Source organism: Leopardus geoffroyi, chromosome E1, assembly GCF_018350155.1.
Source record: "Leopardus geoffroyi isolate Oge1 chromosome E1, O.geoffroyi_Oge1_pat1.0, whole genome shotgun sequence".
NCBI lineage: Eukaryota > Metazoa > Chordata > Mammalia > Carnivora > Felidae > Leopardus > Leopardus geoffroyi.
In genome coordinates this window covers 34,898,294-34,965,470 of record NC_059330.1, presented here as the reverse complement: position 1 = coordinate 34,965,470, position 67,177 = coordinate 34,898,294, and the positions used below count along the sequence as shown (strand labels likewise).

Here is a 67,177-nt window from a genome sequence, read left to right as displayed (position 1 = left end):
TTGCTCAAGAAACTGAGTCCCAGGGACCTCAAGGGCCTTGTTAAGGTCACACGGCATACAGAAGTTACTGCCCGGGGCAGGGAGGGGGTTGGAGGTGACTCAGTCAATCCCTGCCCTTGGGGACCTCTCAGACTGGCAGGGAAGACAGGTACTTCACAACTAAATATAACCCAAGGCACTCTATGACAAGATGTGAAAGCTTTATAAAGTCTTGGGCTCTGGGATGGGGCTGGGGTGGAGGGTGACTGGGTCAGGGGAGGGGAGGGGGGCAGACACAGGGCTGAGAGGGCTTGCCCAGTGGAGGGGGATCAGACCCTCTATCCCTCTGCCTGGGAAGGGGGAGCCTTGTCCACCCTGCTCTGCCCAGCGCAGCTCAGATCTCTGTTCTGATAGCTCAGGACATAGACTTCCTTCTGGTCACTTCCTGCCTGCCCAGAAGGACAGGCGGTGGCTGGCTGCCCTTGTGTTATCTTGCCGCCCCCTACCCCACGCCTGCAGCTAGGCACCCAAGGAGGAAAACACCACTTAAGAACAAGCACCAGGAAAGGGATCACCAGGGTGAACCCCGGGCAGACCCCGCAGAGAGGGGCCAAGACCACAGGGTTGGGGAGGTGAAGGCAGGGGAGAGGTGGCGCGGGGGCGGGTGGAGGGATTGCTTCTCAGCCCCAAGAAGGAGTGGAGAAGTGGCTTCTGTGATCCTGCTGGGGGAGTGAGCGATAGAAGGCCGGAGGGAACCTAACATGGCCAAACTGGGCAAGCAGGAGAAGGCCACTGAGCCCAAACGGGTTTTACAGTTGGGGAATGTGAAGACGCAGCCTCGGGAGTGTGGGCATGCGGGGGCTCCTTCTGGGGCTTCACCTGCCCATCTCCCACCCTGCCCAGGCTGGAGCGGAGGAAATCAACACCTATTGGGTGCCCACCAAGAGCGCCAGGCAAGGCGCTTGATGCTTTACCTGCTGTTGCCATCTAACCCTCAGAGTAACCCTCCCAGCTAGGATTATCCCTGTTTCTCGGAAGCAAACGTGGAGGCAGCAGGCACCAGATCCGGGAGCCACAGAACCTCAGCAAGGCAGCCATTTAAGAGGGCCATGGGAAGCCACCATCTGGATGACGCTAGGACCCCTCCCCACCCCCTCTCCTTGGGTACACCGCACCCGGGAGCACCACCGGTTTCTGCCGGTTCCCAGGTAACCTGTGGGCGGAGAGGTCAACTTCCCGATTGGCTGAGTACTAAGCATTCCCATTTCACGGATAAGAAGACTGAGACCCACAGTTGAACGCGACCTCATCGAGGATGTATTCACGGAGGGGAGTCTTGCTCAGTCACTTTCCACGTCTCCATGACTCCTGGGCCGGCAGACTTGTGCCCGGTGGAAGCAGGGGTGCGCCCCTTGGAAACAGACCCCTGCGCCAGCCCTCTCAGCCTCAGTACCTGGAGGGGCATCTCTCCAGCACCGGCCACTTGTCGCTGTGTCAGTGGCCCGCCACCCCTGTCTCAAAGTTCCTCCAGAAGCCGCAGTCTCAGGGAGGCTCTGTCGCAGTTCTCGGCCACTAGAGATTCGACCCAAAGGGCTGAGGATAGGGTCGGGAGGGGGCGGAGCGCGGGGAGGGGCGGGGGCGGAGGCGGCTCCGGGGCGCTGCGGAGGTCCCACTTGGGCAGGCTACCCGCCTTCGCCTCCTGGCCGCGGAGCCTCGACCCCATGGACGCCCTGTGCGGCTCCAAGTTCTGGGTAAGGAGGTGTCCCGGGACCGAGGGCGCGCATCCGCGAGCTCCTGAGAGGGCCCTGGGGAGGGGGTGTCGCCGGGAGGGGGTCTGGCCGTGCCACCCCCACCCCCAGCCGGATCCCTGCCCGGGACGCATGGGACCTGCCCAGCTGTCCCGGGACGCACGGAAGAGCCCGGGAAAGCGAGGCACGAATCAGAAGGTGCCCCCACGCGAACTAGGGCTCAGTTGCCCAGCGCTACGCCTGCCCCTACCCCTTCCAGCGGCCGCGGGGGCATCCAGAACACCTGTTCAACCAGGTGCTTTAGGGAAGCTGGCTTTGCTCTTGGAAAGGGCTCCTGCCACCTTCTTTTCTCTGGTGTTGAGAGCCACTAGGAAGTAGGGAGTCCCTCTCCAACCCTCTCCTTTTACAGACGGGGAAAGGGAGGCTGGGAGAGAGGGAGGGACTTGCTCAAAGTCCCCCGGTTACAAGAAAACAGAGCTGGGTTAGAAAAGCAAGCCTTTTGACTCATATGCCAAATCCTTTTCTAAAACATCAGGTGCTTTTCGGACTGCTGATTCTAGTTCCCTAGCATAGTTCAGGTTTAAGTGTAGACAGCCCAGGAGCTTTTTTTTTTTACAGCTTTCAAGACCTACCCACACCAGCTCCTTTGGTCTTCACCGCAGCTCTGGGGGCAGGTGGTGGTGTTGCTCCGTTTTACAGACGGTCTCAGGTTCGAGGGTCTTGTCCATGGTTACGCAGGCATGCCCAGTGTAGGCTGGCCTTGAATCCAAGGCCCCTGATTTTCGATCTCTAAATCTCTTCCCCACGTCAGGTGTTTGTACCTATATGCCTGACGTGTGCATGCCCAGTGCGTGTTATCCGCGGATGTGTTCTTGTGTGGGTGTGTGGGCATGTGTTGTACATACAGTGTGTATATGGTGAAGAACTCTGTTCTTGGGCTGTGTTTGGCATGCGCTGAGGGGTGGTGCATGGATTTTTGAAACTAGGGACCTATACAATGGAGTACCTATAAAAGCGTATCTTTGGAGATCTCTTTCTCCCTCTGGATCACTAAAGGGTCATTAATCAAAGGTGGTACCACTTTCTTGCCCACCCGCATAGGGACCCACATCCATCGTCCAGCTTGGACTACTCATTTGTCCCCAAGTCCAGAGGTTGTCCCTTTGGTTGATGAGCGTACTTTGTTTGACTCAGCTGGCATGGCCATGGCAGGATCACGGTGGCTGAGATGGCCGGGCAGGGGACTTGCACATATCAAAGGGGCAGACGTACCCACGCCTCAAGGGCAAGGGCTCCCCGTGCCCGGGCAGACTGTTAACGGCAGACAGAAGGTTAGGACTGGACAGAGTCAGACTGAGGACGTGGAGGTGAGGAACTCACGACTCCCTTCTTCCTCGAAGCTTAGAGATGTTTTGACTGCACCTTTCTGTGACATTGTAGAATCCCAGACGTTGCACAGACAGACCTCGGGGGCTTGAAGCAGCTAGCCCAGCGCCTTATCGCAGAGCTTGGGAAACTGAGGGCCAGGGAGGCAATGGACTTGTCAAGGTCACACAACAGTAAGTTGCAGAGCGCTGGACTGGGAAGCAGGGCCCCTGAGACATGGGTCCAGCCTTGCCACTGCCTGACTGTGCGTCCTTGGGCTTCTAGGCTCCTTGTCCCTGGCCTTCTTGCTGCTCGTGAACTCAGTGTACTTCCTCTGAGACTTCAGGATCCACAGGAGTCAGCTTATCTGTATTAGGTCCAAGGGATGAATCCCTTGTGGCAGTCTCTGCTTGGGTCCCTCAGAGGACAGGGAACTCACTCCTTTTCCTCATTCCAGTCTAAATGGCTACCGTCTTCCACATCACCTCCTCGTTCCTGAAGTTGTCCCAGGCTGGACCCAGCGTGGTTGGTGACGGGGCGGGGTGGGGAGAAAGCAGGGGGCCTTCCGGCTCCTCCTCTGAGCTGAGACAAGGGAGGACCCGAGGCCAGGAGGCTGGAGCTATATCCCCAGGGCCAGTTCAGTTACCCCAGAGGCCCGGGAGTTGTGGGTGACCTTCAAGGTGGGCTAGTTTGCATCTCATGTGTATTGCGTGTTATTCGGGTAGGCAGCCCAGAAGCTTTTATCTCAGGGGCCTGCGGGTGACCCACCTTGTGGGAAGTAGTTCAGGGCAGCATGGGAAGGGCCCGAGCCAGGACTGAAAAGGTGGGGGTTGGGCCCTCCCCCCCCATGGTTCAGGCCTGTCCGCCCACTTAATCTCTGTGCCTTCTCACTAGCTTACCCGCACAGTCTCCCTTACTCATCTGTGACATAGAATAACTCATCTCCTAACCACCTCACAAGACTGTTGTGATCACATGAGCAGGGAATGGGAAACCATTCCAAGAACCACAAAACTTTCTGTGGGTGACAGGGTCCTGATAGTCCTGGAAAAGAGAGGGAAGTGAGAAATGAGGTTCGAAGAGGGAGGCAGGTCTGAGAAGACCTATGAGAGAGGGGCTGACAGGGCCACTGGGCCAGGGGCCCCTATGTCAGCTCTTTGCTGGGGGTTTTGTGGCTTAAATCTGTCTGCCTCAGCCCCAGACAAACCAGAGGGCATCCATGAGCCCCTGGACTTGTGCACACACACCCGGGCGCTCGCACCCAGAATGCACAGAGTGCATCACTAGCATCTCCGAGGGCTCCTTGGGAATTGTTATGGACGTAAATTTCCAAATGAGCGAACCATGACCAAAGTGCCCAGCACTAATGAGGCCAAAGATGCTTCTAGAATAAAGAGGTGGTAGTGTTCCTTTGCTGCCCCATTGCCTACCACCTGGAGGATTGTTTTCTGTTATGAACAACGGAGTCAGGGGAGCCCTCAAGTGTGAACAAAGTACACGGTGCCCCAGGAGATCTTGACCGGTTGGCAGAATTAGTCTCTATCTGGTGCCCCCAGGAAGCTCTTGGGAGGCTGATGTTGGCTCAGATATCAGAAGGTCCTGACCATGAGGACTGTCCAAAGATGGCACCGATTGCCTGAGAAGTAGTGAGCTCCCCATCACTGAGGGTGTGCAAGCATATGGTTAGTGACCACTTGGTATGGATGCTGAAGAGAGGATTCAAGTCAAGGAAGGAGTCCTACTCTGAAATTCTGTGACCAACTAGGAAGAAGGAAGATGTGGCCAGTGGAAGATTCACGGGTTCCTCCTCTGACACGTCCAGACCTCTCTTTCCCTGGCTCTCTCTCCACTTCGGACATGGAGCTTACCTAGCAGCGGCTCTTGGTAGAGACCCACGGGTCTGCCGCTGGTCAGGCACCAGCCCCTTTGTGTTCCCTTGGTTGTCTGCCCACCCTCGGCAGAGGCAAAGCCCTCATCCTGCGGAGGCTTGGCTCCCTGTGTCTTCTCCCATCCAGCTAGTTCCATTCAGTCACTCACTAGCTGTGTGACTTTTGGCAAACCGCTCACCCTCTCTGGGCTCCAGCTGAGCTTAGGTTGACTCCGGGGGGGCCCCCTTCAGGTACAGTTTCCCCACACCGATTCCGGGAGGCTAATTCTCAGGCTCAGGGCCATGGCCATGATTAGAGCCCTCTAAACATTAGGGATCCCTCAGAGGGAGGGGGCACTCAGGTATGCCACTCCTGGGTGGCCAGGCCTCTCCCCTCCCCACCTGGAGCTGTTTCTGTTTCCCATGGTAGGTGCAGGAGGTCGTAATGGGGGTGGTACCCTTGGGTCAGATCTCTCCTTACTGGGTATTCAGGTTTCTAGTCTAGCGGCTCCCAGAACCACAGCCAGAAGGTGATTCGAGAGGGGGCTGCGTTGGCCGAAAGGAAATTTTTAACATTTCAGGTGATCTGGACACCTGTGGGAGGTCATGCTGGAGTCCTAGAGGAAGTGCAGTAGAACAGGGACAGGGACTCTGGAGCTAGACTGCCCGGGGTCCCAGTCCTGGTGCTAACCCATGGGATCTGGGGCGTTCACTGCCCAGCCAGCCACGGGTCTCAGCTATTGTGAACGTGAGATGATAATCCTAGAGCACAGAGGTGCTCAAATAACCAGAGTCCTTGGTGGGTGGCAGGCCCCCCCTTCAGCATCTGGGCCAGTGGGCCCGTGAGCCACAGGCTGGCCCAGCACAGAGGGCTTTGTCCCCACCCCCAGGCCCTTGCAAAGGCTGCTGTTGCAGCCACAGTAGGGCAGTGAGCTTGAATGGGGATCGGGGATCAGGGATCAGAGCAGGCCCTTGCCCTTTCGGCACCTCCATTTCTGCTGAGATAAATGAACTTGTCAGTTGATCGCTTCTCCTCCCTTCTCCCTCCTGCACAGGATTAAGGAAGTAATTATTCTTCTCACCGAGCAGAGGCTGTCCACAAGCCTGGGGCCCCGGCGGGGGGGGGGGGGGGGGGGGGGGAGGGGGCTGGATGGTGGGGGGGGTGGGAAGGGTAGGGGGGGTTGGGAGGGTGCTGGGAAGTCCCTGACAGAGCTGTGACCCAGCCAGGGCCATCCTCCCACCCACGTGGCTCCTGCTTGAGTCTCTAGGGATTTCAGCCCTAGGAGGGGCCCTCCTCCGTGCGGTCCATTGGGCGCCAGACCTTATCAGCCCCGTGCAGCTGTCGAATCGCATTATTAAGGAAGCTGTTGTCGCCTGTGGAAACTGTATGGGGGGGGGGGGGGCGGGCTGTGGGCCGGGTTGCCAGTCCAGCCCAACCCAGCTCTTCTCTTTTGCATGCTCCTGGTTTCAGAGGGGATCATTCACCCTGCCCAGCAGGACTGTAGGGAGCGTCATGGGGTCCAGGAATGACCTGCACCAACCCTGTCCTTTGCGCTCTGTTTGGATCAGAGACCCCCCTTGGGTGCCAAGGGCTGTGGTCTTGCTGTCAGAAAGAGAGCATATTGTACCCCTGGGCACTCAGCTGCAGAAACCGGGCTTCAGAGGGCCCCCTTCATTCCTTTCTCCATTCATTCATTCTTTTTTTTTTTTTTTTTTTAATTTTTTTTTTCCAACGTTTATTTATTTTTGGGACAGAGAGAGACAGAGCATGAACGGGGGAGGGGCAGAGAGAGAGGGAGACACAGAATCGGAAACAGGCTCCAGGCTCTGAGCCATCAGCCCAGAGCCTGACGCGGGGCTCGAACTCACGGACCGCGAGATCGTGACCTGGCTGAAGTCGGACGCTTAACCGACTGCACCACCCAGGCGCCCCTCATTCATTCTTTTGTTCACCAAATGCATTATGAGTGTCCTCTCCTGTGCCGACCACTGTTCTGGGGCCCTGTGGTGAACACCCTGGTCCTCATGGAGCGTGTGTTCCGGTGGCTGGGGAAAATGGGATGGGCCAAGGGAGGTGGGGGTGGGCAGGAGTTCGGTTCTGGATGCATTGTGGATGATCTGTCCCCTCGATGTCCCAGCAAGGGCTCTGGGGTGAATAATCTAGGGGCACAGGCATGGGCGGGTGCCCACCGCCCCTGCAGAAGGCTCTGCCAAGGTGGCCAAGGTAAAGGAGCCTAGGCCGGATCTCCCCGTCGGTCCAAGCAGCCATCTGAGGCTTCACGCCCCCAAGGTCTCTTGATTGTTGCCACAGTGCAGCCTGTGTGTGAAACCAAAACAAAGTCCCAGCAGCCTCTTGCTCTGGCACCTGTCTCCCTGAGTGCTGTCCTGTGAGACGGGGGGGTGATCTGGTGTTCATTCTCTCCCTGTGGGGAGCTGCCTGAGATGCAGGCATCCCCACCCCACCCCCCACCCCCACCCCGGTACTCACGTTGGAGACCGAGCTTCGGAAGGTGAAGGAACTTGTCCCGGCTTCCATGGCTCGGGTACTGGGCCTTCTGCATCAGGCTTTGTGGCCACTCCCCACCTGCCTTAAAAAGCCATGCCCCCGACTTGCACGTTCATACAGTGATTCCCCATCATGGCTTCGAACTCGGGCTTCATCCCTGCTACATACACACTCCCTTGTCATCAGCACCCACACCGTATCCGGGCTGCCCCTGTGTACCCAGCCCCGTGCAGGGGGCTGGAGGGGCGGGGGCCGGACGTCTGCCCTCCAGGGCGCGCGTTGCTGCAGGAGATGGGATATGTGTGCAGGTGCAGGTGGCGGGGGTCAGGAGAAACCCAGGCTTGCTGTGACAAGGCCTGGGTGCCTGTCCCAGCTCTCTGCGGCCAGGTCCTCTGACCTGTTGCCCGACTGGGTGGAGCCTGCTTTCTCTTTCGTGAGCTGGACCTAATACCGTTCCACTTCTCTACTTCTGGAAGTTGTTCTGAAATGACGGCCAGGTAATGACCATGTAAGTGCTGTAACAAAATGCCACCGAGGGGGCCTTAATCACTCTCAGGTGACAGTCACTTACCTGGCTGCCAAAACCACCCAGGATAAAGTAAAGCAAAAGAAAGCCCTGGCAGAGGCTGGGGTGTCCCAGGAAGGCTTCCTGCAGGAGGTGAGGCTCAGGCTGGGCCCAGTGAGGTCTGGAGACCTGAAGGTCTGAGTTATGGATGGCCTTGGGCAGGCCAGCCGGATCGTGAGGAAGTGGGTGGGTTTAATGGGCTTGCTAAGTTTAAAATAGGGTGGGGCTGCCACTGACAATAGAATGGATACATACATGGGTCCACTCATGCGATGCGCCACCACCCAGAAGGTCCCTTGTACAAGGGCCACCACTGAGAAATGAGGAGGGAGAATCCCTACTCACACTCAACCCCGAGGATGACCCCCACAAACACAGAGTTGTGTGAAAGAAGCCAGATGTGAAAGACACAGACTTGTATAACTTCCTTTAGGGGAAGACGCCAGATGGGCAAAAGGTAATCCACATGGTTAGAAGTCAGGATAGCGTTCCTCTGCGGTGAGTAGTGGCTGGGAGGGGGCACAAGGAGGGGGTGTCTAGGTCCCAGCAATGTCTCGTTGCTCCCAGCAACGATTCGGGTGCTGGTTACACAAGTATGTTCAGTGTGTGAGAATTCACTGAAGGGTACGCCTAAAACGTGTGCGCTTTTCTGTAAGTTTATTTATTTTTTTTAATTAATTAATTTATTTATTTTTTTCAACGTTTACTTTATTTTGGGGACAGAGAGAGACAGAGCATGAACGGGGGAGGGGCAGAGAGAGAGGGAGACACAGAATCGGAAACAGGCTCCAGGCTCTGAGCCATCACAGCCCAGAGCCCGACGCGGGGCTCGAACTCACGGACCGCGAGATCGTGACCTGGCTGAAGTCGGACGCTTAACCGACTGCGCCACCCAGGCGCCCCTTCTGTAAGTTTATAATAGCCAGCGTTCTGGAAGTTGAACAGGAAGCGTTTTATTTATTTATTTATTTATTTATGTTTATTTATTTTTGAGAGAGGGGGAGAGAGAGAGAGAGAGAGAGAGAACGAGCGGGAAAGGGGCAGAGACAGAGGGAGACACAGAATCCGAAGCAGGCTCCAGGCTCCGAGCTGCCAGCACAGAGCCCGACGCGGGGCTCAAACCCACGAGCCGTGAGATCATGACCTGAGCCGAAGTCGGACACTTAGCTGACCGAGCCACCCAGGCGCCCCATAAGAAGTGTTTTAAAAAGGGCAAAGGGCTGGATTAATTGTGTCTGCTTGCCCTCCCCCTGGGGTGCCTTGACTAAGCCTAGGGGTGTACCCAGCTCTGACACGGCACCGAGCCCTGGGCCAGCATGCCAGGCGCTCAGCAGGAGTCCTTAGTCCTTGTGGGTCCTGAGCTCACTGAATGCAGGGCCCTAGACTACAAGCTGTACATGGTATACACTTTGCCCACCGGGGCGTGAATCTAATACCCCAAAGCAGCATGCCCCTGGACCTCATGCTCCCCAAAGGCAGGGACACGTCTGCCACGGATGCACCCAGCCCAGGGCGCGACTCAGAGCATACCCTCAACACAGCATCATCAAGCGAGAAAACGGATGCTCTAGAAAGGCGGATCCCTCATGAGGTGCTGACTTCAGAGGCGGGGGGGTATTCACGGTGGGAGACGTGGCTCCCAAGCCGGGCCCACCAGGTGGAGGGTGGAAGAGACAGAAAGCAGGTTGAGCAAAAGCGTAGCGGTGGGACCCTCAGAGCACATTTAGAACGAAGTGAGCTGGCAGCCGGGGAAAGGGGCAGCGGGGAAGAGAGGGCTGCAGGGTGCGTGGGCGCCCCATGAGCAGCAGGAGGCAATGTAGGTTCATGGCCCTGAAGCAAGGGGGCACAAAGCTGCATTTCAGGAAGAGCCCTGGGGCAGGGGCATCAGAGGGCAGAGGGCTGACCCAGATGGAAGTAAAGAGTAGAAGCTGAGGAAAGGGAGGCAGGGTGTGCAGACCACTCCGTGAGTATTTTAAGATGGGAGAACGCAACTGGGTCGCCTGGGTGGCTCCACTGGTTAAGCGTCATGATCTCGCGGTTCGTGAGTTCGAGCCCCGCGTCGGGCTCTGGGTTGACAGCTCGGAGCCTGGAGCCTGCTTTGGATTCTGGGTCTCCCTCTCTCTCTGCCCCTCCCCCCGCTCGCACTGTGTCTCTCTCTCTCTCTCTTTCTCAAAAATAAACTTTCAAAAAAATTTGTTTAAAAAGATGGGAGAACTCAAGCATGTGGATAGTTCAGTAGTTCCCAGGATCAGATGATTCAGGACCAGCTGGAAACTTCGAATGCCGTAGTAATATGCTTGGACTTTGTCTTCTAGGCTTTAGGGCACCGTTGAAGGTTTAAGGGGAAAGTATAAAATTATTATTTTATTCATTCATTTATTCAGCAAATATTTCATTTAAGTTATGTAACCACATTCCCCGCCACCCCCGCTATGTGCTTGGCATTGTTCTAAGTCCTTAAAACACATCAATAAATGAAATAAAAATGGCACCCCAGCAGGAAAAGATGAGAGAAAACACAATAAGCCAGTGACTTATATAGCATGTTAGAAGGTGACAGGTGCTATAAAGAAAAGGAAGATGGGGCGCCTGTGTGGCTCAGGCGGTTAAGCGACTGACTTTGGCTCAGGTCATGATCTCGCGGTTCATGGGTTCGAACCCCGCATTGGGCTCTGTGCTGACAGCTCAGAGTGAGGATCCTGCTTTGGATTCTGTGTCTTCCTCTCTCTCTCTGCCCCTTCCCCGCTTGCGCTCAAAAATAAACATGAAAAAAAAAAAAAAAGCAGAGAGGGCAAGGAGAAGGTAAGGAGAGTCACTGGTGTGTAGAAGGAGCTGGATGGGCCCCCGGGACACTGCCATGCCAAGAGAGGGAACCGGCCAGGAGACTTAGAAGGAAAGACCAGGGAGGAAGGGAGAGGTCTGTCTGGGCAGGGATCTGGGCACCTAGGGGATGGAAGGGAAAAGACCAGAAGCTTATGGAAATTACTCAGGGGGAAGTGATGGCCTGGACTAATATGACAGCTGAGGAGTCAGAGGGGAGGGGGTTGGGGAGATGGTATCCCCAACATTACCTTCAAAGAAACCAAGGCCCAGAGAGGCAAAGGTTAAGCATGTTGCTCAACATCACACAGCTTGAAAAACATAGAGCCCACTGTAGTGGACCTTGACAGAGTCAAGTAAGTGTAAACTCTGAATATTTATATGACAAAAGCCATTCTATACTGGAAGGGTGAGGACACTCAAATGGGAAGGACAAGACAGGTGCAGCCTCATTATCAAATAATAATGAATCGAACAATAAAGGTAAGAACAAATTGCTTTAACATGTAGAAGTAGATAGAAGTTAGCATATTTGAACGTATTTGCCCCTAGAAAATGGAACTAGGGAGGCACTTGTGTGGCTCAGTCCATTAAGCATCCAACTTGCGCTCAGGTCATGATCTCGAAGGTCATGAGTTCAAGCCCCGCCGTTGGGCTCTGTGTTGACAGCTCTTTAAAAAAAAAGTTATGTGAAAGTATAACTTGGACAAAAATAAAAATGATCATTATTTAAATGGGAAGTTGGGAAGTAAGGAGTTTTATATCCTCTGGTGTTAGCCGTTGTCTCTAGATGGATGAGATTGTGGATGGGTTTTTTGGTTTTTGGTTTTTTGGTTTTTTTGTTACCTGCTTATATTTTCTGAGCTTTCTGGAAAGAACATCCAATGCTTTGTGGAGGTTGGAAGATCAGTTCATTTGTGACCTTGGAAGAAACAACCTCACTAAAATATGTGTTTGAATGTATTCCCCCACCTCTTTCCAAAAAGCTTGGTGGGTGGAGTTGTATTCAAAGACTGGACCCGGTCTTGTCGTGACTCAGTGGCTCCCCACCAATACCAGACTTCTAGTGCTAGGACCGGGGCAGTCCCAAATGGGGATGGTTGATCACCCAGGCTTTGTAACGTACAAAGCTCTCTCTTCATTCCCTTGCTCCTTTGAGCCTACCCAGTCAGTGAGGTAGGTGGGGTGATGGATCACTTTCCTGAATGCAAAGGAGAAGCAAATTAATCTCAGAGAAGCTCCCAGTCCCTTCCCTGGGAGCGGCATGGAGAGGAAGTGGGCTCTTCAACCATGCGCATATATCGCGTTGATAAAATAAAACACATGGAACGCCTGGGTGACTCAGTGGCTCAGGTCATGATCTCGCGGTTCGTGAGTTCGAGCCCCGCCTCGGGCTCTGTGCTGACAGCTCAGAGCCTGGAGCCTGCTTCGGATTCTGTGTCTCCCTCGCTCTCTGCCCCTCCCCCGCTCACGCTCTGTCTCTCTGTCTCTCAAAAATGAATAAAAAATAAAACACTGATTTTTTTTTTTTTTTTTTAAAGAGTGGAAATCTAGAATGGTGGAAGGCCGGGCAGTGGTTGCCTGCGAGGGATGGGCTGCAGAGGGGCCCAAGGGAGGTTGTGGAATGATGGAAATACCCTGTATCTTTCCCGCGGCAGTGGTTTTGCTGGTGTGCATGACTACCAAGCCCACTGGGTTGTGCACTTTGCACGGGCACACTTTATCGTGCTTTAACGATACCTCAATTCGAGACAGAGGGAAATGAGAAAAGAGGGGGCGACCATGGCCTCCTGGGAGAGCGCACACTCCTCCCGGGGCTTGCTCGCTTGCACGCCCACCTCGTGTGGTCTCCACATGCCCTCTGACGCCCGGAGCAGATGGAGTGCCTCTCTGGCCCAGCCACCTTCCTCGAGGGGGAGCCCCGTTCTGCGGCAGGCTGCCACAGCACCGAATTGTTCCCTCTGCCCCCAGGACGCCAATCTGTCCGTGTACAGAGACGACCCGGACCTCACTCCCTGTTTCCAGAACTCCGTGCTGGCCTGGGTCCCCTGCATCTACCTGGGGGCCGCCCTGCCCTGCTACCTCTTCCAGCTTCGGCACCATCACCGAGGCTACGTTATCCTCTCCCACCTCTCCAGGCTCAAGACGGTCAGGGGGTCAGGGATCTCTCACGGGTGGGGCTGGGACCCGGAAGGTTCTCCTCATCACGAGTCTCCCCCCTCCCATCCCCCACCCTCGGTGGCTGAACGCTTTCCCAGCTACACCTGCCCCGCAGCTCAGGCCACTACAGCCTGCCAGCTGAGTCTGCGGTCAAACGAGATAGTCCCTGCTTGCGAAAGTTCGAGAAAGTTCTCTGGCAACACTCTCCCCGCCCCCGCGGCGCTTCTGGCCAGTGCACCACCTAGCCTCCGGGGCCAGACCCTGGGTAGGATAAAAGGACGTCCTCCAGGGGCGCCTGGGTGGCGCAGTCGGTTAAGCGTCCGACTTCAGCCAGGTCACGATCTCGCGGTCCGTGAGTTCGAGCCCCGCGTCGGGCTCTGGGCTGATGGCTCAGAGCCTGGAGCCTGTTTCCGATTCTGTGTCTCCCTCTCTCTCTGCCCCTCCCCCGTTCATGCTCTGTCTCTCTCTGTCCCAAAAATAAAAATAAAACGTTAAAAAAAAAAAAAAAGACATCCTCCAGGGGCGCCTGGGTGGCTTAGCCGGTTAAGCGCCAGACTTCGGCTCAGGTCATGAACTCACAGTCCGTGGGTTCGAGCCCCGCATCGGGCTCTATGCTGACAGCTTAGAGCCTGGAGCCTGCTTCAGGTTCCGTGTCTCCCTTTCTCACTCTCTGCCCCTCCCCTGCTTGTGTGTGCTCTCTGCCTCTGTCTCTGTCTCCCTCTCAAAAATAAAAAATAAACATAAAAAAAAGATTAAAAAAAAAGGACATCCTCCGGTGGGAACCCTCCCTACTTTTGGAGGTGGGGTTTCCACCCTGCGCCCTTTTTGTAGGCCTTGGGCGTCCTGCTGTGGTGCATCTCCTGGGCTGACCTCTTCTATGCCTTCCATGGCCTGGTCCACGGCTGGGCCCCCGCCCCCATCTTCTCTGTCACCCCGTTGCTGGTGGGGGTCACCGTGGTCAGTGCGGGGCCCTGGAAGTTGATGGGGGAGGGTCTCCAGTGAGTTGTGGGACCGTGATAGGGGAGCCATGGGCTCCTTGGAGAGGGCCGGACACCTTAGCAGTGGGAAGAGGAAGGAGTGACCCCCAAAACATCTGGCCATGTGGGGTGGGGAGGACAGAGAAGGTCCAGATATCTCTGTACTCCGGCCCAGCCTTCCTTGCCCTCTCGGCACAGCGGCTGGCCACTCTGCTGATCCAGCAGGAGCGGCTGCAGGGGGTACAGTCCCCAGGAGTCCTCATCATCTTCTGGTTCCCGTGCGTGGTCTGTGCCATTGTCCCCTTCCGCTCCAAGATCCTGTCGGCCGTGGCAAAGGTAAGGGGCCAAAGGGGAACCTGCCAGGTGCAGCCCTATCTAGGGGATGGCCTCGGCGCTCAAGGTCACCGCTGGGTCCCAAGCTGCCCCTCCCCTGCTCCCAGGACCTCCCCTGCTGTTCAGTCCTTTCTACGTTGTCCCCTACTTGCTGTATCTGTGCTGGGAAGCAGACCGGGGAGCCGGGGGTGAGGGCTGGTGTCACACAAGGGAATGAGGCGGGACACGGCCATTGTGGGGCGTTCACCGGATACAAGGGGCCGTTCTGCCGCCACCACGGGCACCGCCACGTGCAGGGTCGGCCAGGGGTCTGCCAGCGTCGGCGTATTGGACACGTGTGTGCGGACGCGCACGAGTAGTCTGTCCTACCAGGAAGTCCTGTTGTCCTGCTCTCCCCTTCTCTTCCCATCCCCCTCACTTCTCTGGTCTTCGTCTTGACCTTTCCTGCGGTGATGGGGTGCAAGATTCCTCCGTTTCCAGGGTGGGGGGGGGGCAGTCGAACGGGGTAGTAAAAGTGCAGGCTCAGAACATTCTACTCGCCTTCTCTGTGATGCTGGGCCAGTTGCTTCGCGATCATTTCCTCGATTGCAAACTGGATATCCCGAGATTTCCTACCCTGTGGGGAGGGTCAGACAAGGTGACTTCGGTGGGGTGCTTGGCGAGCCCTCACCGAACAGCGGCCCCCTCGTGACCTCGCCCCATGTCTCGGAACCTTCTGGGTCCTGCATCCCACCCCGAGGGAGCCTGGCACCCCAAAGGACCCCGTGGGGGGCAGGACTGCAGGTCCAGGGTTGCCTGTGTCTGACGTCCCTCCCCACTCTCCCCTGCAGGGCAAGACCTCAGACCCCTTCCGCTTCGCCACCTTCTACATCTACTTCGCCCTGGTGCTTTTCGCTCTCATCCTGTCCTGCTTCAGGGAGCAGCCGCCATTTTTCTCCCCGAAGAATGTCGACCCTGTGAGTCTGCCGTGGAGGCCGGGTGGCTGTGGGGTTTCCACAGCCCACTCCTCAGCCCGGCCCTTACCAGCAGCTCCCGTCCCTTCCGGTTCCTTCCATCCCCAAGTCGTCCTTCCCTCCAGGAAGGAACGAGGGCCCCTGCTCCCTCTGCTCCGCTTCGGGAGGGTGGTGGGCACGCCAGAGTCTTCCTCTCCTACCCTCTCATCTTCTAGAACCCCTCCCCGGAGGTCAGCGCTGGCTTCTTCTCCTGCCTGTCTTTCTGGTGGTTCACAAAGTGAGTCAGCTCTCCCTCCATGCTGGGCCAGAGGGAGGAGGAGAGGGGAGGTGGGGAGGAGGGGGAGCGGGCCGGAATTTGAGCCGGCTTGTTTCCCTGCCCCAAACCCTGACCCCAGAGGGCATTCGGGGCAGGCGAGGGTGAGGAAACCTGTCCATTTGGACCATTTGGACTGGGGGCTGAGTGCAGAGGCCCGGCTGGCCCAGCTCCCATCCCAGCCCTGCGTCTGGGCCTGTTCACAGGAACAGGCCCCGGGAGCTAGAGGGAAACTGTAATTACTTCCGAGCTCTTCCATCTGGGATAAGCTTACAGCTTGTCATTTCCTTGGCGGCCCCTCAGTGTGGCTTGAGCAGGGTAATTGTGTCTGTGACCTGGGTGACAGCTCATTAACCACACCACACTGAGGAGGCTCCTGGGTCTGGGACTCCATCCACCCGCACTTGTCCTCTCCCCGGGGCCACAGTCGGTGTGAATTTCATCACCAAGGTGCGAGGGTCAACATGGCATCCGGGGAAGAGGCGGAGACAGGGCGGGGAGGGATAGGAACTTGGGATGGGAGGCAGTGACCTCCAGGCTGTTCACTGGGGCAATAAAGGAGATCCTGCCCGTGGCCACAGCCCTTCAGGGAGACTCTGGGGGCTCTGGAGACCCCGGTCCCTAGCTGTAGGCTGCTGAGCTCTGACCCTGCGTGGGCTTGCTGCCCCGCCCCAGGATGGCCATCCTTGGCTACCGGCGCCCCCTGGAGGAGCAGGACCTCTGGTCCCTGACCGAGGAGGACCGCTCGCAGGTGGTGGTGGACAGGCTGACAGAGGCTTGGAAGAAGCAGCAGAAGCAGGCAGCGCGGTGAGGCCCTCCCTGGGTTCCCACATCCCAAGTCTCCTGCGGGGGAGGCGGGTAGCCCTGAGGCCGATCGCAGGGGTGGGGGTGGGGAGAAAAGCAGGTGCCGTTGGTCCTGAGGGGGGATGCCCGGGCCTGAGTGGGGCCAGCTCTCCCCAGCTCTTCTAATTCCAGGGAATAGCTGACACTTGCGTAGCACTTAGTCTGTTGCTACATGGCCCTAAACACGTAGATTCACTCAATCTCTAACAGCCCTGCCGTGTGGGTTCTATTGTTTCCGTGTTACAAGTGGACGCTGAGGAGCGAGGGCTTAACAGGGCCCGCAAGGTCCCCGAGCTGGGGGTGGCGGGGCCGGAACCCACCGGTGTCCGGACCCACTGCTCTCACCACTGTGCTATCGTGCCCGTCCTGAAAGGTGTTTTCCAGGGACTTCCCTCAGAAGGGGAAGGGTCGGGGGAAGAAGGTTGAGGCCAGCCCCTCTTCTCAATCCTGCCTCCTCCTGTCTGGAGGCAGGGACCGAAGAAGATCCTTGGACTGAAGGGCCTTCCCACTGGCAGTTTCCCATCAAAGACCCAGGGACCTGTCTGGCCAACTGCCCAACCAAGGGAGCTAGAGCTCCGAGTCCTCCTTCCCTACCCGTTTCTGACCCCAGGACTGAACCCCCTTCCCTCCCACCCATAATTGGGGACCCAGGACCTCCGTGCTTTTTCAGCCCAGAGCCCCTGATTGGCAGCTGGCTGGTGGAGGAGCCAGGGACTTGGACTTAGTCTGTGGTGTCTCGGCTTCCTTAGTTCGGGGCCTTGGAGAAGACATACGGGCTCCCCGGTCTGCATGCTGCACCCCCTCTCTTCCCCTCCATGCCACCTTTACCCCCTCCCTGCCCAGCTCTTCAGTGACCAGGTCACTCGCCATCTCTGCCCTTGTCTCCCTTCCCTGTCGGCATCCTCCCTGGAGCCGTGCTGTGGAGGCAGGGGGAGGGCTGGAAATCGCTTGAGTTGTAGTCCTTGGGGGTAGTAGTTAAGGCAGCCCGTGACATAGCCTCATACGCCTGCAGACAGAGTCACTTGGGGAGTTCTCACCCGGAAGGGCATGTTGTCTATCCCTCTGCCAGTCCTAAGAGCCGAGAAAGCAGGTCCCCGCACCCCCTGCTCCTCGTCAGGCCCCACTGGTGCTTGTCTCGTGGGGCGCATGTCACCCTTCCTACCCACTGCTCCTTCCTCCCTGGACCAGACACAAGGCCGCGGTGGCATCTGGGAAGAGTGTGTCCGGTGAGGATGTGGTGCTGCTCGGAGGCCGGCCCAGGCCCTGGGAGCCATCCTTCCCGCGGGCCGTGCTGGCCACCTGTGGTTCCGGCATCTTCACGACCATCTGCTTCAAGTTGACCCAGGACCTGCTCTCCTTTGTCAATCCGCAGCGGCTCAGGTCTGACCACACTCACTCTTGCTGCCACCCTCCTGGGTAAGGGGCGCCGGCTGGCGTCCCTGAGGTCTGAGCGCAGAGGGACACCATGGGAAAGATCCCAGACCGGGACCGAAGGGGCTCTCCCCGCTTGCTGTGTGGCCTTTGGCAAGTGACAATACCCCTGTGCCAGAGTTTCCCCAATTCCCATCCAGCTCATCTTCATCGGGCACGTGCTGTATGCCAGGCACCCTGGCGGGCGGATGAACAAACATCCTCTCTTCAAATCCCACCCCCACCCCCCAACAATCCTACAGAGAGGTGCCCCTAATCCCCTCTTACGAGAGAGAGGAAGTGGAAAAACTAAACGCAAAACGAACGAGGAAGCAGGAACTCAGAGAGGTGAAATTGCCCGAGGGCACACACAGCTGGTAAAGATAGATTGGAGTCCAGGGCTCTGAACTCCAGCCAGGGGGTCCTTGCCAGTTGATAGGCTCTGTCGTCTGTCCCATGAGTGGCCTGGACCAGGGAAAGCTCTCAAATCGGGGGGTAAGAAGGAGGGCTACCTCGCCGCTGAGCCCCCCACCACCTTGTCCCTCCACGTGTGCATCTGCGTATTCTCATTCAAAAAAACAGCTGTTGAGCCCCCAGGGTACCAGAATGACGCTAGATAGTAGGGATGCAGAGATCTAGAAGACACGGTGGAAGACCAATGTGGGAATCCATTAGAGCACTGTGCAGAGGTAGACACGGGTGTCTGGAAATCCCTAGGAGGGACAAGGAGGCCAGGCTGGGAAGGATCAACAGCAGGTGCGCTTGCTTCCGGGAGGGGTCGGCAAGGTGGGAAGGACAGTCAGGTGTTGGTCGACCAGGTGAGGAGGGAGGAGAAAGTTCAGCGCATGCAGAGTCACAAAGGCCTCAGCCGACATGACTCAAGAACTCCGGGTATTTCCGGAGGAAAGGGTGACCCGAGGGAGGGAGAGAGAGGGAGAGCTAAGGAAATCCTTGGAAGATTTGAAGCCAAATTGAGGGGCATCTGGTTTGCATTTCAGAAGGACCCCTCTGTCAGGGGATGTAGGGGCGGGTGGCGGGATGGAGGTGGGCCAACCAGGTCAGAGGAGAGTCCAGGCCAGGAATGAGATACGATTCAGGAGCTGCTGGGGAATTGGGTGTGTGCCAGGGAGAGGGAGGGGTCGTGGGCCACCTGGCTGTCGGATCTTTCTCTGAGATGATGAATGCAGCAGGAGGAGGGGGCTGGGCACGAGGCAAGGTGGTGAGTTGAGTCTTGGCTACGTTGGAGTCAAGGTGCTGGGGGACATTGTCCCAGGGGGACATTCCCAGCTACCTGGAGACCACAGTTTCAGAGCCATCAGGTAGAGGCCCAGGGTCCGGTATCTGTGGCTGGGCTCTCCCAGAGACCTCATGTCTGGTGGCCCCAGACAGAGCCCTAGGGAACTGTGACAGGTAAGGAAGGAGCAGAAGGCTGGCTTGGAAGGGCGAAAGCTCGGGAAAGAGCCAGTCGTGGAGCAGAGCACAGAGAATGCTTCTGGCAGAAAGCATGGCCTCCAGTGTAGCAGGTTGGCCGGTGAAATAGAGCCTGAGGGGGACAACGTGGGGTTTGTTAGTGCCGAGAATAGAGGCTGAGACGGAGGGGAAGGACCTAGAGCTGTGGGTCTGCCTTGGAGAGCAGGGGCTAGGGAGGTCTAGAAAGTTCCCATAAGGAAAACACATTCATTTCCTATGGCTGCTGGGACAAATTGCCACAAACTAGGTGGGGAGGGGCCTTAAAACGACAGGAACTTACCGTCTCCCAGTTCTGGAGGCCAGAAGTCTGAAATCAAGATGTTGGCAGGGTTGGCCCCTTCTAGAGGTTCTGAATGAGAATCTGTACTGTGCCTCCTAGCTTCTTGTGGTTGCTGACAATCCTTGGCCTCCGCTTGTAGACACATCACGCCCACGTCGGCCTCCAGCATTCTCCCCAGTGTGTGTGTGTGTGTGTGTGTGTGTGTCCACGTCCATGTGCACATATCTGTGTGCGCACTCACATCCGTGGGTCTCTGTGTGCAAATCCCCTTCTCCTTCTCTTATAAAGACACCGGTCCCTGGATTAGAGCCCACCCGACTCCAGTATGACCTCATTCTAACTTGATTACATCCGTAGAGACCCTATTTTTGAATAAGGTCAAATTCGCAGGTACCGGAAGTTAGGACTGGAACATCTTTTTTCGGGGGAGACACGGTCAACACGCAGCAAAAAGGAAAGGCCTGTCTACACTTCGGGAGGTGGCTCCATGAGGTCGCGGGGAGGTTTGTCTCAACATGGAAGAGACTTGGTCATGCCGGTGGGTGAAGGTACAGAGCCGCCAGCAGGGATGAAGATGTTGATGGTCCAGAAAGGGTGGCAATGAGGGAGCGTGTTGCTGAGCGGGTGGATGGGAGTCAGGGCTCAGCAGGGCAGGATCAGGCTCGGAAAGCCTGAAGAAAAAGAAGAGAGCAAGTGTTTGGAGGGAAGTCTGTGGTTGTCAGGGAGTTCTCAATGGGTGGTTAAGTGGTAAGACACGAGTGGGGCGGCTACTGAGTGGGGTGGGGTGGGGAGTGGGGGCAGTGAGAAGGTTAGAGACAAGAGGTGCAGAGGGCCAGGGGACAAGAGGTAGATTAGCGCCCTGGAGAAGGTCACCAGCAGCACCGGGGGCCACTGATGTTGGAAAGGCTGGATTTGAGGAGGAGCGTCTGTGGGGTTGTGTGGTAGGTTCTAGAGCCTTCGGTAGCCAAGGAGAAGGTGCAGGAAAGTCTAGGCTATGGACCTGTGGCATTTCTTCCTGCCATGTGGTCCAAGAGGCAAGAAAGGCAGGCAGGCAGGCTCGCAGGGAGAGAGTGATAGAAGCAGTGGGCCGCAGGGCCATGGCAGGTGGGAAAAGAGGTGAGGGCAGAAGGGACAGAAGATGGGGGGTCATGGTCTTAAGGTGGCATAGGGCTGAGCCGGGGTGTGGGGGTGGTCTGGGTGGGGGTGTGGAGGGCCAGCAGCCCCTGCCTGGGAGAGTGGAGGCTAAGGGTGGGAGGGGAGGGCGGCAGTAGAAGGAGGGGCCTGGGGGACCCCTCCCCGCTCTCAGGCCTCTCTCCTCTCCTTGCAGCATCCCGATCAGGTTTCTTTCAAACCCCGTGGCCCCCACCTGGTGGGGTTTCACCCGGTGGCCGGGCTGATGTTTGCGTGCTCTGTGATGCAGACTCTGCTCTCACAACGGTATCTCTACTGTATCTATGTGATGGTGTTGAGGCTTCGTTCGGCGATCACAGGTGTCATCTATGGGAAGGTCCGCTGGAACAGGGTGCCGGGGGGCCTGGGTGTGAGTCTGACTCTCCCTGGCTGGCCGGCTGTAGTCGCCTTCCTGTGTGTCTGGACTCCTTCCTCTGTTTGCCTCTTTGTTCCTAGCTTTTGACATCGTCTGATGGCCGGGGGCTTCTGCACCTGTTTTCGTATTTGGCCTTTTTCCGTATGTTTGTTTCTCACCATCTGTCGGGCTGACTACCATCTCTTGCTTCCTGCCCAGCTCCACGTTTCTGATCCATAGGCCTCTGTCCGTCTGTGGGGGTCTGTGCACATTCTTTAGGTATTTGTCTTATCGATCCATCCATGCCCCCTCAGAACCTGGGTCCTTCCATCTTGGCTGGGGTGGCTTTAATCATCTTGCTGGTCCCACTCAACGGAGCTGTGGCCATGAAGATGCGTGCCTTACAGGTAGGCGCTATCACGGGTCTGCTGCTCCTGCCCGGAGCTCCCAGCCAAGGTGCCTGGGGGAGGGCCTTCCCTAACCTGGGGCCCCTCAGTTGCCTTGCTTACTGAGGAAGGATGGCTATAAGCCACTTCCACAAACCTTAGCTCACTCCAACCTCATGACAGACCTGAGAGGGCTCTAGCCACATTCTCGTGTAGCAGCTGAGAAATCAAAGCCCAGAGAGATAAGGGCAGTCCAGAATCAGGGCGAGCCAGGCCTCAAACTTGCATCTTCCGGTCTTTTTTTTAATTTTTTTTTTTTAACGTTTATTTATTTTTGAGACAGAGAGAGACAGAGCGTGAACGGGGGGAGGGTCAGAGAGAGAGGGAGACACAGAATCAGAAGCAGGCTCCAGGCTCTGAGCTGTCAGCACAGAGCCCGACGCGGGGCTCGAACTCATGGAGCGCGAGATCACGACCTAAGCCGAAGTTGGACGCTTAACCGACTGAGCCACCCAGGTGCCCCTGCGTCTTCCGGTCTAATGAGAGCCTTCTCCCACCACACTGTGCTCAGTGTAAATAACCAGTCGTTCAAGCCTTCATTTTCAAATGTTTATTGAAGACTTCAGTAGCCTCCCACTGTGCGTAGAATAAATGACAAACTCCCCATGACCACCCACCAGGCCCCTGCCCACCTGCAAGTCCTCACCCCCCAGGGCATGGCCAAGTGGCAGCCACTCTGGCCTTCTTTCTTTTCTCCAAAGCACCAAGCTACGCGTACCTCTAGGCCCCCCCACCCACTGTTCCCTGCCATGCGTCTCATCCCTTCCTTGCTTGTTCACTCCTCCCCATTGTTCCCCAGCATAAACTCTGAGTTCCCAGTCCCCACCCCATTACTCTCCCACAGAGTCCCACGTACTGACTTACTAAGCATTTACTTAGTTAATGTTTGCTTCCTGTTTGCCTCCCCCATCAGACTGTCAGCTTCATGATGGCCGGGGCCTCGCTTGAGTTGTTCATCATTATGTGCCGCATGTCTAACACGTGGCCTGGCACAGAGTAGGCATGCAACAAATAGGGCTGAATGGATAAATCAAGTCGGACTGCCATGCCCTGGGTCAGGGCCTGGGGAAACAAAGAGAAAGTTAAGCGGTCTGCACCCTCAGGAGGCCCCCAGTCTGACTGTGGAGTCCTACGCGCGCGGGGATTTCCACGGGAACGAAAGAGAAGAACAACGTGGCTTAGAAACCCAGCAAAAGGGGCAGAGGATGCTGCCTGGGAGGGTCAGTGATGGAAGCACTGAGGTTGGAGTTGGGCTCTGTGGGCGGAGGAGAGGGCGCAGCTGGGCTGAGGGGCAGCACGGGCCATGCGGAAGGACGAGGGGGGAACGGGAGCCGTCTGAATGGCTGCGGTGCGTGCCAGGGCACGGAAGGTAGGAACCCCGGTGGGAAGAGGTCTGGGGAGGAGAGCAGGGCGTGTCACTGCCACTCTTCCCACGGGCGGAGCAAATGAAGTTCAAGGACTCGCGCACCAAGCTGATGAGTGAGATCCTGGGTGGCTTCAAGGTGCTGAAGCTGTATGCCTGGGAACCCGTTTTCTTGGGGAAGGTGGAGGGCATCCGGGAGGACGAGCTCCGGATACTACGCCAGTCTGCCTACCTCTAAGCCATATCCACGTTCACCTGGGTCTGCACCCCCTTCCTGGTGAGGCTCTCCCCCGACCGGGGCTGGCCCCCCACCTCCCACCTGGCCAGCCCAGGCCTCTGGACTCAACAGATTCCATTCTGACACTCGCCCTCCACCCCTGCCCCGGTGACCCTGATTACCCTTGGGGTCTATGTGTCCGTGGACCAGAGCAACATGCTAGATGCCAAGAAGGCCTTTGTGTCTGTGTCCCTGTTCAATATTTTAAAGGCTCCCCGGAACCTGCTGCCCCAGATAATCAGCAGCCTGGTCCAGGTAACCCCGGGTAGGGCTGGGGGTTCTGCAGGAGGTAGGGCAGGCTGTGAGGGTCAGGGGACAATCCAGGAGAATTATTGGAATTCAGGGGGCGGGCAGCTGGCATGAGGTCATTAGAACCAGGGGTCATTTGGAGACAGAGGAAGAGAGGAAAGGTCCCTGGAAACATAGATTCTGAAGACAACCTCCTCGTACCAACCTAGACCCTATTCTTGGCAGTGGGTGCCAGAGAAGACTCAGTCATAGGGTGGGGGGTGTCCAGCACCCCGTCTGGGTCTTTAGGGGGCCCTGCCTCTCCCAGGAAGTCCGGGCCAGGCAAGTGTGGGAGCGGGTGGGGGAAGGGAGAGCTTCCTGGGCTGACTCACTCTCCGGCAGATCAGTTTGTCTCTGAAACGGATCCAGCATTTCCTGAGACAAGATGAACTTGACCCCCACTGTGTGGAAAGAAAGACCATCACCCCAGGTCCAGACACCCTCTACCTGGGCTGCCCTTGCCCCCGACCCTGCTCCAGAAAATCTTCTGTTCCAAGCTTTTAACTTATCTGTTTCTTCTTCCTGTCTTCCCACCAGCCCCGCCTTCTCCCTCCCTTTGTGCAGTCCCTCCCCCGGCCTCCCCCACTTTTTTTTTCCTTTCTTAGGCCTCCCTGCCCCTCCCCCCCCAAGCTTCCCTGCCTTCTCACATTGGCCCCTCCCCCCAGGGCTCCCATCACCTCTCCCTCCCCTCACCCCCCCCCCCACCCCCAACTCCTTCCACTCCCATCTTTGGCCTAGAAACCAGAAAGAGCCTCAACTTGTCAAGGTGGTATCTGAAAGGGAGGAGGGCTTGAGTCTCTAGGTGAGAGGTTGGGGAAGGAAATCCCAATCCCTACCTCTGACTGGGTTCCTGGACTCCTTGCCCTCAGTCTAGACATCCAGGTGCCCAAAGGGGCACTGGTGGCTGTGGTGGGGCCTGTGGGCTGTGGGAAGTCCTCCCTGGTGTCTGTCCTGCTGGGAGAGATGGAGAAACTGGAAGGCACGGTGTGTGTGAAGGTGAGAGAGGGTACAACTCCCGGGAAGGGCCGCTTGGCCAGGCCCGGGGTACACCCTGAGGTAGCTTCTCCTCCGGCCAGGGCTCTGTGGCCTACGTGCCCCAGCAGGCATGGATCCAGAATTGCACTCTTCAGGAAGACATACTCTTTGGCCGAGCCCTGGACCCCAAGCGGTACCAACAGGCTCTGGAAGCCTGTGCCTTGCTAGCTGACCTGGAGATGCTGCCTGCCGGGGACCAGACGGAGATTGGAGAGAAGGTACAGGGTCCCCTCCCATCCTCTAGGGAGTCAGCACATACAGCTGCCCACCTTAGCCCAGCTTGGGTCCATAAATGCATTCAATCCTTCCTTCCTTCCTTCCTTCCTTCCTTCCTTCCTTCCTTCATGTAAATCACCCAGCTCTGTGCTTGGCAATGGGGGAATGGGTCTACGACTGGGGTAGGCTGACTTATGAACAGGTAGGGGGTGTAGAATGCCCTGGGGACCAGGCCGGAAGCCGGTGCAGGGGACAAGGAGGGAAGTGAGGGTGGGCAGAGCTCCATAAGGAAGGGCATCACTTTTGAGCTGAATCTTTTTTTAAAAAAATTTTTTTTTTCAACGTTTATTTATTTTTGGGACAGAGAGAGACAGAGCATGAACGGGGGAGGGGCAGAGAGAGAGGGAGACACAGAATCGGAAACAGGCTCCAGGCTCTGAGGCATCAGCCCAGAGCCTGACACGGGGCTCGAACTCACGGACCGCGAGATCGTGACCTGGCTGAAGTCGGACGCTTAACCGACTGCGCCACCCAGGCGCCCCTCTTTTGAGCTGAATCTTAACAGCTGAGGAAAAAGAGCTCATCGTCCATTCATTCACTATCGGATTTCATTACATACCTACTGGATGCCAGACTGTCTTACATGGCAACGAATATCAGACTAAAATCTCTGCCCTTTATATCACTTATATTCTAGTGAGGGAAAGAGAGGACAAGCAAGATAAATATATATTATTATAATATTAATATAATATTATATAATATTGAATCATATTAATATATTAAATTAAGTCAGACTTATACTAATTAATATTAAGTCCTATATTATTATAATATAATATAGTATTATTTATAAAATATATATTAGATAAATGTTAAGGGGGAAGAATGAAACAGGAAAGGGATATAGGAATATGTACAGGGCTGTATTGTTAGGATGCCTTGGGAAAGCCTCACTGAGAACAAAGTGAGGAAGTAGTCCATATCTGGGGACGTGGAGCCCCATCTGGGGACATTTGAGGCAGAGAGAACAGTAAGTGCAAAGGCCCTGAGGCCTTTGTGTTGAAGCAGTCAGGATCCCCAAGGAGGCCGGTGTGGCTGGAGTGGAGTGAGCTGGGGTGAGGAGGAGTAGGTGAAGCCACTGAGGTCTCCAGGCAGCCAGGTCATGTAAGGCCTTGTGGGCTTTTATCAAGAGTGGTGGAAAGTCTTCGAAGGTGTGAGCCAAGGAACAGTGATGGGACCGGCATTCCGGGGCAGTTTGGTGCGAGTAGAGGTTTGGAAGAGGTGGGGAGGGTACAGGGCAAGGCAGAACCTTAAAAACCTTAGTGAAGGTTTTGGCCTATACCCTAAAAACCACAGGGCACCAGTGAAATTTTTAAGATTAATTTATTTTTAATTGTTGCCAAATTTACACACCATAAAATTTACCATCTTAGCCATTTTTAATTGTGCAGGTCAGTCGCCGTAAGTATATTCACATTGTCGTATAGCCAAGTGCAAACCTCTTTTCATCTTGCCCTGTGCCCATGTAAACAATTCCCCACGCACCCCGCTCCCCTCAGCCCCTGGCAACTGTCATTCTACTTCCTGTCCCTAGGAAGTTGACTACTCCAGGTACATCATATAAATGGAATCCTACATTATGATACCTGCTTTTTTTTTTTTTTTTTTTTTTTTTGTGACTGGCTTATTTCACTTCGCGTACTAGCCTTACGGTTAGTGGGACAGCCAACGCTGTCGTTTTCTTGGGGGGAGCGGGTGTTTGGTTTTTGACAGCGGCCATTCTCATGGCTGCGAGATGGTATTTCATTGTGGTTCGGACTCGCGTTTCCCTAGTGATTAGTGATGCTGAGCATCTTGTGTTTCTTGCCATTTGAAGATTTTTCTTTGGAGGACTATCTATTCAAGTCCTTTGCTCATTTAAAAAAAAATTTTTTTTTAATGTTTATTTATTTTTTTGAGAGAGAGACAGAGACAAGGCAAGGGAGGGGCAGAGAGAGAGGGAGACACAGAATCCCAAGCAGGCTCCAGGCTCTGAGCTGTCGGCACAGAGCCCGACGCGGGGCTCAGACCCATGCACCGTGAGATCATGACCTGAGCCGAAGTCAGACGCTTAACTGACTGAGCCACCCAGGCATCTGCCCCAAGTCCTTTGCTCATTTTTAATCCAGTTGTTTGGCTTTCTGTTGTTGATGTGCAGGAGTTCCTTACGTAGGCTGGATATTAACCCCTTACCAGGTTTACGAGTCGCAAATATTTTCTCCTCTTCTGAAAGTTGCCTTTTCACTCTGTGGATCGCGTCCTTTGATGCGCAAAAGTTTTCAATTTTAATGTGATCCGATATATCTTGTTTTACTGTTACTGCCTGTGCTTTCAGTGTCAGATCCAAAAAAAATCATCGCCAAACCTGATGAAACTTTCCTCCTATGCTTTCTTCTAAGAGTTTTATAGTTGCCGCTCGGGAGGTTCTTCACGCTGACGATTTTGGTATGTATTCCCTCAAAACAGACATTCCCTAACATAACTATACTTGAATTATCAAAATCAAGAAACTTAACATTAATACGAGACTATTATTTAATTTACTGTCTGTATTCACATGTTCTCACTTGTCCCCGTTAATGTCTTTTTTAGCTGTTTTCTTTCCTGGGCGAGGATCCAGTCCAGGATCACGAGCTGTAGTTAGTTGTCACATTTCTTTATTCTCTGTCAATCTGGAGAATTCCTCAGGCTTTGTCTTTCAGGACCTTGACAGTCTTGAAGACTGCAGGCCAGCTATTTTGTAGAATGTCTCTCAATTTGAACACAATTGGGTTAGATTGTATGTTTGGGGGGGGGGGGAAGTGTCAAAGAAGTAATATTATGTCCTTACTGGTGCATCATAGCAGGAGACACATGTCAGTTCGTACCCTATTGACAATGCTAACTTTGATCGCTTGATTGAGGTGGTGTCTTTCATTGGTGATTTCATTTACAACGTTCACTGATGATTCTTGCCTGAGTCAGCGTTTACTGTCATGTTTGCCAAATGGTGATTCCCTAACCCCATTCCTTCTACGGTTATTAGCTGCCATTCTAGTCTAAAAAAGAGCCCTCCCAGGGCGCCTGGGTGGCTCAGCCGGTTGGGCGTCCGACTTCGGCTCAGGTCATGATCTCGCTGCCCGTGAGTTCGAGCCCCGCGTTGGGCTCTGTGCTGACAGCTCAGAGCCCGGAGCCTGCTTCAGATTCTGTGTCCCCCTCTGTCTCTGTTCCTCCCCTGCCTGTGCTCTGTCTGTGTCTCTCTCTCAAATAAAAAAAATATATATAAAAAAAATTAAAAAGAGCTTTCCCCTCCTTCCCCCTTTTTACTTATTAATCTCTTTATATCAATACGAGCTCAAGAATTCTTATTTGACTCAATGGATTATAATCCCCTACCATCATCACTTATCTTGATGTTCAACTTGCCCATGGAGTGTTTTAAGTAGGGACATGACCTGCATTTTGTAAAGCTGCCCTGACTGCAGTGTGAGGGGCCCAAAGGCACAGGAACCAGTGAGAGGCTCTCATGGTGGTCTGGGGGAAGCAATGAGGACCTGAGCCGGGCAGTGGGGATGGGAGTCTGAGGTTATAGGAAGCCAAAGGAGACCTCCTCATCTATGATACAACCCCTCCTTCCCATCTCTCCTAGAGCCGCACTAACCTTGCGCACACACAAACCTAATTTAGTGCCCAGCACTTAGTAGGCACTCAAAAAAGACTGGTTCGTTGAATGCAGACATGCTCACATGCCTCAGTCACTTCAGCTGTGTGCCCACCCCCTGCTCCTCCCCGCATCTCGAGCTCCCATCCCACATTTGCCACTCCCCAACCCATTCTGGGTCCATTTCTCAGGGTACCTGAAAAAGCTGGGTCCTGTTCCAGAGGGAATGAAGGAAGCTGGAGGTGGGAAAGCAGACCACACCTCTGGGGTCTGCTTTCGGGGCCCAGCCCTGCTGCTATGTGCCTCGGTTTCCCCATCATGGGTTTAAAGAGAGATCTTACCTCTCCTCTGGCTCCTGGACAATCCCAGGGTTAACGAATTTGGGAGCCGGAACCGGGTTTCCATTCTTGCTTCTGCTCTTGAGAGTTCAGGACCTTGGACAAAGTCATTAACATCTTGGGCTCTAATTTCTTCATCTAGAAGGTGGGGCTGATGACACCTCCCTGAAAGGACTGATAGGAGGATCAAATGGGATCCCCGTTATGAAAGCCATCTGCAAACTGTGTGGGTGATGGCAGATTAAAAGGTCTATTAAGGACCTCCTAGGGGATTTCCAGCCTTTCAGAGTATACAGGCAGCAGCCAGGGAAACCAGCTGGGCAGGGTGGTGAAGCAGAGGGAGCAGATATCCTCACCTGCCCCTGGGGGACGCTTGAGGGCCACCACCTCTTCTCCTATGGCCTCAGAGCTTCACAGGGACAAGACCAGGCATATCAAATGAGAATTGAGAGGTCTGCTTTGTTGAATGATGGTGACAGGGCCCTTGTCCCCTTGTGCCTGTCTGACTCTCTCCTCCCCAGTACACACCTCTCACCTCTCTCCTCCATCCAGGGCATTCACCTGTCTGGGGGCCAGCGACAGCGGGTGAGTCTGGCCCGAGCTGTTTACAGGGAAGCTGACCTTTTTATGTTGGATGACCCACTGTCAGCTGTGGACTCCCATGTGGCCAAGCATCTCTTTGACCAAGTCATAGGGCCCGAAGGCGTGCTGGCAGGCAACGTGAGGCCTCCAGGACGTTGTGGGGGGGGGCGGGGCACGGAGAGATCTAGGGCCTTAGGAGAGAAGCAGTGGGAGGCCAAGGGGTTTGGAGGAGACCTGGAGATATGGGAGGCCTGAGAAGCAGGAACATCTGTTGGGTGGCAGGGGAAGCCCGGGGAGGGGGGACACACCCCAGGGGCACTGAGCCGGCTGCAGTGAGCCTGGGGTGAGGGGTGTGAGATGACTTTCACCCCTGTGCCGACACCAGGGGTGTGTGTGCTGAGGTCAGTGGAAATGATGGCCTGCTGTCTTCTCCCCAGACACGGGTGCTGGTGACACACAGCATCAACTTCCTGCCCCAGATGGACTTCATCATAGTGCTGGCTGACGGGCAGGTGTCTGAGGCGGGCCCCTACCCAGCCCTGCTGCAGCACAGCGGCTCCTTTGCCAACTTCCTCTGCAACTACGCACCTGACAAGCCCGAGAAGAACCTGAAGGAAGGCAGCAGGACCGGTAACCATCCCTGACCCTCCACATTCCTGTGCCCTCCCAGCATCTCCCCTGTCTTAGGGTGTCTGTCGCTGGATGGGCCCAGTGTCACACAAGGGAGGTTCCGAGGAACTTTGACCATCTGCGTGACAATCAGATGTCACCAAGAGGGAAGCCGAACTGGACGTGGTCGAGTGCCTCTCCCTTCTCTTGCCTGTGTGACCTTATCAGCAGCTCAGGCCTCAGAGCCCTACTTTTCCCTTGTGTCCGAAGGGCATAAGGGCCCAGGCCCAGCCTGAATGTCAAGGCTATCTCACAGAGAAGTCATTCAATAAATCTGCAAGTGCTTGGAGAAGTCAGTTAGTTACTAGCAAAGATGGACTGAGTAATTACTATGTCCTAGCACTACTCTCGGCACTGAGAGATGGCCGTGGCCAAATGGAAAATTCCCTGTCCTCGTGGAGCGTTTTGAAGTCTCTGAGCCCAGAAACCCCCCACCCCCTTTGTTGTCCAGTCCTGGCTCCCCAACGCCAAACCCTGGGCTGGCCCACAGATCTTTTCCTGAGTTTTCTTGCCTACTGCTGTATAGACAGCTAACATGACTTGAACATTTACTAAGTGCTGGGCCCCTTGCTAAGCACTTGACACACATATCTTCCCTTTAATCCTCCCAGTCACAATGACACGATCAAGTGGGTACTATTATTATCCCCGTTTTACTTGCCTGCCTAAAGTCAGGCAGGGAGGAAGTGACATTTAAGCTCAGCCAGTCTGCCTCCAGAGCCCAAGCCCCCGACCCTTATATTTGAGGCCCCTTCTCCATAGCCCCTGCAGGGAAGTTTTTCTCCGTATCTAACCTAAGTCTTTCTTGCTGCCTTTCCCTCCCCCTCCCCCAGCCCAAAACTGATCGTTTCCTTCCGTTCTTGTTCTCGGCTGCCCTTTCGTGTTCTCTCGTGCTTCTCGTGTTCTCTCATGCTGGTCCACTCGGGTCTCGTCTCTGGCGTGGGGATCGGGGAGCACTAGTGGCTTGCAGGGCGAGCTAACCAGCCGCTTCTCCTTTCTCCCACCCTGCTGCAGCCTTGGAGGACACAGACGAGGAGGAGGTGCTGCTGATTGAGGACACGCTGAGCAATCACACAGGCCTGACGGATAACGAGCCAGTCATGTATGAGGTCCAGAGGCAGTTTATGAGGTGAGCTCCTGAGAGCTCTCAGCGCCCTCCCTATGCCCGGCCAGGTGGGGCACAGGTGGGCGTTCTCTCCCTGACGGCCACACCTGGGCCTCCGGCTACAGCCTGAACCCCCTGGGGCTCTGTCCTGTGGGTTTGTTGGAGATCGCCTCTCTGGGCCTGACCAGCTGCCTTCACAGACAGCTGAGTGTCATGTCCTCGGAAGGCGAGGGCCAGGGCCCGCCTGTGCCCCAGAGGCGCCCAGGTTCAACAGAGAAGGTAATGCAGGCAGCAGAGGTGAAGGCGAGCGGGGCACTGATCCAGGAGGAGAAGGCGGAGATAGGCTGGAGAGGAAGGCTGGAGAGGGCCGGCAGGCCCCCAGCAGTCCCGGGGCTCACGAGAGTCCTCTGTCTTAGACCGCCATGGCCTGCAGGTGAAGCTGAGTGTGTTTTGGGATTACGCCAAGGGCATGGGGCTCTATACCATAGTGGCCATCTGTCTTCTGTACCTGGGTCATAGTGCGGCTGCCATCGGGGTCAGCATGTGGCTCGGTGCCTGGAGCGATGAGGCTATGGTGGATGGCCGACAGAATAACACCTCCATGAGGCTAGGTGTCTGTGCTGCCTTGGGAATTCTGCAGGGTGAGCATGCAGAGACAGCCGGAGGTATATTCCTCACATCGGGGGTGCTGGATCCCTCAAACGATGTCCTTGACTCTGTGTTTTCTTCCATCATCCCAGCCATTGCCTGGCCCCAGTGCCTCCCTAATCCACCCTAGCAGTCCACCTGCCTCTGGGCCTCTCCAGCTCATCCCAGCAGTGCTCTGTCTCTGAGCCTGCCAGCCACCGTGGCCACCCCCTACCTCTTAACCTTGCCCTGCATGCCCGCCACCTGGCCAGTGAATAAGCACCCCTCCGCCTCCTCCAGCAGGGCTCCTGGTGATGGTATCAGCCATCACGCTGATGGTGGGGAGTGTCCAGGCTGCACGCTCGCTTCACCGGGTGCTGCTGCACGAGATGGCTCGACACAGTCCTTCTTCCATACGACGCCCTCAGGCCGGATCCTCAACCGGTTCTCTAAGGACATCTACGTCATCGATGAGGTTCTGGCCCCCACCATCCTCATGCCACTGAATTCCTTCCACAACTCCATCTCCGCCTTCGTGGTCACCATAGCCAGCACGCCGCTCTTCACTGTGGTCACCCTGCCTCTGGCTGTCCTGTACATCACGTTGCAGGTCCGCAGCCAGGGAGGGGGCGTGGTTTTTGTGTAGGCGTGGCTCTCCGGAGGCCGTGGTGTGGGCGGGGCTCTCTGTGGGCGGGGCGCTGGTGTGGGCGGGGCTCTCGTATGGACTGGCCACCAGGGTTGGGACCCAGGGACCTTGCAGTTGGATTTGGTTAGGGACTGCAGTCGGTTACTTTACTTCTTTGAAATTCACTTTCCTCGCCTGTAAAATAGAATCCTGGAACCTACCTCATAGGGTTGTTGTTAGGGTAAAATGAAATCCTTGTAAATTGTGACTGACCCTGAAACTCCTTCCCGCTGCCTATTTTTTCTTCCGAAGTTTTGAGACAGGGAGAGCGAGCAGGGGAGAGGCAGAGAGAGAGGGAGAGAGAGCATCCCAAGCAGGCCTCACACTGTCAGGGACGGTGGAGCCCGATTCAGGGCTCGAACTCACGAACCGTGAGATCACGACCTGAGCTAAAATCAAGAATAGGACGCTTATTAGCTGAGCCACCCAGGCGACGCCCCCACCCCACCCCGCCGCTGCCTATTTTTAAATAAAATATTGTTAACCGTGCGAGACACATTATCCTCCCCTTCTTTTAGACATATCTAAACATATATGTGCATATATGTGTTTAACATAGATGATTTGGTAACATGTGGTTACAGCTGATTGTAGAAGTCCTTTGCGTTTCTGAGCCCCTGTCCTGCCATGAGTTTAATCAGTTGATGAAGGTAACCCACAAGGTGGCTGGAAGCTCAGGCCCTTGTGGGGAGTCCCTGATCTGGGCTGTGTTCTGTGCAGGGACAGGAGACTCTCAGATACCCGTCCTGTAAGGCCCTGCCCATCTTGGGGCCCACAGGATGGAAACTGGAGGCAGAAACATGTTTTTGTGGGGCTGAAGTTTTAGTAAACTGGAGTTGGGGTGGGGAAAAGCTCTTTACCCAAAAGAATACAAAATGATCTTATTTTTGCAAATTTTGCGATATTCTGTGTGAGCACCTTGCTGGGACCCCTCAGTGGAGACAGGCACGTTCACTGATTTAGGAGGCCACGCAAGGTCCGTACTGCAATCCAGGCCCCTACAGGGGGCTAGGGGGTCAGGAGCTGAGAGGGATTCAGGAAGGGCTTCGTGGAGGAAGTGGCCTGGAAGACTGAGCAGAGCCGACCAAAGGGAAAGGGTGGAATGAGTTCATGGAGCCACATCAGGTAGGGAAAGGTAGCCAAGTCTTATGGGTAAGGGGGCTGGCCGGAAGAAGGCCCACATGGGTTCAGAGGGCATGCCGGACTGAGTCAGGGGTCCTACGGTGCTGACCCCAAGCTCTTTCTCCGTCCTCTGCCAGCGCTTCTATGTGGCTACGTCACGGCACCTGAAGAGGCTGGACTCCATCAGCCGCTCGCCCATAGACTCCCACTTTTCAGAGACGGTGACTGGCACCAGTGTCATTCGGGCCTATGGCCGCAGCCAGGACTTCAAGGCCATCAGTGATGCTAAGGTGGACACCAACATGAGGAGCTCCTACCCCTACGTTGCCTCCAACAAGGTCACAAGCCTCTTCCCTCACCCCCTATTCCTCCAAGAGTTCCCACCAGGGTCTCTGCAGGACAGACCCTGGAGTTCTGGGTTCCGGCTCTCCCCCCTACCCAGGAAACTGCCCCCTTCCTGTACCTGCCCCACTTCCTCCTTGTCTTGTTCCCACAGGTGGCTGTGGGTCCACGTGGAGTCCGTGGGGAACTGTGTTGTGTTCTTTGCTGCACTCTCTGCTGTGATTGGCAGAAACAGCCCGAGTCCGGGGCTGGTGGGCCTTTCTGTGTCTTACGCCCTACAGGTACGCAGGGGTCCGGGCCCCGGGGCGGGGGCCACAACTCGGGCAGAGACAACACAGGTGTCACAAGCATCTCCCGAGCTTTCGCTCTGCCCAGTATGGTGACCAGCCACGGGTTCTGCTCACCAGGACCGTGAGCCCACAGTCAGGCATGGAGAGACACTCTCAACCGACAGGGGATTGTAATGCCGGGTGAACAGGTCTTTGTGGAGGAAGGAACAAAATGTGGTAAGACCCCGGAGGAGATTCTCTACCTTGGGTGTTGGCGTTGGAGAAATTATCTTGGCGCCAAAGGACAAACAGAGCTTGTCTGGCCTGTGCATGAGATTTAGAAGGTCAACAACCCTGACAGCAGTCCTGGGGCAGGGAAGCAGAGGGCTGGAATATACCTCATTTCACAGGCCTGCAGAGAATGTACACAGAGAAGGTGACTGGAGCCTGGAGTAGAGGGCGGGCTGGTCACCTGACATCAGCCTGTGTTATCAAAGGCTTAAATAACTACAAATGGTGGGGCGCCTGGCTGGCTCAGTCGGTGGAACGTGTGACTCTTGATCTCGGGGTCGTGAGTTCAAGCCCCACGTTGGGTGTAGAGATCACTTAAAAAATAAAATCTTAAATGACTGCAAATGGCATTTTTGTGACTTAGATCACATTTTCAATGCCTCAGAGGGCTCAAGCCTTGAATGCTTTGGTAAACAAAGGACAATCTAGACAAATGAGTCTTCTCAAGCTTTCCTGTGTTATGAATCACCTGGAATGTGGGTTCTGATACAGCAGGCCCAGGGTGGGGCTCAGGATTCTGCATGCCTATCAAGACTCCTTGGCACGCAGTGTGGTCCAGGGACCGGTTACATCAACATCACCATCTGACTCTTGGTTTCAGCTCAGGTCATGATCTCATGAACTGGGAGATCGAGCCCCATGATGGGCTCTGTGCTGACAGCACAGAGCCTGCTTGGGATTCTCTCTCTCTCTGTCTCTCTCTCTCTCTCTCAAAATAAAATTTAAAAAAATACAAAATCTCAAGTCCCACCACAGACCTACTGAATCATAAGCGACGTTTTAACAAGATTCTCTGGGGAACCTTTCTTATACACATTAAAGTTTGAGAAACATTGGGCTAGGTAGTCCTTGGTTAAGTGTGCAAGGTCACTGCCTGAGATACAGGTGTGATAGAGCCCCAGGTGGCACACCTATGGGCTTGCCCAGGCCCACCTGGGGCATAGAGGCAAGGAGCATAATCAGGGAGTCGGAACTCCTCCCCTAGCTGTTGGGGGGAGGGGAGATCACCGTATCCATGACCCAGTCCCTTTGGCCAGATAACAATTAGTCTGACGTGGATGATCCAAATGATGTCAGACTTGGAGTCTAACATCGTGGCCATGGAGAGAGTCAAGGAGTACTCCAAGATAGAGACTGAGGTGGGTACTAGGATGAGCCTTGGGCAGGGCGATTCTGGAATAGCTGGGGAAGGGTGCTTGGTGGCCCATCGTCCCTACATCCCAAGACCAGCTCTTCATTTGGGGGATTCTTCATTCATTCATTCATTCATTCATCCACTCAACCCTTATTGAGCATCAGCCAGAGGTCTATGCTAGGAGATGAAGAGGGTCCAGAGTTGAGCATGGTGGGTCTCTCTTCAAGCAAATTCTGATGTTGTGGGAGAGGGAAGACAGGACTCTGATAAGAGCCCTGGAGTGATGCACCCAAAGAGGGCGGACAAGAGGAAGGTCATTCAGCTGGGGTATTCAGGAGGGTAAGGACTCCAGCCAGAGATTAGCCGGTGGAAGGACCAGGGGTGGGGCAGCATGGCCTTTGTTGGGGAAAGGGAGTTGTCCCCTAATGGCGGTGGGGAGATGCAGACTCTTCTCCACTTACTTCTTCCTGTGGTCACACCCCAGACCTCTTCACACCCAGCAGCTGCACCATCTCTGAGATCTCAAGTCAAGCTTTTAAACCACCCTTCCCAGTCCTCCCAGCTCACGTGCCCCAAACCCTCTGCTGTCCCAGAACTTTGTCGTCGTTAGGACCCCCAACCCTGTGGCCTACCTTTGTCCCTCTGTCCCCCAGGTCATCTAGCCTGGGTTCCGTGCTCCACCGGTGCCAATGCTCCCGACTCCCTTGCCCTCCTTTCTGTCAGTGGTCCCCGCCTACAAAACCCCTCCCCAGCCGAGCCCCTCTGTCTACCTTCTACATGCTGACACTCAGCAGCTAAGACATCGCTGGAGAAAATCACTGATTTGACTTCTAGTTTGTGACCACACATCACTGCTGGGTATCTCTATTTTGCTTCCCCCCAAAGCATGTGATCCCACTTCCAGAAAGAGCCATTTGAACCTTCTTTCCTCAAACCCCCATATTTCCTCCCCTTTGCTCAGCCATGGACCTTGTGTGACTTACTTGCCCGTGAGAAAAATGGGGTATGAGATGTGAACTCCCTCAACCTTCTCGCCTCCAGACTTTCCAGCTGCCTGTGGTCCCTTCACCTCTTCCTTCCTCTTTTAGCAGGAAGTGTCCCTCCTGCTACCAAAGTCCACCCCTGCAAACTTCACCCCCCTCATTACACCCTCTGCTTCCTACAGCCTGCTCCCTCTGTTGGATGATTCCCATTCACTGGCAAACATGAGCTATCATAGCATCCGTCCTGCACACACACACCCACCTCCCCTCCCCCTTACATCTCACGGCCCCGTCTCTCTGCTCTCCTTTGTCACGAAGCTTGTTTTAAAGCACACACGGGGAAGTGGGGAACCCCGTCACCCTGTAACACATCTGCCTCCCCCGCGGTCTGGTTTCTGGCCCTGTCACTCCACCAATGACCCGCCTGGTTCCAAACTTAGGGGACACTTTCTCGTTCTCATCTAATTCAATCTCTCAGTGACGTTCAGACAAAATGACCCCTGCCTTCTTCTTGGAAGGCCCTCCCTCATAGCGTCTGTGACCCAAGCTCTTGCCCTGTCAGTCTCCTTTGAGCCCCCACCCCACCTGTTCCTCTCAGCCTGGCCTCTCTTGCCCCCGTAGCCCTCCCGGCCTCCCCCTTGCCTTCCCCAGACATCTCCTATCAACCCCCTCAATCCTCTGCTGGCAGGGATCTTTAAATTCTCCCTCTTCATGTCTAACGTTCCCATTTCCCCCTGTCCGTAGACACGATCTGTCTCCATAGCCTAAAAATCTTTGCCCCAACCCTGTTGCCCAATCTTTTGACAACTCCTCGAGAGAATGGTCTATACTGGCTGCTTTGCTTTTTGACCGGTGACAGTCTGGCTTCTCCTGTCTCAAAGCAGGGTGGCTTTACATGACCTGCAGAGTCACACGGGTCCCCGCGCTTAGAAGGAAGGGTCTTACATCTGCTTTAATGCTCTGTGCTGTCACCACGTGGACATTCTTAATAACTATCGAACGAGAGACCCCACATTTGCATTTTGCACTGAGCCTCCCAAGTTGTTGCTGGTCCTGTCTCAAAGCCACCATCACCTTATGCCCAATTTATTTTAAGAACCTCCTAACTAGCTTCCCTGTTTTCCATCATCCCCTCTCCTTCCCCTCATAGCAGCCAGAGGGATCCTTTAAAAACACATCAAATCGTGCCATTGCTCTGCACATGGCCCCTGATGGCTCTGCATCTTGGAGTGAAAAAAAAAAAAATAATAACCATGGTTCTTAAAATGGCCTGCAAAGCCCTTCATGAGGGGGCCACCCACTATCTGTCTCCTACGTCTCACTTTGTCACTAGGCTCCAGAACACATCTGGGGAGGTATTCACGCTTTCTGTGCCCTCTGCCTGGCATGCCCTTACCCCAGATATTTACTTGGCTTGTCACCTTCCCCACCCTGCTTCGGGTCTTAATTTGAATATCACCTCCTCCAGGAAGCCTTCCATGACCACCCTGTACTTCTACAACACCAAGCACTTCTCAGCACTCGGCACTTTGCTACATTACGCAGATGTGCTTATTTGTTGATGGTGTGCCCCTCCATTGCGCGGTACCTTGTGACTTGTGACCCCGGTAGCTGTCACAGAGTGGCCCCTCAGGGAGCTAGGGCAGGCAGGGAGAGGAGCTCAGGCTCCGAGGAGAGAGTGGGAGAGGGCCCGGCTGCGGAAGAGGGGCCACCCTGACGCAGACCCATCCTCCCTGCTGGGCCAGGCCCCCTGGGTGGTGGAGGGCGGCCGTCCTCCCGCGGGCTGGCCCCTGCGGGGCGAAGTGGAGTTCTGGAACTTCTCTGTGCGCTACCGGCCGGGCCTGGAGCTGGTGCTGAGGAACCTGAGTCTGCGCGTGCACGGTGGCGAGAAGGTACGCGAGGGGTGGGTTTGTGCCGGGGACGCGGCCACAGCGTTTGGGAGAGCAGGTGCCGCAGCCCAGAAGTCCGGCGGCCCTGGAGATGCCCGCTGACTCCTCCCGCCCCCTGAGAGATCCCCAGGTGGGGATCGTGGGCCGCACTGGGGCCGGCAAATCGTCCATGACCCTCTGCCTGTTCCGCATCCTGGAGGCTGCGGAAGGTGAAATCCGCATCGACGGCCTCAACGTGGCAGATATGGGACTCCACGACCTGCGTCCTCAGCTGACCATCATCCCCCAGGTACAAGCCTGCCACAGACTGGCCGCACTGAGCAGCCCTGGGGGTTGGGGGGGGGGGGCAGGCCCCACCCTGCTTTGTAGCTTGAGGTCCAGGCCCCAGACCTCCGTCTGAGAGGCTGGAGAGCCTGACAGCAGGAGCAGAGCCACAGAGCAGCCACCTGTCATGGATCTGAAAGGGGTCAGACTATCCTGGCCCCATCAGACACTGCCCTCCGGCCACCTGGGCTACCAGTTGAGACCAGGATCGCAGGACCCTTCAAGTACCCCATCCCCCTGAGACACTCTGTCCTGGTCTGCCTGTTTCCCCGCTCAGAATTGCATTTCACTTTTTCTAGCTCCTCTGGGGTGTTTTTTTCTGCTGACTGGACATTTTGGAGTCAGATTAGCGGTTCCTCTGTCTGCTTTGGTGGACAACTTTGATTGGCAAAGCTGGGGTTTATCGCTTCCCCCCAGGCATTTATCTGCCCTTTGCCTCCCTCCTGGAGGGCTGGGGACAGAATAGGAAACACTGCCCCAAATTCCTTTCTTTTTCTCTGGCCCTGGGACCCATGGCTCCTGAGGGGGCCTGAACGGCCCTCTTCCGAGACCTTGTTGTGTCGCCAGGACCCCATCCTGTTCTCCGCATCCCTACGTATGAAACTGGACCCCTTTGGGTATTACTCGGAGGCAGATCTATGGCGAGCCTTGGAGCTTTCCCACCTGCACACCTTTGTGGGCTCGCAGCCGGAGGGCCTGGACTTCCAGTGCTCCGAAGGAGGGGAGAATCTCAGGTAACGGCTGGGGTTGGGTGGGTCAGAAACAGCAACCCGAGGGGTAGAAGACTTCGTATCAAATGACACAGAGTCCAGGCCACAGCCCCCTCCCTACTCCCGTCTCAGTCTGGGGGCGCTCGGGGGAGGGGGGCGGGGCTGTTGTTTCGTATTGAACATATTCTGTGGGAATCTCACTGACGCCTCACACAAGCTCCCGAGGTGGTGATGGTCCCCCTTTGCAGGTGAGAAAACTGAGGCGGAGCCAAAGTCACCTAGCTGGGTGAAGGCATGCCTGGGATTGGAACCGGGAGATTCCAAAACCATAGTCAGTCCTGTCCTGCGAGGTTGTCAATGCTGTGCTTGGCCTGGGGTGGGGGGTCTGTATTGAGCCCTTGGATCAGGTAAGAGCAAAACCTACAGTGCATTAGGTAGCTCACAGATATTTCCCAAGATGGCTCTGCAAGTCCTTCTGAAGTTTCCGAGTGAGCGAAGTGAGCTCTCCACGCCGTTCTTTGCTTTCTTACCCCTGTTGTGTCCACAGCCCCTGGGCGGCGCAGCAGGGAGGGCCGGGAGTCACTTCTTACTAAGTCTAAAGGCTTGCGATTGATTCCCACACCTGTGTTAGCTGTGTGATTTTTTGGGGCAAGTTGCTTAACCTCTCTGTTCTACCTCTTCCTTCCCTTTAAAATGGGGATAATCAGGGGCGCCTGGGTGTCGCAGTCGGTTAAGCGTCCGACTTCAGCCAGGTCACGATCTCGCGGTCCGTGAGTTCGAGCCCCGCGTCAGGCTCTGGGCTGATGGCTCGGAGCCTGGAGCCTGTTTCCGATTCTGTGTCTCCCTCTCTCTCTGCCCCTCCCCCGTTCATGCTCTGTCTCTCTCTGTCCCAAAAAATAAATAAACGTTGAAAAAAAAATTTTTTTTAATGGGGATAATTAGGGGCGCTTGGGTGGCACAGTCGGTCGAGCGTCCGACTTCGGCTCAGGTCACGATCTCACGGTCCATGAGTTCGAGCCCCGCGTCGGGCTCTGGGCTGATGGCTCAGAGCCTGGAGCCTGCTTCCCATTCTGTGTCTCCCTCTCTCTCTGCCCCTCCCCCGTTCATGCTCTGTCTCTCTCTGTCCCCCCAAAAAATAAACGTTGAAAAAAAAATTAAAAAAAAAAATAAAATAAAACGGGGATAATAGCAGTCCCATACCTTTTTGCACCGTGCTGCCCACTAAAAAATACAATGTGAGCCACGTATGTGTAATTAAATTTTTTTCCAGGAGCCACATTAAAAAAAGAAAAAGGAGCAGGTAGAAAAGAAAAGAAATAGATGGAATACATTTGAAAAGTGTACTTCATTTATCCCCGTCTATCTAAAATGTTGCCATTTCAACAAGCAATTGATATAAAAATTATTAGGGATATTTTACATTTTTTTCATACTAAGTTTGAACCCCCCCCCCTCCCCCCCCGCCGTGTGGACTTTTACCTTTACGGTACATCCCAATTTAGACCAGCCGCATTTCAAGTGCTCCATAGCCACACGTGGCCAGTGGCTATCGTTTGGACAGAGCAGTCTTGAGGTCATTGGGATGAAATAGAAAGCACTTAGCCTGGATACACTCCTGAGATATTTAGCTATTTTATTCTTCTTCGTATTAGTCTGCCGGGTCCACACCCATGGACTCTCTCCAGACCTCAAAAACAAAAACAAAAACCTTTACATTTGCTCAGCACTTAATAGCGTTCAAAGAACGTTGGCATCCGCTATCTTGTTTAATCTTTACTGCAGTCCTGTGGGCCAGGAATGAGGCTCCAATGCATAAAATGATTGCCCAAAGCTTCTCAGCTAGCAAGCAGGCGGGGCAGGGACTCAGGGAAGCCAGGGCTTTTGCCCCAAACCCTTCATCGCTGTGTCACAGCCATGCGTGGGATGGCCCTGCCCCCCGCCCCCCGCTTCCCCTGCTAGTCCCGGGAGACTGAATATGCCCTTCAACGGGATTTCATTTACGCAGCCGTGTTGGGGTGGCTGATGGATAAGCACAAGCTTCCAGACCCTGCACCCAGAGCTGGCTTTGCTCCATTTTCCTACCTCTGCTTGCTGTCAGCACCTCTCCTGGAGCTTCCCCTCCATCCCCACCGTCTGCCAGGGTCTGAGACAGGTCGGCTCCCCCCCTCACCCTCACTGAGCTTGTAGCCGCTTTAATAAGCAGAACTTGCATCCTGTGCCAGTCCTACCATAAATCAGCCCTGAGTTCTAGCTGGAGGCTCACTCTGATGCCAGAACCTTCATTAGCTGCGGGAATGGGCCAGCGAGAGAGCCTGGCCTTCACTTGGGCTGCGGTGACTCACCCCTTTGGGAAAGGCTGAGGTATTTGTCCTTGGGTGTGGGGTTATAGCAGCCTCTGTGGTTGGGAACACAGCCTCGCTTTGTTCACTAGCTCTGGCTTCCAAGGCAAGAGGTTGAAGGTATGCGCCCCACCTCTCCTCCACCTCCCCAGTGACCAGACTCGGGAGTCCCCATGTCCCTGACCCTTCTTGTCCTCACAACAGAACCCCGGCCTGTATTCCCCCATGGGGCTGGGAGATGACCGTCTGGATTGTGTGACATTAGGCTCGGCAAGATGACAACGCGTGCAAATATCCGGGAAGAGCCCTTTAGGTGTGTTCTTTCTAGAGTGTAAATGACTGATAGAAGCAGAGAAGCATCATGGCACTAGCTGAGGAGCGAGGACAGGGAAAAAGACACAGAAGGAGGAAGCCGGGGTGCCAGAGACAGACCGGGATTTCACAGTGTTGTTGAGCACTGCTCTACCCCAGACCCCTCATCAGCCCTGTGGGATCCAGATCTCCGTGACTCCGTGTTCCAGGAGGACTGGGCTGAGGCAGAAATGGGAGAAGTTAGACAGGAAGCCAGTCCTAGGCCTTTGGGAAGGAGTGCAGACAGAAGCAGTTCAGGGAGTCCTGCCTGGGGGCAGGTGGGGGCAGCCAGCTCGAGATGCCTGCCTTGCCCGTTCCCAGCGCCAGCTCGTGTGCCTGGTCCGAGCCATGCTCCGCAGGAGCCGCATCCTGGTTTTAGACGAGGCCACGGCTGCCATGGACCTGGAGACTGATGACCTCATCCGGGCTACCATCCGCACTCATTTTGAGAACTGCACGGTACTGACCATCCCACACCGGCTCGACACCATCATAGGCTATACCAGGTGGGGCGCCAGAACCCAGCGCGGGGGGGCGGTGGGGGGAACCTGGTGGGATTATCTAGGTCACCAGGAAGGGGCATGCAGATTACCTGGACACGGGAGAGCTCGTGGGATTGTCTAGGGCATGAGGGACAGAGCAGGGCTTCCCAAGTTATAGGTAAGGGGTAGGACAGTGTGGAGTCATCTACCCACGGTGGGCACAGTGATGTTTTCTGAGACACACGGGACACTTTGAGGTCACCAACGTGCAGGGAAGGGGCACACTGGGGCTCCCTAGGCATCATGAATTGTGCCCACGCTGCCTCCCTGCCGCCCTCTGTTAATGCTATGAGGTGGAACCGGGTCCTTCATGACAAAACCCTCACTCCCTGAGCACCCTGCATCTTTAGAGGGCCCGCGTGGCCATCCCTTTGTTTGCACGTCACTCCCAAAATCCAAGCTGGGTGTACAGGTGGGGAAGCCGCTAAGAGAAGTGCATGATGCTAGAGTCCCTGCCTCAGAGGGCTGGACCCTGACAGCCTGGACCCTCAGGAGCAGACACCCTGTGGTGAGAGAGCGGAGGGCTGAGCCCCAGCCCCAGCAGCTGCTGACTGCTGTGTGACCTTGGGCAAGGTGCAGAACCTCTCTCTTGGGGTTGTTGTAAGGAGTCAACGAAATGAAGCGTTTCAAATGCAGGCGGCCCTGGAAAGTGTTAATTTCTCCCCCAGCCTCTTACCATAACCTCCTCTAAGGATTAGGGCAAGGGCCTTGCCCTGGGGAATCTCATGCCTTCCCTGGGGAGGCAGCCACTCAGCCAAAAGAAAAATCTGGGACCTATTCCCTCACTGTGTCCAAAGTTAAGGTGTGATGGCTGGAGGACAAGGTCAGGGGCAGGGGGATCAGAAGCCTCACGGAAGTGACGTGGCAGTGGCCTGGCAGACTGGCCCCCTTGGAGATGTGGGAGCTCAGAAGGAGGAAGAGGAGGAAGCTGAGATAAATCTGTGTCGAAGGAGTGTGGTGGGAGTACATCAATAAGGCTTTATTCACAAAATAAACATCTCCAGGCACGGGGAGGTAGGGAGGATGCCATGGATAGGGCAATGGGCAGACCTTGTCCCTGCCTCAGAAGTGTCCACACACAGCCCCCAGGGGCTTGGGAACCAAGCCGAGAATGCCCAACGCTACCGTCTGTGTGTTCCATCCCTACCCCACCCCTATCCAGGCCCCCACTGAGAGAAGACAGGGCAGACAGAGGTGCCAGGCCTTGGGTCCAGACAAGGGACAGGGGTGGGCTGAGAGGATCTGTTCTCAGGCCTAACTGAAGACGGCGGTCACTGGTAGCCCTGAGGGTAGAAGGCTCAAACCAACCTTGGAGGTTGGGAGTTCATTCATTCTAGTGGGACTGGCAGAAATTAATCAAATACTCCTGCTATCAAACGTGTAAGGAGAGCCTGCGGGAAGGAAGCAGGGGTATGTGTATGTAGGGAAGAGAAAGCCAATCCACACAGGGCAGCCAGGACACTATCTTTCCTAAGGAAAGGAAGCACCAGCCAGGCCCTACAGGATGAGTAAGAGTTGGGGAGTGGGTGAGGAGATGGGGTACGGATACAAATTTCAGGCAAAGGTAGGAGGGCACATGAGGCCGGAGTGCAGAGGGGGAAGGGGGCAGTGGAGGCAAGAAGAGGAGGAGAGAGGGACAGGCCCCACTCTGCTGCACTTTGAGGACCCTGGGGAAGCAGTCGGTACCCTAGGGAACAGTGAGAAACCACTGAAGGGAGGAGGGGCATCTCCCAGGCTCGTTCGGGCAGTGACCAGGCAGAGATGTGCACAGACACACTCCTTCCCAGGACGTGTTTCCGGGAGCCCTGTAGGTAAGGGAACAGAGTGAGGCCCATCCCTTCCCATCCAGGAGCATCTCGCCGGGCTCAGGGGAGCCCTTTCCGCTCCTGCCTCACCCCGGGAGTCAGGCTGTTAGCCCTGCACCACGTGCACCCCGTGCTTGATTGGCAGGGGATTCTAATCCCAGGCCCAGACCTGACTCTGTGTGTGTGTGTGTGTGTGTGTGTGTGTGTGTGTGTGTAGATCCATCCATCAGCAGCAACCAGATATGCAGCCCAAGTCCCAGATTCCAGTGTCAGGCCTCCGTGCAGCCCAGTTTCCTGCCGTGTGCCTTTGTGAGTTGGCACAAAGCAGGTAGGAGCGCACAGGGCCCAGCGCACAGGCCCGTGGCTCCCTGCGCACAGTCCTGTGACCCCAGTTGAGGGAAGGGCTCATTAGGGAAGGTTTTCAGAGGCCCGAAGAGCAGAGATGAATAGGAACCTTGTATTTGATCCCAGAAACGGTCTCATCTGCTAGGAGAGCAAACGGAGCGGCTAAAATAACCAGCCTTGCGAGCGTGCACATGTGGCCTAGTGGCTGTGTTGGGTGGGTCTCCCGAAGCAGGAGGGTTGGCATGTCCCCGCAGGGCCTGAGCAGGACCCAGAAGGGCAGAGTCGGACGGTAAGGGCCAGGTCGAAACTGATGGAGACCTGACCACTTCTTTTCTTTGGCTAGGGTCCTTGTCCTGGACAGAGGGACAGTAGCTGAATTTGATTCTCCAGCCAACCTCATCGCAGCCAGAGGCATCTTCTACGGGATGGCCAGAGACGCTGGACTTGTCTAAAATATATTCCTGGGATTTGCTCCTGGCCATTGCTGGTTTTCATCAGGAGAGAAAAAGACACCAAGCACGTCTGCAGGATGGACTCGATGGCAAACACTGGAGGCATTTGCTAGATTCTTGCCCTGCAAAGTGCCTCACAGAATAATTGTGCTAAATGCTTTAGATGAGGAAGTGGGGCCCAAGAGGTGAACTACGGGCCCGAGGCCACAGCTAGTTTGAGGCAGAGCCCAGACTGGTGCCCGGGGTCTCCTGATTCCCAACCTAGTGTTCTTGCCACGCTGTGCTGTTTTCAGTCATTTCATGGAATGACCTCTCCACTCTGTCTGATTTTTTTGTATTTTCTACTCAGAAGGATTTTTTTTTTTTTTTTTAAGTAAAGCTTTTTCCTCCTGGAACAGCAGACTGCCGGGTCAGGGTGTCCTTAGGAACTGAGTCCTGTACTCTGGGGTGCTGGCCTGAATCCATTAAAAATGGAGCACTGATGAAATAAAGCGACATGGTCAACAATACGTATACCCCGATGCAGCCTTTCTCTGCCTGTTCATAAGGTTTGGGGGTTAGGGCCTTTGCAGGGGGCAGGGAGGGAGGGAGAGAGGTGGCGGCAGACTTTATGTACATCTACATGGCTGGGATTATCTGAAAACTTCAGTCTCCAGAGCTTTTGGCTAGAAATATTGTCTTTACAGCCAACAGTCACTGGGTAATTGCCAATAGTTCCTGCTCTGCTGTGCAGATACTGTGCAAAGGCGAGAAATAAAGCCCCTGAAATCGGACCCGAGGCCTCTTGGGAAGGCTGCTGTGAACGCCTCCCTCATGCCATCCCTCAGACCTCCAAGCCTGCTTCTCTAGGGGCTGGGATGTGCGTGGTGCCTTTTACTCCCTTGCTCCTTTAGTAGTCTATGCCAGGGGCGCCTGGGTGGCTCAGTCGGTTAATTGTCTGACTCTTGATCTCCACTCAGGCCATCATCTCCTGGTTTGTGAGTTCAAGCCCCGCATCAAGCTTTGTGGCAACGGCGCGGAGCCTGCTTGGGATTCTGTCTCTCCCTGTCTCCCTGCCCCTCCCCGCTCACTCTCCTCATCTGCCAATAAATAAACTGAAAAAAAAAACAAAACAAAAAAACAAGTCTATTCCAGACAGGTCCTCGTAACCAGCGAGGCCTCAGGGCCATTCGTCTTCCTCAATGTGGCCAAAGCTGCACGTGAGAGCCCAGAACAGCCCGGAGGCGCCCCTGGCCCTGACAGTCTCGGGCCAATAAGCAAGATGAGGGGCCGAATTAAATTTGGTTTTGAGCAAACCGACAGAGTGCTCATTTCCGGTGGGTCAGAGTCCACCTGGCACAAGGTGTATTTGGAAATTTGGAACGGATCTCTTCTCTTTGTTACCTTACTGAGTTTTCCGGTGTCTGACCCTCTCGTTTCCTCGACCTTTCTGCTTGGTATGATGTGACGGGCTGTAGGGGATAGTTTGTCTTTCTTCCCTAAATGGTTTGCAGTAGGTGCGGAGATGGCTCCTTTGATCTGGTTTTCCTGTATGTGTCGGGTCAGCCTGTGCTGCAGGACCATTTGTTAAAGGTTAATCACATTTTTTTTGGCAGCCTGTTTCTGCCCAGGATGTTTATGAGTGTAGAGAAGAAGACTTCCATCCTTGTGATAAAGCGAGTATGAAAGCCCAAATGCCCAAATTATTCTGCCTCTCCTTGGTGCTAAGAAAAGGTCTCTGCTATGCTCCCTGATTTATTAGGCCAATTTGGCATGACGTCTGCTTTGTGAGGTTCTAGCTGCCCTAACCCAACAGAAACGCAGATTCATTCGGCATCACGCTCAGCTAAAGATCTGAAGGTGGGAGGCTGTTGAACTTCCTCTCCTGCCTTGGGAGTCTGTTTCTGAGCTCATGGAGGCCCTGACAGGTGCCGGCAGCCCAAAGGAGAGGCTCGGTTGCATAAAGTAAATAGGCTAATCGAAAAATGTGGTCACTAGAGGATGACCTCCATCTAGCCGGCTCACCTCCTCCGGGGAAAGGAAGCTGGCCGCTGAGAGCCGGGAGGAAAGGCGCTGCACAAAGTGTCTGCGGGTGCCACTGACGGGCACGAGCCCCTTGGTGGCAGCAAGACGGAGGAGCCTCAGCTGGGCAAACGGTCCCTTCGATTTTTCCCCTAGAGCACCGTGTCCCCGGGACTGTCCAACAACTCGAACCCCCGGTGATTAGGAGTACAGTGCTGCTTAGGAGGCCCAAATGAAAGAATATGGGCTCGGTTCGTTAATATTTTAATTTTAATAATACTGGTTATGTTTGAACAGTCGGCAATGCACAAAGAAAACAATCTTCGGTGAATGTTTACACACGGTGTGAACACATGCTTTAAATATGCAGTGGAGGGGGGGTGAATTCACAGTTAACAAAGCTAAAAAAAAAAAATCCTTGTTATAAATTACACAAAGCATATAAAAATATTTCTCTGAATGCATAGATTAAGACTTTAAACTCACCTACCGGCAACTGTCAGTCTCATCCAACCGCCTTGGGCGGGAGTCAGGTGACCACAGAGGGCTTTACAAGGGAGAAGGGAGGACAGTGTCGGGCTCATCCCTCACCTGAGACGCCAAGCCTCTCCCTCGCCCTCGCCAGTTTCTGAACCCGGCGTGGGGGGGGGGGGGGGAATGCCCTGCAGCCACTCAGTAGGCCACCTCCCGGCCGGGACCTCCACTGCTTCTGAGTCTCTAATTGATCTAAATGGTTAGACGAGTTTTAACCCCAGTGATTTAGACATGAATTAATACCGGATTTATTTCTGCCAGGATAGAGCTAGCCTTAGTGTTATCAGTAAACTGTCACTTTTTCCAAAGGGAAGGAAAGAAGGTTAGTATGTCTCGGTAAACTAGCTTCCGATTGGTTGAACCACCAGGGCGGTTTCTTCCTTAAAGCACTTCAGGGAAGGGGTAATAAGCAACTTCCCTGCGGAGTCTGACTCTGCCGTGCGAACACCGTACAAGGGTGAGTGAGTCACCATTAGGAATCAGTGGACTAAGGTGGACTCACTGAACGGAGTGATTCTACAAAGCCGGCCTTGAGGACGGCCTCGACCTCAGCTCAGCACTACGGCAGCAACAGGAGGCCATTATCTCGGCCCAACATTCTCCTCCATTGACGTCGTCTGCATGCTCTCGCTCCGTCAGCAATCAGTCGCAGCGTTCCGATAAAATTAACACAGTTAGGAAGTTAAGTTTCTTTGGAAACTATTTAGGCACTATGGGGAAAAAGCTTCTTAAGACAGCAGGGATGCTCTTCGACAGCTGGCTTCGAACCCCTGCCCTCCTGTTCGTCTGAGTGTGCTCGTTCTTATTTCTAAAGTGAAGCTGTTGGTTTCGACAAGACAGTGGCTCTTTTAACGTTAATGACACCGAAAGAAAGGAAGGGAACTCTTGAAGGCATTCCTTACGAAAATTTCTCGTAGGCCTAGGCCGTGCTCAAGAGTGTAATCAGGTGTTTTCCAGAACAAAGCCTGGCAGGCTCACAAACCGCCTCGGTGAAGCGGATGGGTGGGTGGTGGGGGGGGGAGGCCTAAGCGCAAACAATTTGTTTACAAAAGCAACAGATTTCGGAGTTGTGTAAAAACCCTAGGAATTTCAAAATAACCTTTATCTCTGATACAAAAATAAAGACGCTAACTCCTTTAGCTCAGTTTCCCACAATCACCTGGAAAACAGCAACAGATTCGGTTTCAAAAATTGCTTTTCGTGCCTAGTGGGGAACGCAAGTGGGGAACACGGGCCGGCAATGTTCGTGCTCTTCTCGGACGGTGCGGTTAAACACGGAGAGGCCAGGAATCACTTCAGAGGTTTAAAGAAAAGAAAAGAAAAGAAAAGAAAAGAAAAGAAAAGAAAAGAAAAGAAAAGAAAAAAAAAAAAAGAAAAAGAAAAAGAAAAAGAAAAAAAAAAAAAAGCGGCTGCTCTTTTGGAAAGCATCAGAGAGCCCTCTAGTGACCACAGAGTCAATGCAGAGACGACTGTCCAGGCAAAGGCGGACACGGGAGACAGAGAAGCAGTCTTGAGTGTTCACAAAGGGCAAAGAGGGGGAGGGGCAGCTCTTTTGGTTAACAGCATATTTACAACTAGGTAACTGTAGTCTTAAATACTTTAAACCTGAGTAACATTGGTAAATATGTTATGTGAAACCTCACAGCCCCAAGTCGCGCTAGAAATCATCTGTCCAGTGTGCTTTCCCCAATTTCCCCTCTAGCCGGTTCACACTTAGGAGAGCGGTGAGCGTGCAAGTCCCAAGAAAGCCCTGCAGGTGCACTGTCCGCAGGAGGGGCGACAGCCACGCTCCGCTCCCTCTCCGCTTCTGCTGAGACGGCTCACTTAGCTTGGGCACGGGAAACAGGGGTTCAGAAGCGCCGGCTTCGGCCTCTCCAGCTTCTCCGCTGTTCACCGCTTCAAGCAGGAGGTTTACTGTGCACCAAGAGGCGTGGAAGAGTGGCACCGCTGCGGGGGGTCAGGGGCTCCCTACCATGGCAGAACGATGTTAGTGTGGACGACGCAGTGGCACCGGGGCCCTCCTGGGCGCCCAAGACGTTTAGATCCATGGCTCGTCCTTGGCCCGGAGGTGACGCGCACTGTCACAATACTCAGCGATAAAAGTCCCTGCTGAACTTAGTACGTCAGTTTAGAAGCTCTCCTGTTGTAGCAAGGTCTTTCAGTCAGTGTGGACGCAGCATTTCGGAACAGGAAATTGTTTTCGCTTATCATTAAAACCAGTTCCAGCTCCTGGAAATCTTGGAGTCGAGCAACGTCTTTGTCCTAAAACAAAATGGGTTAAGCCCATTAAGAGGAGCCACTTGTCGGGGCGCCTGGGTGGCTCAGTCGGTCGAGCGTCCCACTCTTGATTTTGGCTCAGGTCATGACCTCACGTTCGTGGGGAGAGCCCCGTGTCGGGCTCTGCACTGGGCATGGAGCCTGCTTGGGTTCTTCCCTCTCCCTGTCCCTTTGCCGCTCCCCCACTCATATCCTCTCTCTCTCTCTCTCTCTCTCTTTCTCTCTCTGCCCCTCCTCTGCTCACACTCTGTCTTTGTCTCTGTCTCAAAAATAAACAAACATTAAAAAAAAAAAAGAAAATCCCTGTGGCAGGCCATTGGTGACTGTGCCCATTGGTGACTGTGCGGGGAAGTCCCCGGGGGCGTGAGTTGGGCTGCCTGGAGGATGGGAGGGTGGCAGCCCTGAACGGCAGCTACTGCAGGATGAGCGCACCTTGAACTTGGAGGGAGAGGCCATTCAGACCAGTTTTCCCCAGGTGCTCCGAGATGCGATAGTGTAATCCTCACGTGTCACTACACAAACAACCAAAACCAGGTACACGGGAACGATAATTCAGAAAATTCTCTCTGCTATGCTACCGCCTTCAAAAATGTCATGTCCCTGTCGACCAGGAGAGGGAAAGAAAGCTCATCTGGAAAACCACCCTTTGCCCCTTTTCTATTCTCTTCTCAGTTCTCAACTATGACTCATCCAGCCAAGGAGGAAGCTGGGTATTTTCCAAATGCAAAAAGCAAGCAATTGCTCAGACCTCTCTTACCTTTCTTACCAGGGTATTGGGTAACTTTCTGATCTTCTCCACTTGATCTGGATTAACACCCAGCTCACAGCAACTCACTCTGAGCAACTCTTGATAGGTGAGCTCCTGTCGGTCCAGTTCAATTTCAATGAAATCATTTTCTCGAAGAGATGGGTTCTGAATCCTCACCTTGAGTACCAGCTCTAGGGCGGGGGGGGGGGGGGGGGGGCGGGAAACAGGGAGAAATGTTAATGAATGGTTCCTGCATAGTCAGTCGATGTAATTTAAGATCTTTTCCAGAAGCTGGTTATACATAATCATGCCCTGTGCCGGAGGCCCGCGCCACCCAATGAGAAAACTAAGCACCGTCAGCAGGGTTTTGCTCAGCCCCAGTTCTGGCTCTGGTGGCAGTTTTCTGCACTGTCTTCCCTACATCGAGAACTGTGGTTCACAAAGTAAAAGGGGTGTGTGTTCGGGGGGAGACAACCATCCAGTGTGTTGAAGGATAATTAACGTCTGCTGCTGGTGCTGAGTAGGTAAAGGCTTACGAACGGGTGTGGGTATCGAACCACACATAAGCAGGGGAAGGGGGGTGGAAAGAAGGCACAGGCAAGAGATGGGATATGAGTTACTCTAAAAGGATTTAATAATTGCGAATCTAAAGGTATTTATGGAATATGAAATTCCTGGGGCGCCTGGGTGGTTCAGTCGGTTGAGCGTCCGACTTTGGCTCAGGTCATGGTCTCACGGTTTGTGGGTTCGAGACCTGTGCTGGGCTCTGTGCTGGCAGCTCAGAGCCTGGAGCCTGTTTTGATTCTGTGTCTCCCTCTCCCTCTGTCCCTCCCCTGCTCACGCTCTCTCTAAGATACACATTTAAAAAAAAAAAAAAAAAAAAATATGGAATTCCTTGCGATAAACACAGTAAAAGAACAAAAAGACAAGCTATTAATAAAAATGACAGTCTATGATTTGAATGCAGCATGCCTCAACAAGGAAGGAGTCTGGGTGGGGAGTAAATAAGCACTATTACTTTAGGGTCGGGGATCTAAGCGGTCTGCCCTTAAATTCTGAGCCTGGCTGCCAAGATGGCCCAAGTCAAATACCTACGTGGGTTTGGTGGTTCTGTTTTGCTCCTTCTATAGGAATCTCTCAGAGCACCCCCAGGTCACTGTTATCAGCACATATAACAGCAGGTCCTCAAAACCAGAAAGTGAGGGAGTTACTTACACAGAAAAAGTAAAAGGGGCGTGCCTGAGTGGCTCAGTTGGTTAAGCATTGACTTCGGTTCAGGTCATGATCTCAGGGTTCGTGAGTTCGAGCCCCGCGTTGGGCTCTGTGCTGTCAGCTGGGAGCCTGGAGCCCGCTTCAGATTCTGTGTCTCCCTCTCTCTCTGCCCTTCCCCCGCTCGCACTCTGTCTCTCTCTCTCTCAAAAATAAAGAAAACAATGAAAAAAAAAGAAATAGTAAAGGTAAGACTAGACTGTGCCCCGGGGTGTCTATCTGGAATGGGAGGGATCAGGATGAACTTGTTTTTAATATTTTTATAAAGAGAAATAGATACAGAAACATAGGAAGAAATGTAACTATGACTGTATACGGGTATTTGTTTGCTCCTTCCTTCCTTCCTTCCTTCCTCCCTCCCTTTCTCTCTTTCTCTCTTTCTTTCTTTCTTTCTTTCTTTCTCTTTCTTTCCTGGCTCTGTCCTCTGTGTAGGCCTGGAAGACATGACACCCCTGGGGCATAAGGGCACCTGGTGTCCACATCCTAGTTTCTGAACACCATTCTCTGCCAGAAAGAACAAGGGCTCCTCAGAGAAATGGCTGCCTCCGGGGCGGGAGCAGGGAAAGTGACACTAGGAGCCTGGAGCCCTCTTGCTGCACCAAAAAGTAAGGAAATGCTCCAAGAATGATGGCATGTGTCCAAGCGATGTGAGAACTGGCTCCAAGGGGCTCCCTCTCGACAGATCTGGTATAATGTGAACATCAAGATGATGATAGTAACAAAATTATAACCTAATAATAAAGAATCTACGAGTTCATACTGATCTAAATGGAGGAGAAGGGAAGGACCTTCTTTACAACAGAATATCAAATAGTCCCTAGAGAAAGGTAACAGGAGATCATATTCTTTTGTTTTAAGTTCATTTATTTATTTTTGAGAGAGAGAGAGTGCCCACGTGAGCTGGGGAGGGACAGAGAGCGAGAATCCCAAGCAGGCTCTGCACTGTCAGCACAAAGCCTGATGTGGGGCTCGATCCCACAAACTGTGAGATGGTGACCTGAGCAGAAATCAGGAGCCGGGCTTAACTGACTGAGCCACCCAGACGCCCAGATAGGAGATCATACTCTACACAGTACCTGGCCTGGACTCTTCAAAAAATACTGAGGTCCAAAATGATAGAGAAGGGCTGAGGAAGCTTCCAGGTGAAGGGAGAATGGAACAGTATAATAACCAAAGGCGACAGGTGACCCTGGGCAGAGGACAGGGGTGGAGGGAGCACAGAGAGCTGCAGAGGGCACCAACACTGAAACATGGCCTGAATTAGAGAACACAGATGGCTTAGAGAATGGTATTATAGCAAGGTTACATTTCCTAAATGTGGTCACTGGACTGTGGTTATGTAACAGACTCTCCTTGCTCTTAGGAAATACACACTTAACCACTGCAGGTAAAAGGGCAAAACGTAAATAACATATGAGTCTGGCTAAAGGGAGCTCCTTATAGTGGTCTTGCAAAACTTCTACAAGTTTACAATTAGGCTCTAAACACATAAATAAATACAGACATAAATCCCATCCTCCCCACCCCCCCCCCCAAAAAAAAACCAGGAGTGAAACGCTAGATCTCTGGGCGCCCTCCCCACCCCACCCCGCAGAGGCTGTCTCCTGAGGAGGGTTACCTTGCATGTTAAATGGAAATGCCCCCGTGAAGAAAAATGGCTGGAAGGCTGGCGCTGGCCCTGCGTATGTCCCATTTTGAGGCTCCAGAGACACTGGTGGCTTGGACGGGACAGAAGAGAACAGTGAGCGGCTCTGACTCACTGGTGGCTGACAGACAGGACCCGGTTTTGTGCTTTCTGGTGTTCGGAGTATGGCAGAGGGGGCAGACACATCTCGGTTCTGAACCAGGGCCAACGAGGCGTGGTCCCGTGGAAAGGCCCCGACCAGGGGAGGCTCCCCGGCAGGCAGCAGCGGAGGAGTGCTTTCCGCAGGGGGTGACGCAGGAGGTGTGGAGGGGCCCCCGTTCTGGAGCTGGGCCGCATCCTCTGCCGCCGCAGGGGTGTAGAGAAAAGGGAAGGCTGGGTTGGCCAAATAGTTGGGAACAAAGGGCAGTTCTGACTCCTTCTTCAGCTGGGGGAGGCTGTCGTCACCATCATCTTCTTCCACTTACAAAGAAGAAAACGCATAACATTTACATAGCCCTTTAAAAATTACCAGGAAGAGAGTGTCTTGCGAAAGCTAGTGTCCTTTGGTATATGGCATATTTTGTTCCGTGTTTACTGCCTCTTCAAATCAGAAAGAGTGTTTCATTAGGTTTATGATCACCGTTTTGATTGCCTTAAATTTAATAGTCTAAAAAAAAAAAACCCTTATAATGCCTACCTATCTGGAAATGACATGGAATTACTATCGTGGCACAGTAGTATTACCTTGGCTTTTTTTAAAAAAAAAAAATTTTGGGGCGCCTGGGTGGCACAGTCGGTTAAGCGTCCGACTTCAGCCAGGTCACGATCTCGTGGTCTGTGAGTTCGAGCCCCGCGTCAGGCTCTGGGCTGATGGCTCAGAGCCTGGAGCCTGTTTCCGATTCTGTGTCTCCCTCTCTCTCTGCCCCTCCCCCGTTCATGCTCTGTCTCTCTCTGTCCCAAAAAAAATAAATAAACGTTGATAAAAAAAAAATTTTTTTTTTTACATTTATTTATTTTTTGAGAGACAGAGCACAAGTTGGGGAGGGGCAGAGACAGAAGGAGACACAGAACCCGAAGCAGGCTCCAGGCTCCGAGCTGTCAGCTGTCAGCACAGAGCCCGACGCGGGGCTCAAACTCACGAACCGTGAGATCATGACCTGAGCTGAAGTCGGATGCCCAACCGACTGAGCCACCCAGGCACCCCTTACCTTTGCTTTTAAAAACAGATTTGTGAAAAAAAAAAAATTAAAACAAAAAAAGGGGGCGCCTGGGTGGCTCAGTTGGTTAAGCGGCCGACTTCGGCTCAGGTCATGATCTCGCGGTCCGTGAGTTTGAGCTCCGCGTCAGGCTCTGTGCTGACTGCTCAGAGCCTGGAGCCTGTTTCAGATTCTGTGTCTCCCTCTCTCTGACCTTCCCCCGTTCATGCTCTGTCTCTCTCTGTCTCAAAAATAAAGGTTAAAAAATAATAATAATAAAAATTAAAAAAAAATAGAAACAGATTTGTGGGGCACCTGGGTGTCTCAGTCGGTTAAGCATCCAACTTCGGCTCAGGCCATGATCTCACGGTTCGTGAGTTTGAGCCCCGCGTGTGGCTCTGTGCTGACAGCTCAGAGCCTGGAGCCTGCTTCGGATTCTGTGTCTCCCCCTCTCTCTTACCCCTCCCCTGCTCATGCTCTGTCTCTCTCTGTCTCTTGATAATAAATAAGCGTTAAACAACTTTTTTTAAATAAATAAAAATAAAAACAGATTTGTGGTTCGACTGGCATCAAGAACACAGCCAATGAGACCACAAGTCTTAAATGAGTTTGACAAAATCGAAAGTTGCCCCCCAACACAGACTCACCCCCCATGATCTTCCTGATTTCTCTCCTTGACGTCAATTGGACTGGCATTTCTCCTTTTGTCGTAAGAATCTCTTTGTCAGCTCCTGATTTTAATAAGTAAGAGACCACCTGACCATGATTGCGTTTACACGCCCAGTGTAAACAGGTCCTGTCCGAAGAAAAGGAGAAAAGAGTTAAAAACAGAAGAGGTGAGGTGGGATTTCAAATTCCAGGTGCTAGTCAATAAATGTCTGCAAGCCTGTTAAGAGCTCAGCTAGAACCAGGAAACCGGGCAGGTAACCTCAACTTTTCTTTTCGGAAAGCAGATGATCAGAATATTTAGCATGCTTAAAACTCATTTTTATTTTCATTTCTGACCCTTGGGAAAAACTAATTTATCCCAGGAGCTTTCATTTCGAGGAGTTCCAGGAGGCTGGCTGGTTAACTCTAATGGTATTGCTGAGAGGTCTTCTAGCACTAATGCTCGTTAGATTGTCCCAGTCTCTTTAAAATGTTTTTATGGTGTCACTTTTCCTTTTTAGGGACAGTGGAAACTTGCTTCATATGCATCAAATGACACATGAAAATTAAATATTATCAGGGTAATAATCATCTACAGCTTGCTCTGCCACTGAAATTATTATTGCTACATAGACATTCCCAGCTGAATCTCAGTTGCTCATTCTTTTTCCTTTTCTTTCCTAGACACACACACACACACACACACACACACACACACACGCTTTAAATTTCCATTTTTAAAATACTTGGATCCTCTAGTTCTCTCCAGAAGGCTACAAACATACCCTCATCTGCTTAAATGTAAGGCACTGTGCACAGGCTTTAATTCCTAAGGCACTTTAAAAATGGTACACCAACGACCAAAATTTTCAAGAACAAACTCTTCTAACATATTAGCCTCATTTAAGTAAAACTAATTATTTATTATCGTACACACAGGAAGGGATTATGCACACTCTGAAGGGCTATTATTTTAACACCGCGTAGAAATATAATTAGCATGCTGGTAAAAACTCCATCTTAAACAGAAATGAAGGGATTCGGAGTTGCTAAATTCATCCCTGGTTGCCAAAGCTGAATGATATTGTGGAAGGAAAATCCTTTCTCCCCTCTGTTCTGAAACGTCCTCACCAATTCTCTAATTGAATGGAGAAAATTTCTTCAGAGCTGCCAGCCAAGTACAGGTAAGATAAAGAACAGAACGGGGCGCCTGGGTGGCGCAGTCGGTTGAGCGTCCGACTTCAGCCAGGTCACGATCTCGCGGTCCGTGAGTTCGAGCCCCGCGTCGGGCTCTGGGCTGATGGCTCAGAGCCTGGAGCCTGTTTCCGATTCTGTGTCTCCCTCTCTCTCTGCCCCTCCCCCGTTCATGCTCTGTCTCTCTCTGTCCCCAAAATAAATAAACGTTGAAAAAAAAAAAAAAAAAAGATAAAGAACAGAACAATAATGTTCGGTAGTGAGGATTAAGTTAGGTCACTAACCTGCAAAGTACAACTATCCATAAAGTTCATTTGGTTCCGGGGAGAAGGTGATGTGCCCTGGCCTCCTCAACATTTCAGGCTTGCAGAAAGCTAGCTTGTCCGGCTGGCTGGGACTCCATCAATGTTTCAGAGGGATATTCCATACTATTATTGATTAGAATTAGATTATCCAGGTACCTTTAAGGTGTACTCTATAAAGAAAAGATTGCCAATTTGGGAAAAATAAGGGAAGAGGCTACTTCTGCTTCTGAAATATGAGCTCATAGAGATAAGGAAGTGTCTGCTTGGACGTACAGGTACTTAATTGCTCAACAAGGGAACCACGAACAAGGTGGACACTGGTCCGGGCAGAAGGATCCAGTACATCCTTGATTGTGGGCAAACTGCAGCTGAGAGTGTTTGTCTGTGGATCTCTGTGGCATGGGCTTGAAAAGTGAATAATTATAATAAGTGAGCATTCAAAAATGAATGGAGCATGATGAGAAAAATATGTTCCCTTTTGGAAATAAAGTGCTCACTCGCTGGTAGTAAATCACTTGTTCATGACAAGCTTGAGACTGAAGAAGGTAATTTACTGCCAGTGGGTCTGAGACACTCTGGGAAAACCAACTAGCTAAAGCATCACCATGTAAAGTGGTGTTAAGGCAACACGGCACGATCCCCACAACCACGTGCCCTGAGTGGCCATCACTTACAGTCCAGACCTGTGTGGCTCTGGGCAGCCATAACTCAGAGCCATTGCAGCCAGGCAATATTTTCAGCTTTTTCATGAGCCATTATGCTTGTTGCTTAAAGCCAAGGGGTACGCACGACCCTTGAATCACAATTGATATGGGAACTCTATCTTTGAAATTTAACTCTTCAAGCTTTAAATTTGCAGTCAGAATATCTGGTTGGTCCTGGGAAGTATTTCAGACCGGAGGGGCTGGGTATCCTTCATCAGTGCTGAAATTGTGGTTACTGACCAACTACAAAGTGAAAGCAGTAACCATTCGGCTTTTCTATGCTGGAGATTAAGTGTTCTATGCCAGCATGCTGCTTAATAATAAGAAAATAATAGTTAACAAAGATATAGTGCTTTTTACATGGGGGATGCTGTTCTAAAGGCTTCATATATATTAACTGAGTCAATCTTCTGAACAACCCTTGAGGTAAGTGCTATTATCGACATTCCCTTCATTTTACAGAAGTGGAAACAGAAGCAGTCAGCAACAGGCAGAACAAACAGTATGCTTTGGTGATTAAATGTTACAGGGACAATAAAACAAGGGAAGGGACCAGGGAACGCCAGAGGCAGGGGAGGGGCATGGTGCCATTTTAAATCGAGGGCAAAGGAAAGCTCACCAAGGTGACATCTAAGCTCAGACCTGACAGAGGTGAGGGAGGAAAAGCATTTCAGACTTGGAAGACAAAACATAAAGGCCTTGAATCAGGACTGTGCCTGGTGTTTCAGGAAAAGGGAGGAGGCCAGGGGAGCAGAATGAGGGGAGTGAGGGGGCAAATCCGGGGATGAGGCCTTGAGCTAGAGAGGGAGGACGATGGGGACTGGAAGCAGAAATTCGAGGACCCTCTGAGCTTTTACTCAGAGTGTGATGGGGGCCATTAGAGGATTTTGAGTAGAGTGAAATGATGCGACTTTTGACTTGTTTTAGGTCAGGATCCCTCCGCTGTGCTGAGAAACGACTACAGCGTATGAGGGAAGCAAGACTAGTTGGGGGGTCGGGGGGGGGCGGGGAGTGGTGGTAGTGGCTACAGCAAGAATCCGGGCACCAGAATGGTGGCTGTGTAACCGGAAGTGTTGAGGGAGAGTTAGTGAGAAGTGGTCAGATTCTGACTATAGCTGTAGGTGAAGCTGGCAGAATTAGCCGACACACTGGATGTGGAATGTGAGGCAAAGACGGGAGGCAAGGAGGGCATCAAGGGTTCCGGGCTGAACATGTCAGACGCTGAGCTGAGGACTCAGAGGAACAGGCTTGGGGCAGTCCGGGGGATGAGGGGAGATCAGGAATTCAACCTTGAACCTCCGACATGAGGTGCCTTAACGGACATCTTCCCCGATAAATCTAGGAGAAGCCTGTTCAGGTTGCTTCAGATTCAGCCTACATTTACTGAGCACCTACTACGTGGCAGGCGTCATGGTTAGGAAAGCAGGGTCTAGAATCAGGTACTGGGCTCCTTCCTGGTAAATTCTATGACCTTGGGGAAATTACTTAATCTTTCTGGGCCTCAGTTTCCTCACCTGTAAAATGGAGAGAATAACAACAACTCTGTTCTTGAGTAGTTGTGAACGAGAGAGCCTGGCTTGTGTCACAGAGCAAACTCCAGGAATGGGAGCTATTTATACACTGCTTCATCTCCTTCAATGGTCACAACACTCTTCTCACATAACTGGAAAATGAAGTGACTCAGGAAGGTTGCATTAGCTAAGCAGGAATGGGGAGAGTCTGCGGGGAAAGACCAGGCTCCTTCCTCTATACAACACCGCCTCCCACTGCCAAAACAGTGAGTCACAGCTTGTGAACCACAGAGCCATGCTCAGAGAAGGTACACACCAAAGGGCAAGCTTGTTTGCAAACACTTTTAAAGAAAACAAAAGGCAGTAGTGTCTCCTGTTTCCTGGACTTCTGCACAGCTATCCAAGCTGTTTTCTAGAAGAGGTAGATAACTTTGCAAGGGAGTCATGGAAACCATGGTTGGGGTCACAGCTGTGTGGTTATTCTCTGCCCTTGGACCCATCTCCAATGTCCCTCTCAGTTCCAAAATGTAGGATGCCACTTGAAAAAAATAAAATATTTCCAAACTCACTGTAACTCTAAGCTAGCAAAAACAGGCTGCTTAGGCATGACTTGGATCAAATAAAAATTTAAATTTAAATGTGAAGAGGGCAGAATAATACCACATCCAGGAAGTAACTTAACACTAAAAATCTGACCGGCACATCCTAAAATGTGACTCCTTATTTCATTGGGAAGGACTCAGTTTGCGGGCCGGCATCTGGAGTCCTGAATTCAAATTCTGCATTTAAAATTGGGAGTAAGGAAACAAGGCAAAACACTCTATGGGAGTAAGTCTTCCCTCAATAGGCGGCTGTAGGCAGCGGCATATCAAGGCTACATACAGTGAGGCAACAGAGAGGCAGAGGAGTGATGCAAAGTGATTTGGTTTTTTTGTTTTTGTTTTCCGGTCTTGGGAAAAGAAACGGTGCTAATTTATAAGATTCACATTCGCTCGGTTGCTTATGCTTTTTGCTCTGCACAGGTGTGTTCTCCAGAAACTCCTACGGCAAAATAATCGCACACGCGAAGTGGGGTGAGCTCCGTACGAGCGTGCGAATGAATCAATCGAATCGTAGCCAGCAGGGCTCCGGCCCAGCGAGCCCGGGGGTGCGGGGCGGGAGGGGGAGGGGGGGCCGGGGCTCAGGTGGGCGCTGCCCCGGGAGGACCACGTGGGCGGGGACTGGGGCAGGCCGCGCTCCCGACGGCACCGCGCGGGGCTGGGGGCGGGGGGGAGGGGGCCCGGGCAGGCCTCGCGAGCGCACGGCCTCGGAGGCCCAGACGCTGGGCCACGCCTTGGCGGGCGGCGGCAGCCTGCGCCGGGCCTCGGTCATGGGCGCCCGCCCCCACGCCCCGGCCCCGCCGGCTGCTCTGACCTAGGCCTCCCCCGCTCCCCCACTTACCAGCCGTTGACCTCATTTTGGGAGTTCACATCCACCCCGCTCTCCACCAGTTTCTGCACCTCCCGAATGTCCCCCAAGGCCGCGGCTTCCCGCAGCCTCTCCTGCTGCTCCTTCTGCTCTAGGAGAGCGCTCATCTTCCCCCTCGGGCCCAGGCCCCAGCCGGCCGCCCGCCCCGCCCCGGGCCCGTCAGCGCCGCCGCCGCCGCGGCCCGCTCCCCGCCATGGGGAGCGCGCGGGGCTTGCCCGCCCTGCTCGCGCCCGGCCCGGGGCTGCTGCGCCCGCCCGCCGCCGCCGTCGCCGCCGCGCCGCCCGCCGCTCCCCGGCTGCTCCCGGCCGCAGGCCCCAGCCTCCGCCCCGGCCGCGCCTCCCGCAGGCCGACTCCGGGGGACCCTATTCGGAGTGACAACCCTGACCCAGATCTTTTCCGTTCCTACCCTCGGCCCCGGCGCCCGGGCTGGCTGTTTATGTAACTGCTGCACAACATTATCTGCCGTGATTCATGGACTATTTTTAGACGTCCCCACCCCGCAGCTTCAGAGGAGGAGGACAGACACATGGAAAGAGAAGAAAGCATAGCTGAGAGCCAGAAAAGCCTTATCCTCTGGCGCAGGCTGTTTACCAGGCATCAGAAATAATTGGTGTTTCTTCACACCGCCCCCCCCCCTCCCCCCCGCGCCCCAAGTGTGTGTTTGGCTCTTTTTCCTTATCTGAGCCAACTCTTGCCCAGCAGGATGGGGAAATGGGCTGAAAACGATCCTACTATTATATGCCCATAATTGCAGAGACAGATTACATTTACACTGTTCTTTCTTCTTTTGACAGTGCTTAGGACCAGCCAGTTGGAATATTTATTTCAGTCGCTGTTGTTTTACATCTCGTTTTAGACCGATTTCTTCTAACTTGGCTTTCAGGGAAAATATTTATATTGTGCCCAGAGTCTATAAACTGTAATTTATTTCTGATTATAAACCATAACTGATTACTCTTCATGAAAGCCATGTAAGGATAAAAGAAAGCAAAGAAGAACACCACAGAGACGGTGGCGTTATCTATCCTGGTGCTGATGCCAGGATCTCCCGGGAGAGCTATGGTGTGTATTATACACAGCGTTTTGCCTGACTCCTGCCTGATCAGTCTCATGAGGCTCAGAGCCTGGTTTGGCACCGGCTTACTACCTAGTAGGACAAAGCCAAAATATTGTTTTGCCCAGCCCAGGTGTCTTGGAGAGAGAGACCTTCCAGTGTGGCACAGGGATGGAACCTTGCAGATGCGGACGGGGGATGTTAAGGAAATAACCCTGTGATGGAAAGGAGGAAGACCTGAACAAAGAGAGGAGAGAAATAGGAAGGGATAACTTTAGCCATGGAGTTTTCATTTCCCTTTCTTGGGACTGTCCAGGGTCTGCACAGCAAGCATGTTTCTTGCTGCTGTTTAAGGAAGACCCAGGTTTGTTTATTATGACACAGTAATTCACACTGGGCTCAGTGCACACCAGGTGGTGCTGAATATAAACTGACTGCGCACTTAAATTGACCCCAAGGCAAATTGGAACTCAGCTTGAGCTTACATTTTTATTTGTCCCCCAATTTAAATTTTAATTCTCAGATCCAGCATGATGCTCCATCTGATGCTGACGTGCACAGCAGCGGCAGTGGGTCCTTTAACATGATTTGAATGACAGGGGAGCAGGTAGCATCCTTTTTTTTTTTTTTTTAATTTTTTTTTTCAACGTTTATTTATTTTTGGGACAGAGAGAGACAGAGTATGAACGGGGGAGGGGCAGAGAGAGAGGGAGACACAGAATCGGAAACAGGCTCCAGGCTCTGAGCCATCAGCCCAGAGCCTGACGCGGGACTGAAACTCACGGACCGCGAGGTCGTGACCTGGCTGAAGTCGGACGCTTAACCGACTGCGCCACCCAGGCGCCCCGCATCCTTTTTTTTTTTTAAAAAAAGCAGTTTTAAAACAGAGGGTTACTGGAGGGGTTGTGTGTGTGGGGGGGGGGGTGAGCTAAATGGGTAAGCGGCATGAAGGAATCTATTCCTGAAATCATTGTTGCACTATATGCTAACTTGGATGTAAATTTAAAAATAAATAATTAAAAAGCAGTTTTAAAAAATTGGTAGTGACTGCACGACAAAGTCTGTGAATCCTTCCTTAAGAGGATTAGAGCACGTGCCCTACAATAACTGTTAAATCAGTAGATAATATCTTCTTAAACTCAACCTTTGCTTATCTTTGACTCCAATCTGCTCCTTGTTATCCTCACATATTAAAAAACAAACAAACAAACAAACTTGGGGTGCCTGCGTGGCTCAGTCAGTTAAGCATCTGACTCTTAAAAAAAACTTTTTTTTTTAATGTTTATTTTTGAGAGAGACAAAGCATGAGTGGGGGACGGGCAGAGCGAGAGAGGGACACAGAATCCGAAGCAGGCTTGATGCCGGGCTTGAACTCCCAAGCCATGAGATCCGTGACCCCAGCTGAAGCCGAATGCCCAACCGACTGGGCCACCCAGGCCCCCCTAAGCATCCGACTCTTGATTTCGGCTCAGGTCACGATCTCACGGTTTATGGGGTCGAGCGCTGAGTTGGGCTCTGCACCGACAGCATGGAGCCTGCCTGGGATTCTCTCCCTCTCTCTGCTTCTACTCCTCTTGCGCTCTCTCAAAATAAATAAATAAACTTAAAAAAAAAAAAAAAGAAAAAAAACTTTCTCCACAAACAAAACCTTTAACCCTGGCCACAACTGAATGCAACCTGATGGCTATTCTTTTACTCTTCCATTTGTTTATACTTTGTCTCGTCTCTAACTCACCGGGTATACTAAGCATGCATTGTTTGCCAGGAACTATTCTAGTCACTGAAGGTATTGCTGCAAACAAATTAAGAGTCCCTGGTTTCAAAGAACAGTCTAGCAGGGGAGACAAGGCAAACAATAGAATGCGAGAGGTATTACAATAGAAACAGTATGGCATATGGTGCAGAGTTTGTGAGTGGGGAGATTAAAACCAGCCTGCACGTATTTGCATCCGAGCTTTTGCCACTCGTATAATCTTAGATGAGTTTCTTATCCTTTCTGTGCCTCAAATTCTGCATCTGCAAATGGGGCTGATAATAATAGCACCTACTTTGCAGGATTGTTCTATGGATTGAATGAGTGTGTGAAGTCTGGACACTGGAAGCACTCAGTCGATCTTATGACAAGGTTGAGTCAAGGAAGAGCCCCCGATAGAATGGGAGGGCAGTGGTGTCAGGAAACAAGGATAACACCCCGGTTTCTGGTTGGGGAGATTATGGTGCCATTTACTGAGATCTGAGTCAAAGAAGCAAGAAAGGGTTTTAGGTATGATGAATTCACTTTTGAATCTCCTGAGTTGAGCTTTCTGAAGACATTTAATTACTGCTTCTACCAACATTTACTTATTGCCAGGTACTACCTTAAGTGCTGTACGTGGATTATCTCAGTTAATTCTCACAACAACCCCATAAAGGTAGACCCATCACAATTCTCTGACGCACAGAGAGGTAAGTAACTTGCCCAACATGGTACAGCTTAGTGATAGGGCAAGGCTTTGAACTCAAGCAGTTTGACTCCAGAACCTGTGCTTTCTTTTTTGATTTTCTTTTTTTCTTTTGAGAGAGAGAGAGAGAGAGAGAGCATGAGCAGGGGAGGGGCAGACAGAGAGGGAGAGAATCCCAAGCAGCTTCTGCACTGTCAGCACAAAGCCCGACTCGGGGTTCAATCTCAAGAACCCTGAGATCATGACCTGGGTTGAGATCAAGATGCTTAACGGACAGAGCCACGCAGGTGCCCGACTTTCATTTAAATAGTTACCCATAAGGAGTTGTGTATAGGGCTGTGACAGTGTGACATTTAGAAAGGAGTTCTAGGGGCAACCTGGGTGACTCAGTCGGTTAAATATCCGACTTCGGCTCAGGTCATGCACGATCTCACAACTGGTGAGTTTGAGCCCTGTGTCAGGCCCTGTGCTGACAGCTTGGAGCCTGGAGCCTGTTTCAGGTTCTGTGTCTCCCTCTCTCTCTGCCCCTCCGCTGCTCACACTCTGTCTCTGCCTCTCTCTCTCAAAATAAATAAACATTAAAAAAATTTTTTTTTTATAAAGGAGTTCTGGGCTGGTGATTTGGATTTGGTAGCCACCAGTACAAGGTGCTGACCAAAATCATGGAAAAGGAAGAGATAGCCCCAACAGAGTGTGCTGAGTAGACAAAGACAGAACCCCAAAGAACACTCAACATTTTAATGATGGGCAGAAGAGAATCCACAAATGAGATGAAGAAGAGGAAAAAGCAAAGGAATGGGAAAATTTGGAAAAAAGAGAATGACCCACAGGGCCAAGTGCTGCGGATAGGGCAAGAAAGAAGGGACTGAAAAGTGTGGAATAGATTCAGCCACGAGGAGATTGCTGGAGAGCTTGGGAGAAGGAAGTTTGCAGTCGAGTGGTAGGGAGGACAGCTGGGCTATCATGGAGTTAGAAGTAAACGGGAGCTACTTCCTACAGATTATATCCTCTGTGGGAATCTGGGAATTACAGGGACAAGTAAGAAATGGCGTTACCACCGAGAAGAACTTTCATTGATTTTATAGGGAGATTCATATTTGCCATATTGTGTGGCCAACCTCAAAATGTGCAGGTTTACGTACGGTAAAATCGTGGCACAAAAAAGATGGTGATCAGTTGTGTGTGGCAGGTGAAGAATGAGGGTCCAGGTTGGAATCATAGAGCTGGGGATGCTTGGGCTGTGACCTGAGAAAGATGGGCGGTAACTGCTGGAGGGAGGGAAGAGCATCCCACGCCTGGAGCAGTGGAACACAGGATAATGTGGTAGGAAGCTGGGGTGTGGAGGGTGTGGGCCAGCAGTGGCAGATGAAGTTAGAGAGGCAGGTCGGATCACAGGTGACTTTGTGGTTTTCTGAGTGGGGGTGATGGGGAGCCATTGAAGAGTTTTGAACAGGAAAGAGACAGGACCAGATTTACATTTATTAAGGTGACTGAGGCAGCAAAGCAGGTGGAGGCCAGGGGCCTGGGGGCCACGCTGGAAACTGGGAAGCAGTTAGGAGACCTGTCATAACTGGTTTCCTTTCCACAGGAGGTCACTAGGGCCGCCATCACAAAATACCACAGATTGGGTGGTTTATTTATTTATTAATGTTTATTTATTTCTGAGACAGAAAGAGACAGAGCATGAGTGGGGGAGGGGCAGAGAGAGAGGGGAGACACAGACTCAGAAGCAGGCTCCAGGCTCTGAGCTGTCAGCACAGAGCCCGACGCGGGGCTTGAACTCACAAACCGTGAGATCATGACCTGAGCCGAAGTCGGTCGCTCAACCGACCGAGCCACCCAGGCGCCCCTAGGGTGGTTTAAACAACAGGAATTTATTCTCATAGTCCTGGAGGTGAAAAGTCCAAGATTAAGGTGTCAGCAGGTTTGGTTTCTCCTGAGGCCTCTGTCCTTGGCTTGCAGATGGCCGTCTTCCCTCTGTGTGTGTGCCTCCTAAGGTCTCTTTGTGTGTCCAAATCTCTTCTTATAAGGACACTAGTTATATCGGATTGCCCACCCGTCCATTCCCCAACAGTCTCATTTGAACTCAATCACCTCTTTGTATTTATTATCACTTTTTTGATATATTTTTTGTTTATTTATTTTTTTGGGGGGGTGGGGAGAAGCAGAGAGAAGGAGACACAGAATCTGAAGACGACTTCAGGCTTTGAGCTATCAGCACAGAACCCAATGAGGGGCTCGAACTCACAAACCACGAGATCATGACCTGAGCCAAAGCCAGACGCTTAACCAACTGAACCACCCAGGCGCCCCATTAACTTAATCATCTCTCTAATGGTTCATCTCCAAACATAGTCACATTATGAGATATTGGAGATTAGAACTTCAACATATGAATTTAAGGGGGGGAGAAGGGACACAATTCAGCCCATTAATACTTTCCATTAGTAGGATGTATGGAATGGGGTCTGGAGACCACTGGCTGTTAAGATTGTTTCCCTTCTTATCATTAGGAAATGACCAATTCATAAAATCTGTAGAAGCTAACAGTAAACTGGGCATTGTGATGTTAATAGACTACTTTTATTTCTGAGTCCCTGCTGCCTGGCAGAGTCTGAAACAGATGATGCTGGTGCTGGTCGAATTATTGTAGGATAGATGAATGAAACCATTATCTGTACTTGTAATACACACGGAAGTGTCCGCCCTTAGAATCTACGGAAAGCAGTTGTAGTGTAAGACTTGCTGAGGGTGTGACTGGATAAAATCCAAACGCATTTAATAGTTTCATTTCATTTCATTTCAAGTTATTGTTCCTTTTGGGGGGGGGGTCTTCCACTGATCAGGAGCTTTCTGGGAAAAGGGTCTTATACAACTG

At 53.1% G+C, this 67,177-nt stretch overlaps 2 protein-coding genes across 2 annotated transcripts; one reads left to right on the top strand and one right to left on the bottom strand.

The window, feature by feature from the left end:
• The first annotated feature begins 12,632 nt into the window (after positions 1-12,632).
• Positions 12,633-49,184, top strand: ABCC3 (ATP binding cassette subfamily C member 3). Its single transcript, XM_045487234.1, is given in 30 exon segments — positions 12,633-12,998; positions 13,842-13,967; positions 14,186-14,323; positions 15,151-15,276; positions 15,489-15,550; positions 16,262-16,393; positions 17,618-17,809; positions 20,917-20,971; positions 20,974-21,131; positions 21,302-21,527; positions 23,003-23,199; positions 23,308-23,455; positions 23,831-23,918; positions 24,291-24,484; positions 24,565-24,741; positions 29,312-29,479; positions 29,779-29,971; positions 31,025-31,139; positions 31,316-31,459; positions 31,545-31,756; positions 32,046-32,138; positions 32,141-32,352; positions 33,687-33,882; positions 34,042-34,172; positions 35,489-35,590; positions 38,315-38,461; positions 38,589-38,747; positions 39,350-39,516; positions 42,215-42,688; positions 45,218-49,184. Coding segments are annotated over 30 exon segments (5,007 nt in total). The 3' UTR covers positions 45,327-49,184.
• On the bottom strand, positions 47,580-61,047 carry ANKRD40 (ankyrin repeat domain 40). Its single transcript, XM_045488390.1, has 5 exons — positions 60,778-61,047; positions 55,623-55,771; positions 53,774-54,259; positions 50,896-51,077; positions 47,580-50,123 (listed from the first exon to the last, which is right to left on the bottom strand). The coding sequence occupies exons 1-5, from the start codon at positions 60,909-60,911 to the stop codon at positions 49,977-49,979; spliced, it is 1,098 nt and encodes a 365-aa protein (XP_045344346.1). The 5' UTR covers positions 60,912-61,047; the 3' UTR covers positions 47,580-49,976.
• Between the last annotated feature and the right edge of the window lie 6,130 nt (positions 61,048-67,177).

Coding starts and splice junctions, on each gene's coding strand:
- ANKRD40 (XM_045488390.1), bottom strand. CDS start 60,911: ATGAGCGCTCTCCTAGAGCAGAAGGAGCAGCAGGAGAGGCTGCGGGAA. Junction 55,772..60,777: donor CAAAATGAGGTCAACGGCTG/GTAAGTGGGGGA, acceptor TTCTTCGGACAG/GACCTGTTTACACTGGGCGT. Junction 54,260..55,622: donor AATCAGGAAGATCATGGGGG/GTGAGTCTGTGT, acceptor CTTCTTTGTAAG/TGGAAGAAGATGATGGTGAC.